Raw genomic sequence first — 72089 nt, 5'->3', positions numbered from 1 at the left:
AGCTCGTTTCGGTCTAAACAGCTTGTTTCGTTGTATTAAGCACGAATACAAGCTTTTCGCGCATTTATGAGAGACAAAAACTTTGACGCGTATCACATCGACACATGTAAAACCGTTGTGTTCAGATTTAGCTAGTTTTGGTCAAAAACAGCTTGTTTCACTGTATTAAGCGCGAATACATGCTTTTCGCGCAGTTATACGAGAAAAAGTTTTGACGCGTATCACATGGACAATTGTAAACCGATGTGTTCAGATTTAGCTCGTTTCGGTCTAAAAAAGCTTGTTTCGTTGTTTTAAGCAAGAATACATAATTTTTCTCGCAGTTACAAGAGAAAGTTCTGACGCGTAACTCATGGACACTTGTAAAACCGATGTGTTCAGATCTAGCTCGTTTCGGTCTAAAACAGCTTGTCTCGTTGTAATAAGCACGAATACAAGCTTTTCGCGCCGTTATGAGAGAAAAAGTTTTGACGCGTTTCACATGGACACTTGTAATACCGCGTTGTTCATATTTAGCTTGTTTCGGTCTAAAACAGCTTGTCTCGTTGTATTAAGCACGAATACATGCTTTTCGCGCAGTTATAGGAGAAAAAGTTTTGACGCGTTCACACGGACACTTGTAAAACCGATGTGTTCAGGTCTAGCTAGTTCTCGTTAAAAACAGCTTGTTTCATTGTATTAAGCACGAATACATGCTTTTCGCGCAGTTATACAAGAAAAAGTTTTGACGCGTTCACATGAACACTTGTAAAACCGACGTGTTCAGATTTAGCTCGTTTCGGTCTAAAACAGCTTGTTTCGTTGTATTAAGCGCGAATACATGCTGATCGCGCAGTTATGAAAGAAAACGTTTTGACGCGTATCACACGAACACTTGTAAAACCGATGTGTTCAGATCTATCTAGTTTTGGTCTAAAACAGCTTGTTTCATTGTATTAAGCACGAATACATGCTTTTCGCGCAGTTATACGAGAAAACGTTTTGACGCGTTCACATGGACACTTGTAAAACCGATGTGTTCAGATTTACCTCGTTTCGGTCTAAATCAGCTTGTCTCGTTCTATTAAGCACGAATACATGCTTCTCGTGCAGTTATGAGAGAAAAAGTTTGGACGCGTATCACACGGACACTTGTAAAACCGATGTGTTCAATTTTAGCTAGTTTCGGTCTAAAACAGCTTGTTTCGTTGTATTAAGCACGAATACAAGCTTTTCGCGCAGTTATGAGACAAAAATTTTTAACGCGTATCACATGGACACTTGTAAAACCGATGTGTTCAGATCTAGCTCGTATCGGTCTAAAACAGCTTGTCTCGTTGTTTTAAGCAAGAATACATGCTTTTCGCGCAGTTATGAGAGAAAACGTTTTGACGCGTATCACACGGACACATGCAAAACCGATGTGTTCAGATTTAGCTCGTTTCGGTCTAGAACAGCTTGTTTCGTATTAGGCACGAATACATGCTTTTCGCACAGTTACGAGAGAAAAAGTTTTGACGCGTATCACACGGACACTGGTAAAACCGATGTGTTCAGATCTAGCTCGTTTCTGTCTAAAACAGCTTGTTTCGTTGTATTAGGCACGAATAAATGCTTTTCGCACAGTTATGAGAGAAAAAGTTTTGACGCATATCACACGGACACTTGTAAAACCGATGTGTTCAGATTTTGCTCGTTTCGGTCTAAAACAGCTTGTTTCGTTGTATTAAGCGCGAATACATGCTTTTCGCGCAGTTATGAGAGAAAACGTTTTGACGCGTATCACACGGACACTTGTAAAACCGATGTGTTCAGATCTAGCTAGTTTTGGTCTAAAACAGCTTGTTTCGTTGTATTAGGCACGAATTTTCGCGCAGTTAGAAGAGAAAAAGTTTTGACGCGTTCACACGGACACTTGTAAAACCGATCTGTTCAGATCTAGCTAGTTTTCGTTAAAAACAGCTTGTTTCATTCTATTAAGCACGAATACATGCTTTTCGCGCAGTTATACAAGAAAAAGTTTTGACGCGTTCACATGAACACTTGTAAAACCGACGTGCTCAGATTTAGCTCGTTTCGGTCTAAAACAGCTTGCTTCGTTGTATTAAGCGCGAATACATGCTGATCGCGCAGTTATGAAAGAAAACGTTTTGACGCGTATCACACGAACACTTGTAAAACCGATGTGTTCAGATCTAGCTAGTTTTGGTCTAAAACAGCTTGTTTCATTGTATTAAGCACGAATACATGTTTTTCGCGCAGTTATACGAGAAAACGTTTTGACGTGTTCACATGGACACTGTAAAACCGATGTGTTCAGATTTACCTCGTTTCGGTCTAAATCCGCTTGTCTCGTTCTATTAAGCACGAATACATGCTTTTCGCAGTTATGAGAGAAAAAGTTTGGACGCGTATCACACGGACACTTGTAAAACCGATGTGTTCAATTTTAGCTAGTTTCGGTCTAAAACAGCTTGTTTTGTTGTATTAAGCACGAATACAAGCTTTTCGCGCAGTTATGAGACAAAAATTTTTGACGCGTATCACATGGAAACTTGTAAAACCGATGTGTTCAGATCTAGCTCGTATCGGTCTAAAACAGCTTGTCTCGTTGTTTTAAGCAAGAATACATGCTTTTCGCGCAGTTATGAGAGAAAACGTTTTGACGCGTATCACACGGACACATGCAAAACCGATGTGTTCAGATTTAGCTCGTTTCGGTCTAAAACAGCTTGTTTCGTATTAGGCACGAATACATGCTTTTCGCACAGTTACGAGAGAAAAAGTTTTGACGCGTATCACACGGACACTTGTAAAACCGATGTGTTCAGATCTAGCTCGTTTCTGTCTAAAACAGTTTGTTTCGTTGTATTAGGCACGAATAAATGCTTTTCGCACATTTATGAGAGAAAAAGTTTTGACGCGTATCACACGGACACTTGTAAAACCGATGTGTTCAGATTTTGCTCGTTTCGGTCTAAAACAGCTTGTTTCGTTGTATTAAGCGCGAATACATGCTTTTCGCGCAGTTATGAGAGAAAACGTTTTGACGCGTATCACACGGACACTTGTAAAACCGATGTGTTCAGACATAGCTCGTTTTGGTCTAAAACAGCTTGTTTCGTTGTATTAAGCACGAATTTTCGCGCAGTTATAAGAGAAAAAGTTTTGACGCGTTAACATGGACACTTGTAAAACCGATGTGTTCAGATCTAGCTCGTTTCGGTCTAAAACAGCTTGTCTCGTTGTAATAAGCACGAATACAAGCTTTTCGCGCCGTTATGAGAGAAAAAGTTTTGACGCGTTCACATGAACACTTGTAAAACCGACGTGTTCAGATTTAGATAGTTTTGGTCTAAAACAGCTTGTTTCATTGTATAAAGCACGAATACATGCTTTTCGCGCAGTTATACGAGAGAACGTTTTGACGCGTTCACATGGACACTTGTAAAACCGATGTGTTCTGATTTACCTCGTTTCGGTCTAAATCAGCTTGTCTCGTTCTATTAAGCACGAATACATGCTTTTCGCGCAGTTATGAGAGAAAACGTTTTGACGCGTATCACACGGACACATGCAAAACCGATGTGTTCAGATTTAGCTCGTTTCGGTCTAAAACAGCTTGTTTCGTTGTATTAGGCACAAATACAGCTTTTGGCACAGTTACGAGAGAAAAAGTTTTGACGCGTATCACACGGACACTTGTAAAACCGATGTGTTCAGATCTAGCTCGTTTCGGTCTAAAACAGCTTGTTTCGTTGTATTAGGCACCAATACATGCTTTTCGCACAGTTATGAGAAAAAGTTTTGACGCGTATCACACGGACACTTGTAAAACCGATGTGTTCAGAACTAGCTCGTTTCGGTCTAAAACAGCTTGTCTCGTTGTAATAAGCACGAATACAAGCTTTTCGCGCAGTTATGAGAGAAAACGTTTTGACGCGTATCACATGGACACTTGTAAAACCGTTTTGTTCAGATTTAGCTCGTTTCGGTCTAAAACAGCTTGTCTCGTTCTATTAAGCACGAATGCATGCTTTTCGCGCAGTTACGAGAGAAAAAGTTTTGACGCGTATCACACGGACACTTGTAAAGATCTAGCTAGTTTTGGTCTAAAACAGCTTGTTTCGTTGTATTAAGCACGAATCACACGGACAGCTGTAAAACCGATGTTTTCAGATCTAGCTCGTTTTGGTCTAAAACAGTTTATTTCGTTATATTAAGCACGAATTTTCGCGCAGTTAAAATCGGTGTTCAGATTTAGCTCGTTTCGGTCTAAACAGCTTGTTTCGTTGTATTAAGCACGAATACAAGCTTTTCGCGCATTTATGAGAGACAAAAACTTTGACGCGTATCACATCGACACATGTAAAACCGATGTGTTCAGATCTAGCTAGTTTTGGTCTAAAACAGCTTGTTTCGTTGTATTAAGCCCGAATACATGCTTTTCGTGAAGTTATAGGAGAAAAAGTTTTGACGCGTTCACATGGACACTTGTAAAACCGATGTGTTCATATTTACCTCGTTTCGGTCTGAAACAGCTTGTTTCGTTGTATTAAGCACGATTACAAGCTTTTCGCCCAGTTATGAGAGAAAAAGTTTTGACGCGTATCACATGGACACTTGTAAAACCGTTGTGTTTAGATTTAGCTCGTTTCGGTCTAAGAGAGCTGGTCTCGTTCTATTAAGCACGAATACATGCTTTTCGCGCAGTTACGAGAGAAAACGTTTTGACGCGAATCACACGGACACTTGTAAAACCGATGTGTTCAGATCTAGCTCGTTTTGGTCTAAAACAGCTTGTTTCGTTGTATTAAGCACGAATTTTCGCGCAGTTATAAGAGAAAAAGTTTTGACGCGTTAACATGGACACTTGTAAAACCGATGTGTTCAGATCTAGCTCCTTTTGGTCTAAAACAGCTTGTCTCGTTGTAATAAGCACGAATACAAGCTTTTCGCGCCGTTATGAGAGAAAAAGTTTTGACGCGTTTCACATGGACACTTGTAATACCGCGTTGTTCATATTTAGCTCGTTTGGGTCTAAAACAGCTTGTCTCGTTGTATTAGGCACGAATACATGCTTTTCGCGCAGTTATAGGAGAAAAAGTTTTGACGCGTTCACACGGACACTTGTAAAACCGATGTGTTCAGATCTAGCTAGTTTTCGGTAAAAACAGCTTGTTTCATTGTATTAAGCACGAATACATGCTTTTCGCGCATTTATACAAGAAAACGTTTTGACGCGTTCACATGAACACTTGCAAAACCGACGTGTTCAGATTTAGCTCGTTTCGGTCTAAAACAGCTTGTTTCGTTGTATTAAGCGCGAATGCATGCTTTTCGCGCAGTTATGAAAGAAAACGTTTTGACGCGTATCACACGAACACTTGTAAAACCGATGTGTTCAGATCTAGCTAGTTTTGGTCTAAAACAGCTTGTTGTTTCATTGTATTAAGCACGAATACATGCTTTTCGCGCAGTTATACGAGAAAACGTTTTGACGCGTTCACATGGACACTTGTAAAACCGATGTGTTCAGATTTACCTCGTTTCGGTCTAAATCAGCTTGTCTCGTTCTATTAAGCACGAATACATGCTTCTCGTGCAGTTATGAGAGAAAACGTTTGGACGCGTATCACACGGACACTTGTAAAACCGATGTGTTCAATTTTAGCTAGTTTCGGTCTAAAACAGATTGTTTCGTTGTATTAAGCACGAATACAAGCTTTTCGCGCAGTTATGAGACAAAAATTTTTGACGCGTATCACATGGACACTTGTAAAACGGATGTGTTCAGATCTAGCTCGTATCGGTCTAAAACAGCTTGTCTCGTTGTTTTAAGCAAGAATACATGCTTTTCGCGCAGTTATGAGAGAAAACGTTTTGACGCGTATCACACGGACACATGCAAAACCGATGTGTTCAGATTTAGCTCGTTTCGGTCTAAAACAGCTTGTTTCGTTGTATTAGGCACGAATACAGCTTTTGGCACAGTTACGAGAGAAAAAGTTTTGACGCGTATCACACGGACACTTGTAAAATCGATGTGTTCAGATCTAGCTCGTTTCGGTCTAAACAGCTTGTTTCGTTGTATTAGGCACCAATATATGCTTTTCGCACAGTTATGAGAAAAAGTTTTGACGCGTATCACACGGACACTTGTAAAACCGATGTGTTCAGAACTAGCTCGTTTCGGTCTAAAACAGCTTGTCTCGTTGTAATAAGCACGAATACAAGCTTTTCGCGCAGTTATGAGAGAAAAAGGTTTGACGCGTATCACATGGACACTTGTAAAACCGTTTTGTTCAGATTTAGCTCGTTTCGGTCTAAAACAGCCTGTCTCGTTCTATTAAGCACGAATGCATGCTTTTCGCGCAGTTACGAGAGAAAAAGTTTTGACGCGTATCACACGGACACTTGTAAAGATCTAGCTAGTTTTGGTCTAAAACAGCTTGTTTCGTTGTATTAAGCACGAATCACACGGACAGCTGTAAAACCGATGTTTTCAGATCTAGCTCGTTTTGGTCTAAAACAGTTTGTTTCGTTGTATTAGCACGAATTTTCGCGCAGTTAAAATCGGTGTTCAGATTTAGCTCGTTTCGGTCTAAACAGCTTGTTTCGTTGTATTAAGCACGAATACAAGCTTTTCGCGCATTTATGAGAGACAAAAACTTTGACGCGTATCACATCGACACATGTAAAACCGTTGTGTTCAGATTTAGCTAGTTTTGGTCAAAAACAGCTTGTTTCACTGTACTAAGCGCGAATACATGCTTTTCGCGCTGTTATACGAGAAAAAGTTTTGACGCGTATCACATGGACAATTGTAAACCGATGTGTTCAGATTTAGCTCGTTTCGGTCTAAAAAGCTTGTTTCGTTGTTTTAAGCAAGAATACATGATTTTTCTCGCAGTTACAAGAGAAAGTTCTGACGCGTAACTCATGGACACTTGTAAAACCGATGTGTTCAGATCTAGCTCGTTTCGGTCTAAAACAGCTTGTCTCGTTGTAATAAGCACGAATACAAGCTTTTCGCGCCGTTATGAGAGAAAAAGTTTTGACGCGTTTCACATGGACACTTGTAATACCGCGTTGTTCATATTTAGCTTGTTTCGGTCTAAAACAGCTTGTCTCGTTGTATTAAGCACGAATACATGCTTTTCGCGCAGTTATAGGAGAAAAAGTTTTGACGCGTTCACACGGACACTTGTAAAACCGATGTGTTCAGGTCTAGCTACTTCTCGTTAAAAACAGCTTGTTTCATTGTATTAAGCACGAATACATGCTTTTCGCGCAGTTATACAAGAAAATGTTTTGACGCGTTCACATGAACACTTGTAAAACCGACGTGTTCAGATTTAGCTCGTTTCGGTCTAAAACAGCTTGTTTCGTTGTATTAAGCGCGAATACATGCTGATCGCGCAGTTATGAAAGAAAACGTTTTGACGCGTATCACACGAACACTTGTAAAACCGATGTGTTCAGATCTATCTAGTTTTGGTCTAAAACAGCTTGTTTCATTGTATTAAGCACGAATACATGCTTTTCGCGCAGTTATACGAGAAAACGTTTTGACGCGTTCACATGGACACTTGTAAAACCGATGTGTTCAGATTTACCTCGTTTCGGTCTAAATCAGCTTGTCTCGTTCTATTAAGCACGAATACATGCTTCTCGTGCAGTTATGAGAGAAAAAGTTTGGACGCGTATCACACGGACACTTGTAAAACCGATGTGTTCAATTTTAGCTAGTTTCGGTCTAAAACAGCTTGTTTCGTTGTATTAAGCACGAATACAAGCTTTTCGCGCAGTTATGAGACAAAAATTTTTGACGCGTATCACATGGACACTTGTAAAACCGATGTGTTCAGATCTAGCTCGTATCGGTCTGAAACAGCTTGTCTCGTTGTTTTAAGCAAGAATACATGCTTTTCGCGCAGTTATGAGAGAAAACGTTTTGACGCGTATCACACGGACACATGCAAAACCGATGTGTTCAGATTTAGCTCGTTTCGGTCTAGAACAGCTTGTTTCGTATTAGGCACGAATACATGCTTTTCGCACAGTTACGAGAGAAAAAGTTTTGACGCGTATCACACGGACACTGGTAAAACCGATGTGTTCAGATCTAGCTCGTTTCTGTCTAAAACAGCTTGTTTCGTTGTATTAGGCACGAATAAATGCTTTTCGCACAGTTATGAGAGAAAAAGTTTTGACGCATATCACACGGACACTTGTAAAACCGATGTGTTCAGATTTTGCTCGTTTCGGTCTAAAACAGCTTGTTTCGTTGTATTAAGCGCGAATACATGCTTTTCGCGCAGTTATGAGAGAAAACGTTTTGACGCGTATCACACGGACACTTGTAAAACCGATGTGTTCAGATCTAGCTAGTTTTGGTCTAAAACAGCTTGTTTCGTTGTATTAGGCACGAATTTTCGCGCAGTTAGAAGAGAAAAAGTTTTGACGCGTTCACACGGACACTTGTAAAACCGATCTGTTCAGATCTAGCTAGTTTTCGTTAAAAACAGCTTGTTTCATTCTATTAAGCACCAATACATGCTTTTCGCGCAGTTATACAAGAAAAAGTTTTGACGCGTTCACATGAACACTTGTAAAACCGACGTGCTCAGATTTAGCTCGTTTCGGTCTAAAACAGCTTGCTTCGTTGTATTAAGCGCGAATACATGCTGATCGCGCAGTTATGAAAGAAAACGTTTTGACGCGTATCACACGAACACTTGTAAAACCGATGTGTTCAGATCTAGCTAGTTTTGGTCTAAAACAGCTTGTTTCATTGTATTAAGCACGAATACATGTTTTTCGCGCAGTTATACGAGAAAACGTTTTGACGCGTTCACATGGACACTGTAAAACCGATGTGTTCAGATTTACCTCGTTTCGGTCTAAATCCGCTTGTCTCGTTCTATTAAGCACGAATACATGCTTTTCGCAGTTATGAGAGAAAAAGTTTGGACGCGTATCACACGGACACTTGTAAAACCGATGTGTTCAATTTTAGCTAGTTTCGGTCTAAAACAGCTTGTTTTGTTGTATTAAGCACGAATACAAGCTTTTCGCGCAGTTATGAGACAAAAATTTTTGACGCGTATCACATGGAAACTTGTAAAACCGATGTGTTCAGATCTACCTCGTATCGGTCTAAAACAGCTTGTCTCGTTGTTTTAAGCAAGAATACATGCTTTTCGCGCAGTTATGAGAGAAAACGTTTTGACGCGTATCACACGGACACATGCAAAACCGATGTGTTCAGATTTAGCTCGTTTCGGTCTAAAACAGCTTGTTTCGTATTAGGCACGAATACATGCTTTTCGCACAGTTACGAGAGAAAAAGTTTTGACGCGTATCACACGGACACTTGTAAAACCGATGTGTTCAGATCTAGCTCGTTTCTGTCTAAAACAGTTTGTTTCGTTGTATTAGGCACGAATAAATGCTTTTCGCACATTTATGAGAGAAAAAGTTTTGACGCGTATCACACGGACACTTGTAAAACCGATGTGTTCAGATTTTGCTCGTTTCGGTCTAAAACAGCTTGTTTCGTTGTATTAAGCGCGAATACATGCTTTTCGCGCAGTTATGAGAGAAAACATTTTGACGCGTATCACACGGACACTTGTAAAACCGATGTGTTCAGACATAGCTCGTTTTGGTCTAAAACAGCTTGTTTCGTTGTATTAAGCACGAATTTTCGCGCAGTTATAAGAGAAAAAGTTTTGACGCGTTAACATGGACACTTGTAAAACCGATGTGTTCAGATCTAGCTCGTTTCGGTCTAAAACAGCTTGTCTCGTTGTAATAAGCACGAATACAAGCTTTTCGCGCCGTTATGAGAGAAAAAGTTTTGACGCGTTCACATGAACACTTGTAAAACCGACGTGTTCAGATTTAGATAGTTTTGGTCTAAAACAGCTTGTTTCATTGTATAAAGCACGAATACATGCTTTTCGCGCAGTTATACGAGAGAACGTTTTGACGCGTTCACATGGACACTTGTAAAACCGATGTGTTCTGATTTACCTCGTTTCGGTCTAAATCAGCTTGTCTCGTTCTATTAAGCACGAATACATGCTTTTCGCGCAGTTATGAGAGAAAACGTTTTGACGCGTATCACACGGACACATGCAAAACCGATGTGTTCAGATTTAGCTCGTTTCGGTCTAAAACAGCTTGTTTCGTTGTATTAGGCACAAATACAGCTTTTGGCACAGTTACGAGAGAAAAAGTTTTGACGCGTATCACACGGACACTTGTAAAACCGATGTGTTCAGATCTAGCTCGTTTCGGTCTAAAACAGCTTGTTTCGTTGTATTAGGCACCAATACATGCTTTTCGCACAGTTATGAGAAAAAGTTTTGACGCGTATCACACGGACACTTGTAAAACCGATGTGTTCAGAACTAGCTCGTTTCGGTCTAAAACAGCTTGTCTCGTTGTAATAAGCACGAATACAAGCTTTTCGCGCAGTTATGAGAGAAAAAGTTTTGACGCGTATCACATGGACACTTGTAAAACCGTTTTGTTCAGATTTAGCTCGTTTGGGTCTAAAACAGCTTGTCTCGTTCTATTAAGCACGAATGCATGCTTTTCGCGCAGTTACGAGAGAAAAAGTTTTGACGCGTATCACACGGACACTTGTAAAGATCTAGCTAGTTTTGGTCTAAAACAGCTTGTTTCGTTGTATTAAGCACGAATCACACGGACAGCTGTAAAACCGATGTTTTCAGATCTAGCTCGTTTTGGTCTAAAACAGTTTATTTCGTTATATTAAGCACGAATTTTCGCGCAGTTAAAATCGGTGTTCAGATTTAGCTCGTTTCGGTCTAAACAGCTTGTTTCGTTGTATTAAGCACGAATACAAGCTTTTCGCGCATTTATGAGAGACAAAAACTTTGACGCGTATCACATCGACACATGTAAAACCGATGTGTTCAGATCTAGCTAGTTTTGGTCTAAAACAGCTTGTTTCGTTGTATTAAGCCCGAATACATGCTTTTCGTGAAGTTATAGGAGAAAAAGTTTTGACGCGTTCACATGGACACTTGTAAAACCGATGTGTTCATATTTAACTCGTTTCGGTCTGAAACAGCTTGTTTCGTTGTATTAAGCACGATTACAAGCTTTTCGCCCAGTTATGAGCGAAAAAGTTTTGACGCGTATCACATGGACACTTGTAAAACCGTTGTGTTTAGATTTAGCTCGTTTCGGTCTAAGAGAGCTGGTCTCGTTCTATTAAGCACGAATACATGCTTTTCGCGCAGTTACGAGAGAAAACGTTTTGACGCGAATCACACGGACACTTGTAAAACCGATGTGTTCAGATCTAGCTCGTTTTGGTCTAAAACAGCTTGTTTCGTTGTATTAAGCACGAATTTTCGCGCAGTTAAAAGAGAAAAAGTTTTGACGCGTTAACATGGACACTTGTAAAACCGATGTGTTCAGATCTAGCTCCTTTCGGTCTAAAACAGCTTGTCTCGTTGTAATAAGCACGAATACAAGCTTTTCGCGCCGTTATGAGAGAAAAAGTTTTGACGCGTTTCACATGGACACTTGTAATACCGCGTTGTTCATATTTAGCTCGTTTGGGTCTAAAACAGCTTGTCTCGTTGTATTAGGCACGAATACATGCTTTTCGCGCAGTTATAGGAGAAAAAGTTTTGACGCGTTCACACGGACACTTGTAAAACCGATGTGTTCAGATCTAGCTAGTTTTCGGTAAAAACAGCTTGTTTCATTGTATTAAGCACGAATACATGCTTTTCGCGCATTTATACAAGAAAACGTTTTGACGCGTTCACATGAACACTTGTAAAACCGACGTGTTCAGATTTAGCTCGTTTCGGTCTAAAACAGCTTGTTTCGTTGTATTAAGCGCGAATACATGCTTTTCGCGCAGTTATGAAAGAAAACGTTTTGACGCGTATCACACGAACACTTGTAAAACCGATGTGTTCAGATCTAGCTAGTTTTGGTCTAAAACAGCTTGTTTCATTGTATTAAGCACGAATACATGCTTTTCGCGCAGTTATACGAGAAAACGTTTTGACGCGTTCACATGGACACTTGTAAAACCGATGTGTTCAGATTTACCTCGTTTCGGTCTAAATCAGCTTGTCTCGTTCTATTAAGCACGAATACATGCTTCTCGTGCAGTTATGAGAGAAAACGTTTGGACGCGTATCACACGGACACTTGTAAAACCGATGTGTTCAATTTTAGCTAGTTTCGGTCTAAAACAGATTGTTTCGTTGTATTAAGCACGAATACAAGCTTTTCGCGCAGTTATGAGACAAAAATTTTTGACGCGTATCACATGGACACTTGTAAAACGGATGTGTTCAGATCTAGCTCGTATCGGTCTAAAACAGCTTGTCTCGTTGTTTTAAGCAAGAATACATGCTTTTCGCGCAGTTATGAGAGAAAACGTTTTGACGCGTATCACACGGACACATGCAAAACCGATGTGTTCAGATTTAGCTCGTTTCGGTCTAAAACAGCTTGTTTCGTTGTATTAGGCACGAATACAGCTTTTGGCACAGTTACGAGAGAAAAAGTTTTGACGCGTATCACACGGACACTTGTAAAATCGATGTGTTCAGATCTAGCTCGTTTCGGTCTAAAACAGCTTGTTTCGTTGTATTAGGCACCAATATATGCTTTTCGCACAGTTATGAGAAAAAGTTTTGACGCGTATCACACGGACACTTGTAAAACCGATGTGTTCAGAACTAGCTCGTTTCGGTCTAAAACAGCTTGTCTCGTTGTAATAAGCACGAATACAAGCTTTTCGCGCAGTTATGAGAGAAAAAGGTTTGACGCGTATCACATGGACACTTGTAAAACCGTTTTGTTCAGATTTAGCTCGTTTCGGTCTAAAACAGCCTGTCTCGTTCTATTAAGCACGAATGCATGCTTTTCGCGCAGTTACGAGAGAAAAAGTTTTGACGCGTATCACACGGACACTTGTAAATATCTAGCTAGTTTTGGTCTAAAACAGCTTGTTTCGTTGTATTAAGCACGAATCACACGGACAGCTGTAAAACCGATGTTTTCAGATCTAGCTCGTTTTGGTCTAAAACAGTTTGTTTCGTTGTATTAGCACGAATTTTCGCGCAGTTAAAATCGGTGTTCAGATTTAGCTCGTTTCGGTCTAAACAGCTTGTTTCGTTTTATTAAGCACGAATACAAGCTTTTCGCGCATTTATGAGAGACAAAAACTTTGACGCGTATCACATCGACACATGTAAAACCGTTGTGTTCAGATTTAGCTAGTTTTGGTCAAAAACAGCTTGTTTCACTGTATTAAGCGCGAATACATGCTTTTCGCGCTGTTATACGAGAAAAAGTTTTGACGCGTATCACATGGACAATTGTAAACCGATGTGTTCAGATTTAGCTCGTTTCGGTCTAAAAAGCTTGTTTCGTTGTTTTAAGCAAGAATACATGATTTTTCTCGCAGTTACAAGAGAAAGTTCTGACGCGCAACTCATGGACACTTGTAAAACCGATGTGTTCAGATCTAGCTCGTTTCGGTCTAAAACAGCTTGTCTCGTTGTAATAAGCACGAATACAAGCTTTTCGCGCCGTTATGAGAGAAAAAGTTTTGACGCGTTTCACATGGACACTTGTAATACCGCGTTGTTCATATTTAGCTTGTTTCGGTCTAAAACAGCTTGTCTCGTATTAAGCACGAATACATGCTTTTCGCGCAGTTATAGGAGAAAAAGTTTTGACGCGTTCACACGGACACTTGTAAAACCGATGTGTTCAGGTCTAGCTACTTCTCGTTAAAAACAGCTTGTTTCATTGTATTAAGCACGAATACATGCTTTTCGCGCAGTTATACAAGAAAAAGTTTTGACGCGTTCACATGAACACTTGTAAAACCGACGTGTTCAGATTTAGCTCGTTTCGGTCTAAAACAGCTTGTTTCGTTGTATTAGGCGCGAATACATGCTGATCGCGCAGTTATGAAAGAAAACGTTTTGACGCGTATCACACGAACACTTGTAAAACCGATGTGTTCAGATCTAGCTAGTTTTGGTCTAAAACAGCTTGTTTCATTGTATTAAGCACGAATACATGCTTTTCGCGCAGTTATACGAGAAAACGTTTTGACGCGTTCACATGGACACTTGTAAAACCGATGTGTTCAGATTTACCTCGTTTCGGTCTAAATCAGCTTGTCTCGTTCTATTAAGCACGAATACATGCTTCTCGTGCAGTTATGAGAGAAAAAGTTTGGACGCGTATCACACGGACACTTGTAAAACCGATGTGTTCAATTTTAGCTAGTTTCGGTCTAAAACAGCTTGTTTCGTTGTATTAAGCACGAATACAAGCTTTTCGCGCAGTTATGAGACAAAAATTTTTGACGCGTATCACATGGACACTTGTAAAACCGATGTGTTCAGATCTAGCTCGTATCGGTCTGAAACAGCTTGTCTCGTTGTTTTAAGCAAGAATACATGCTTTTCGCGCAGTTATGAGAGAAAACGTTTTGACGCGTATCACACGGACACATGCAAAACCGATGTGTTCAGATTTAGCTCGTTTCGGTCTAGAACAGCTTGTTTCGTATTAGGCACGAATACATGCTTTTCGCACAGTTACGAGATAAAAAGTTTTGACGCGTATCACACGGACACTTGTAAAACCGATGTGTTCAGATCTAGCTCGTTTCTGTCTAAAACAGCTTGTATCGTTGTATTAGGCACGAATAAATGCTTTTCGCACAGTTATGAGAGAAAAAGTTTTGACGCATATCACACGGACACTTGTAAAACCGATGTGTTCAGATTTTGCTCGTTTCGGTCTAAAACAGCTTGTTTCGTTGTATTAAGCGCGAATACATGCTTTTCGCGCAGTTATGAGAGAAAACGTTTTGACGCGTATCACACGGACACTTGTAAAACCGATGTGTTCAGATCTAGCTAGTTTTGGTCTAAAACAGCTTGTTTCGTTGTATTAGGCAAGAATTTTTGCGCAGTTAGAAGAGAAAAAGTTTTGACGCGTTCACACGGACACTTGTAAAACCGATCTGTTCAGATCTAGCTAGTTTTCGTTAAAAACAGCTTGTTTCATTCTATTAAGCACGAATACATGCTTTTCGCGCAGTTATACAAGAAAAAGTTTTGACGCGTTCACATGAACACTTGTAAAACCGACGTGTTCAGATTTAGCTCGTTTCGGTCTAAAACAGCTTGCCTCGTTGTATTAAGCGCGAATACATGCTGATCGCGCAGTTATGAAAGAAAACGTTTTGACGCGTATCACACGAACACTTGTAAAACCGATGTGTTCAGATCTAGCTAGTTTTGGTCTAAAACAGCTTGTTTCATTGTATTAAGCACGAATACATGCTTTTCGCGCAGTTATACGAGAAAACGTTTTGACGCGTTCACATGGACACTTGTAAAACCGATGTGTTCAGATTTACCTCGTTTCGGTCTAAATCCGCTTGTCTCGTTCTATTAAGCACGAATACATGCTTTTCGCAGTTATGAGAGAAAAAGTTTGGACGCGTATCACACGACACTTGTAAAACCGATGTGTTCAATTTTAGCTAGTTTCGGTCTAAAACAGCTTGTTTCGTTGTATTAAGCACGAATACAAGCTTTTCGCGCAGTTATGAGACAAAAATTTTTGACGCGTATCACATGGAAACTTGTAAAACCGATGTGTTCAGATCTAGCTCGTATCGGTCTAAAACAGCTTGTCTCGTTGTTTTAAGCAAGAATACATGCTTTTCGCGCAGTTATGAGAGAAAACGTTTTGACGCGTATCACACGGACACATGCAAAACCGATGTGTTCAGATTTAGCTCGTTTCGTTCTAAAACAGATTGTTTCGTATTAGGCACGAATACATGCTTTTCGCACAGTTACGAGAGAAAAAGTTTTGACGCGTATCACACGGACACTTGTAAAACCGATGTGTTCAGATCTAGCTCGTTTCTGTCTAAAACAGCTTGTTTCGTTGTATTAGGCACGAATAAATGCTTTTCGCACAGTTATGAGAGAAAAAGTTTTGACGCGTATCACACGGACACTTGTAAAACTGATGTGTTCAGATTTTGCTCGTTTCGGTCTAAAACAGCTTGTTTCGTTGTATTAAGCGCGAATACATGCTTTTCGCGCAGTTATGAGAGAAAACGTTTTGACGCGTATCACACGGACACTTGTAAAACCGATGTGTTCAGACATAGCTCGTTTTGGTCTAAAACAGCTTGTTTCTTTGTATTAAGCACGAATTTTCGCGCAGTTATAAGAGAAAAAGTTTTGACGCGTTAACATGGACACTTGTAAAACCGATGTGTTCAGATCTAGCTCGTTTCGGTCTAAAACAGCTTGTCTCGTTGTAATAAGCACGAATACAAGCTTTTCGCGCCGTTATGAGAGAAAAAGTTTTGACGCGTTCACATGAACACTTGTAAAACCGACGTGTTCAGATTTAGCTCGTTTCGGTCTAATACAGCTTGTTCCGTTGTATTAAGCGCGAATACATGCTTTTCGCGCAGTTATGAAAGAAAACGTTTTGACGCGTATCACACGAACACTTGTAAAACCGATGTGTTCAGATCTAGATAGTTTTGGTCTAAAACAGCTTGTTTCATTGTATAAAGCACGAATACATGCTTTTCGCGCAGTTATACGAGAGAACGTTTTGACGCGTTCACATGGACACTTGTAAAACCGATGTGTTCAGATTTACCTCGTTTCGGTCTAAATCAGCTTGTCTCGTTCTATTAAGCACGAATACATGCTTTTCGCGCAGTTATGAGAGAAAACGTTTTGACGCGTATCACACGGACACATGCAAAACCGATGTGTTCAGATTTAGCTCGTTTCGGTCTAGAACAGCTTGTTTCGTATTAGGCACGAATACATGCTTTTCGCACAGTTACGAGAGAAAAAGTTTTGACGCGTATCACACGGACACTGGTAAAACCGATGTGTTCAGATCTAGCTCGTTTCTGTCTAAAACAGCTTGTTTCGTTGTATTAGGCACGAATAAATGCTTTTCGCACAGATATGAGAGAAAAAGTTTTGACGCATATCACACGGACACTTGTAAAACCGATGTGTTCAGATTTTGCTCGTTTCGGTCTAAAACAGCTTGTTTCGTTGTATTAAGCGCGAATACATGCTTTTCGCGCAGTTATGAGAGAAAACGTTTTGACGCGTATCACACGGACACTTGTAAAACCGATGTGTTCAGATCTAGCTAGTTTTGGTCTAAAACAGCTTGTTTCGTTGTATTAGGCACGAATTTTCGCGCAGTTAGAAGAGAAAAAGTTTTGACGCGTTCACACGGACACTTGTAAAACCGATCTGTTCAGATCTAGCTAGTTTTCGTTAAAAACAGCTTGTTTCATTCTATTAAGCACGAATACATGCTTTTCGCGCAGTTATACAAGAAAAAGTTTTGACGCGTTCACATGAACACTTGTAAAACCGACGTGCTCAGATTTAGCTCGTTTCGGTCTAAAACAGCTTGCTTCGTTGTATTAAGCGCGAATACATGCTGATCGCGCAGTTATGAAAGAAAACGTTTTGACGCGTATCACACGAACATTTGTAAAACCGATGTGTTCAGATCTAGCTAGTTTTGGTCTAAAACAGCTTGTTTCATTGTATTAAGCACGAATACATGTTTTTCGCGCAGTTATACGAGAAAACGTTTTGACGCGTTCACATGGACACTTGTAAAACCGATGTGTTCAGATTTACCTCGTTTCGGTCTAAATCCGCTTGTCTCGTTCTATTAGGCACGAATACATGCTTTTCGCAGTTATGAGAGAAAAAGTTTGGACGCGTATCACACGGACACTTGTAAAACCGATGTGTTCAATTTTAGCTAGTTTCGGTCTAAAACAGCTTGTTTTGTTGTATTAAGCACGAATACAAGCTTTTCGCGCAGTTATGAGACAAACATTTTTGACGCGTATCACATGGAAACTTGTAAAACCCATGTGTTCAGATCTAGCTCGTATCGGTCTAAAACAGCTTGTTTCGTTGTATTAAGCGCGAATACATGCTTTTCGCGCAGTTATGAGAGAAAACGTTTTGACGCGTATCACACGGACACTTGTAAAACCGATGTGTTCAGACAGCTCGTTTTGGTCTAAAACAGCTTGTTTCGTTGTATTAAGCACGAATTTTCGCGCATTTATAAGAGAAAAAGTTTTGACGCGTTAACATGGACACTTGTAAAACCGATGTGTTCAGATCTAGCTCGTTTCGGTCTAAAACAGCTTGTCTCGTTGTAATAAGCACGAATACAAGCTTTTCGCGCCGTTATGAGAGAAAAAGTTTTGACGCGTTCACATGAACACTTGTAAAACCGACGTGTTCAGATTTAGCTCGTTTCGGTCTAATACAGCTTGTTCCGTTGTATTAAGCGCGAATACATGCTTTTCGCGCAGTTATGAAAGAAAACGTTTTGACGCGTATCACACGAACACTTGTAAAACCGATGTGTTCAGATCTAGATAGTTTTGGTCTAAAACAGCTAGTTTCATTGTATAAAGCACGAATACATGCTTTTCGCGCAGTTATACGAGAGAACGTTTTGACGCATTCACATGGACACTTGTAAAACCGATGTGTTCTGATTTACCTCGTTTCGGTCTAAATCAGCTTGTCTCGTTCTATTAAGCACGAATACATGCTTTTCGCGCAGTTATGAGAGAAAACGTTTTGACGCGTATCACACGGACACATGCAAAACCGATGTGTTCAGATTTAGCTCGTTTCGGTCTAAAACAGCTTGTTTCGTTGTATTAGGCACAAATACAGCTTTTGGCACAGTTACGAGAGAAAAAGTTTTGACGCGTATCACACGGACACTTGTAAAACCGATGTGTTCAGATCTAGCTCGTTTCGGTCTAAAACAGCTTGTTTCGTTGTATTAGGCACCAATACATGCTTTTCGCACAGTTATGAGAAAAAGTTTTGACGCGTATCACACGGACACTTGTAAAACCGATGTGTTCAGAACTAGCTCGTTTCGGTCTAAAACAGCTTGTCTCGTTGTAATAAGCACGAATACAAGCTTTTCGCGCAGTTATGAGAGAAAAAGTTTTGACGCGTATCACATGGACACTTGTAAAACCGTTTTGTTCAGATTTAGCTCGTTTCGGTCTAAAACAGCTTGTCTCGTTCTATTAAGCACGAATGCATGCTTTTCGCGCAGTTACGAGAGAAAAAGTTTTGACGCGTATCACACGGACACTTGTAAAGATCTAGCTAGTTTTGGTCTAAAACAGCTTGTTTCGTTGTATTAAGCACGAATCACACGGACAGCTGTAAAACCGATGTTTTCAGATCTAGCTCGTTTTGGTCTAAAACAGTTTATTTCGTTATATTAAGCACGAATTTTCGCGCAGTTAAAATCGGTGTTCAGATTTAGCTCGTTTCGGTCTAAACAGCTTGTTTCGTTGTATTAAGCACGAATACAAGCTTTTCGCGCATTTATGAGAGACAAAAACTTTGACGCGTATCACATCGACACATGTAAAACCGATGTGTTCAGATCTAGCTAGTTTTGGTCTAAAACAGCTTGTTTCGTTGTATTAAGCCCGAATACATGCTTTTCGTGAAGTTATAGGAGAAAAAGTTTAGACGCGTTCACATGGACACTTGTAAAACCGATGTGTTCATATTTAGCTCGTTTCTGTCTGAAACAGGTTGTTTCGTTGTATTAAGCACAATTACAAGCTTTTTGCCTAGTTATGAGAGAAAAAGTTTTGACGCGTATCACATGGACACTTGTAAAACCGTTGTGTTTAGATTTAGCTCGTTTCGGTCAAAGAGAGCTGGTCTCGTTCTATTAAGCACGAATACATGCTTTTCGCGCAGTTACGAGAGAAAAAGTTTTGACGCGAATCACACGGACACTTGTAAAACCGATGTGTTCAGATCTAGCTCGTTTTGGTCTAAAACAGCTTGTTTCGTTGTATTAAGCACGAATTTTCGCGCAGTTATAAGAGAAAAAGTTTTGACGCGTTAACATGGACACTTGTAAAACCGATGTGTTCAGATCTAGCTCGTTTCGGTCTAAAACAGCTTGTCTCGTTGTAATAAGCACGAATACAAGCTTTTCGCGCCGTTATGAGAGAAAAAGTTTTGACGCGTTTCACATGGACACTTCCCCAGTAGCACAAACGGGGCTCTGAATTGCGGGCCCTTGTGGGCCCGGCACGGGCTGCCCACAGGGGCCCGACGTGGGATATGTGCGGGATTTGCAACTCGGCATCGGGGGGGACCCACAAGGGCAGCCCAGTGGGCTTACTGCATAGCCCCACGCAGCTCCGCGCTGGATCCCCTTGGGCTAGCCCGTCCCGGGCCCACGCGGGCTAGCCCGTTCCGGGCCCACGCGGGCTAGCCCACTCCGGGCCCACGCGGGCTAGCCCACTCCGGGCCCACGCGGGCTAGCCCGTTCCGGGCCCACGCGAGCTAGCCCGTTCCGGGCCCACGCGGGCTAGCCCGTTCCGAGCCCACGCGGGCTAGCCCGTTCCGGGCCCACGCGGGCTAGCCCGTTCCGGGCCCACGCGGGCTAGCCCGTTCCGGGCCCACGCGGGCTAGCCCGTTCCGGGCCCACGCGGGCTAGCCCACTCCGGGCCCACGCGGGCTAGCCCACTCCGGGCCCACGTGGGCTAGCCCGTCCCAATCCCCCTTGAGCTAGTCTGTTCTGGTCACAGTAGGCTTCTTAGGAGACACTTGCGGGAAGTCAACAAAGGTAACCCATATAGAACCCATAGCCTTTAAGCCCACCGACCCAATTAGACTTAAGGCCCACCTGCCAACCCAGAGAGGCTTTCTTCACTTCAGTATTTTTTGTGTACATATTACTACTGAAATTACATTCCACATATCTGACAATACAACGCAAGTAAGAATTCTTATTTATTTGTTTTTGCAATGCATATGGTGGGCATTAAAAGAATGCCTCAATTACTGGGGTGAAGGGTCCACCCCCTTCATCCGAGCCCTCCGACCGCCATCCCGGTCTCTCGCCCCACGCAGAAATGCTGCCACTCTGTTATTGATGCCTTCAATGGTGGCTGTAGGTATTCTGCGCTGCACAGCAGCGGTAAAAGTGAACAAATAAACACACATATCAAACTGATATTCGGTATGGTGGATAAAAATCACTTTGCACAGTATAACAGTCATCTTCCAGGAAATGCTTGATAACCGTATGCAATGCTACAATGTGCAATGCTTGAAATATCAGCAAATTTCTTTTGCTATTAATATCTGTAACCACAATAAGCATAAATATCCATAGTAAGAATAACCGATAGGTGCATGAGTCATTAAAGGACAATAGACACCTAAATTTATTGCGTGTTTTCTTCTGTCAAACGACGCGTTAGATAAAAAAATACATGTATTACCGGGTAGTATTTGCCTACAGCCCCGCTAAATAATTTATAATTGAATTTCTTCTCTTATGCGGTTTTGGCTTCATCGACCGAATGACGACTGTCGTCAAGTTGATGTTTTGGTCACATGATGCAACTAGAAAAACTAATACAATCGCTGATATGTAGTTTTAATTCCCCACGACATTTAATCCAGCCTGTTCCGAGACCTGGAAGGACAAAAATTATCTGTCAGCAATAATATAACCGATTTGTTATGTCTCATGTGAATTAAACACCAACTACACGTCGCAGTCATCGTTCGACTGATGAAACCAAAACAACGTCAAGAAGAAATTCAATTATAAATTATTTAGTGGTCGTACATGTATATGAATGTCTAATGCATCATTTGAAAGAAGAAAACACACAAGCAAAAATTCAGTACCTAGTCCTTTATATTTGGATGCCTACTCAGTATTCGATAACGGAAGTGTTGAAAGCCACACCAGGTGGATTGAATGTAGCTTTTTCCTGCAATTAGATGGTGTGTTCACAAAATGTCTATAATCTTCAGAAGATTCCCATGTACTCACCAACAATTGCACTGTACAGCCGAAGATTCTTAAAACTTTGTTTTTCACCCCGCCCCTCCAATGTGTACCTGAGGGCCACGGGAGTTTTTACTAAAGTCTTCATGATAAGTTTTGTTGTCTCATCAGTCGTCTCGCCCCCGATAAGTGCCAGCTTTCTGATCTGAAATAGATTATACACATTATACAAAGCAAACTATATGCCATTAAAACCCTACAATGAATCTTTAATAAAGCTCCCTCTTAGAGGAACCATGTGGAAGTCAACAAAAATCAGAATCATGTAGAACAGGGTCATACAGAGGACTCAAACAGACTTATGATCACAGTGGTGTGATCTATCAGCCTAACGATAACAATTCTCTGTTGTCTTCTATACGCCCATCTTTGCATCATCATATGAACTTCCTTTTATTCATGACTCAATGGCATATGCTTCCCAAACAATAAGATAAGGGGGAAAAAGTGAAGCCATTACTTTAAGGCCACCTTGAACCACGACAAGATTGTAGCCTGGAGCTACATGAGTGATGTAAGCACATAACAGTCAGCTGCAAATATGCACAGCAAGGCTAACACTTGTGCTAATTTCTTGTAGTAGGCTAGGTATTATCTACAGCAAATCCTCATTCAACTAAATTTGTACAAAATGAAGCTTTCAGGTCTACAAATCCAAATGCAACATGAGGAAATTTATTTCGAAGTCCCAACTTAATCTGAAGTGGGCTCACCATATGTAGAAGGCTCAAATTAAACTACACCTGAACAAAACACTATGCATCAAAATAATATTAAAAGGAATCAATATGTTGCCAGTAGTTCATAGGCACAATTGAAAGAAGTGCAATACTAAGGCAAATATTATTTCAGACTACTATTCTATGCTCACGATGCAAATAACTGTATAGTATTGCCCTCTCCGAAAAAAGAACTCGCATATTTGTGCACTTCTATACGACGACCACGGCTCGAATGGCATGCATATAAGTGTGAAGCGTTCGCAATAAAGAATTGTTAGAAGTTCAAAGCTCGTCCTTGTCTGTCTACTCTGCCGTCTTTTGTGCGCTGCTATGCCTGTAATTCACGCTAACCTGCTGCAACAACAGCAGTGATCCACACGTTAGTAAATCAGCAAAGCGCAGCTGCACACTGCTGTGCTGCACATTTTTTCAACACTCAATGGCAAGTCACTCGTTTACTTTTTTTAAGGCACTTGACTATCCGCACCTGCAGGTTACCCTTGCTTCCACATGCATGGTTCAGTCGTTCTCCTACTGTTCCATATCTGTGCATGCACCACATGCCACTCTTCATAGCTTGAGCAATGCACTCTCCTCTCATGCAAAGCTGCCACCAGTATCGTGCCACACTGAGAAAAAGACCATAGAGGCCCTTCCTATTCTGGAATAATTCTGTTTGGAAGCTTTCAAATTTTTGCCCATAATGAAGCACTTCACAGAGCTCTGGAAAATCATTGCCATGTACTTTTCATGTCAAAAGCAGGCAACAATGTTTCAGCTCCTTGCAGAACTTTACAAATTGTTTTCTTAGCTTTTCTCTTTTCTTTCTGGTGTTTTGCACACCGAAATAATGAGCTTTAACTGCATATTTTTTTGCACAGCACCAAGTTTCTCCTAAACTGCATTTCGGCTTATGCTACAAAGATATGATCTGCAGAACAAATCTGCAGAACAACACTGCAAAAGCTCATTAAATCTTTTGATTTTTTTTATTTTACTATAGATACGTCAAGGGCCTTTGGGTGAGGGCTTTACATGAGGGGACTGTAAAGGGATTGTAAAAAAAACTCAAATTGTCATATGACCCCCAACAAAACTGACAAGAACTACTTGCACCAGAGTAAATTTATACATTGGAAGACTGAGCAATGGCTGCCCTCATTTGGGATGAGAACAACATAAAAATGGCTACTTTTCGCATTTCCATCAATATTTTGTGCGCACTGTTACGAGTAAAATCCGAACTTCTAACTTGTAACGACCTCCCCAGAATCTTTCACGGTGCAATGCTGTAGTGGCGTTGCGTCACGGCTGCGTCTCGTGCGAACAGGCTTCACCACACAACGCACGAAATGACACTTGACGAGTGCACAGTTTGGAATGATGAAGGAACCACACAGATGGAAGCGAGGAAAATGCACAGTGCCGGCAATCAGCGTTTGAAACAGCATTCAGCTGAGCCTGGATAGCTCACTGATGGACGTCTGATAGCTTCTGTTGCCACGGGCTAGCATGAAGCTCATAAATGCAAAACCAAAACTATGAGGTCACCCTATTCTCGGAGATGAGGCCATTCAATTTTTTCATCATGCGTGCAGTTGTGTGCATGTCACAGATGCGTACTGAACTCTACAGCATGCATTTCAGGTTTAGGGAGGGCCACCTTGATGATTGCTTACCGTGCCGATTATATCTGGATGGAGCTAACCTTTAAGAGCTCGTTCAAATTAACCGTTGCGAGACCCATAGCGTCCAAATTGGCAGGCTTTCAAAGATATGGCCGTTAGCCAGGACTATGCTGGCAGTTCAAATTTTTCGGCTTTATGAATTAATGGGAGTCGAATTAACCAGTAAAAGTTGAAAGTCTCAGATGTTACACGGAAGCAGGCAGCTGCTGCCACGATCGCTGCCCCCTCTGTCCCTGCCCTCTGGCACTTATGGCTGCCGTGCCGGTCATGGCACTCGTTTTTGTCAAACAGTTTTATGGTTCTACCTTCTCTTTGCATTTTAGAAGAAATGTACCCTTGTGATATGACTGACTAGGCCGCTATATCATGGGGACACTTCTCCGGCCCTGTGCCAGGCGCCAGGCTATTCAGGGTGTGGCAGGGAAGAGTTAGAACTAACCATGGCAGAATTTATTCGCGTTCGAATTAAGAGGCTTTATTATTACATATATGCTGCTACGGAGCTTTGCTGCACCAAGTAGTACAGTTCAAATTATCCAAAAATCTGTTTTAATGACCTATGAACTAACGAGCTTTTACTGGAACTACTTCAACACTTGCCCCCTATATTTCTAACATCACTTGAGAAGACAAAGGACAGCAAATGTTTTCTTACCTGAAGAGCCCTCTGGTCTTTATCTGCCAAAACCTCTTCAATGTCTGCCAGTTTTTCCAGTGACGTCGCTACCATCACTGCATCGCTTCCAGTTTCCATGTCTAGAGTGGCAGAATAGTTTCCCTTTAACTCCTTGATATCGCTACGGATCTCCAGCAGCAGCTTCACGATGTGATGATTAAAGCCTAGAAAAAAAAACACTTGCCTAAATAAGAGTGCATGAATTTAACTGAAAGAATAGCTGCACTGAGCAAATACATCAAAAATGTACATACAGATGACTCAATAATTTTAACTGATCTTATTGAACCTTTCTTGGTACAAACTTCTGGTTTACTCAAGTAGAACCTTTGTTCCCATCGACAAGTGCAATGGTCTTATTAAAACAAAATTTAAAGCAAGAGTTCAGTTGCCTTCAAGTTCAAATTATTAAAGGGACCAACAACGGACCAAAATATGTCATGAGATTATGGTGGAAATGAAATATAATAAACTGCAGAGGGCCCCTAATGAAGGTGTGCAACACGGGCTGCACTGTCATGAAACATCCTGCTCAGCAGGGTCTGAACTAAGCGCTTGGCTATTGGCGCAGAATATTTTTCAGGTGGCGACCACTACCACTTGCCTCATTCTTTTTGGCGCCATCTTTGTGATGGCTTAACTGTCAATAAAATCCCGTTGTTTTCTCTTCAACAGCTATTTACTTAGCTCCCACATGTGAAGCATTCTGTATGACCAAGTAGCTAGACACATGCCTTGCAGGCTTTCTTGGCATACAAATGTCTGCTTAGACGACAAGCCTGCAAAAGATTATGAAGTTGCATTTAAATAATTATTAGTAAAGTTACCGGAATCAAGCACATTGGCCAAGTGAGGCCGACTACTACAGTAAACACCCGCATACAATACGAGGCTTCTTTCCAGAATGTACCATGTCAAACTCTCAGCTCACATCAAATGCAGATCCAAGCAATTTTCAGTTCAAGTTTGTAGATCCAGTTTCATAATATTCAGTGCTAACATCATAAGGCTTCCAATGAACGGAGCCCTTATCTAGTAGTATTTTCGGTACCTGGTTTCTACCAATTTAGACGCTTTGATTTTAATGACTTTTAATCACGTTATCGCAAGCAAGACGATCGCATCTCTCATGATGTCTGGATCACGAAAGCAGTACATGACTGCTTTTAAAAGAAAAATTTCAGCTGGCGCAAGCAAAGGTAACCCGTCATGCACTACTACATGGTATGAATGAGATAGATTCCATTTCATCAAGCTGACCTCGCGATGCCCATGCTATCAAAATAAACTACCGCATCTCACACAGTGTCGGGATTGCAAAAGCAGTACTAGGCTCCTTTTAAATGGAGAGAAATTTTAGCTGCTGAAAGTATAGGTGCCGCATGAAGCGCTGCTACATGGACTGGATGAGGTAGGGAAAGCCCGTATAGTTGCTGTCACTGAACAGGAGACACTTGAGTGAGCATTCTCAAGGAGTCCATCAGTTGTGCTTCTGACAAATGTGGGATGTCAAATGTGCTCAATAATGCCAGAGATGAGTTTCTATCAAAAGATATAATTGGTAAGGGACTCTCTGAAGACTACACCGGACGGCCACCACCGCTGAGACACCGAATGCAGAGCAAATAACAAATGCTTTCAGTGAGCTCTTCTTACTCTCGTTTTACATGTAAAATTCATTAAAATATAAATTGGTCTACTCACGTTGCTGCTCAGGCGAAATGCCTTCCTGGCCTGCACCTGAAATGTTGACAATTATTGAACCCTTCAGTTTACCCCGCAGGGGGGCGCCTGCAGCTTGCAGGCGTCGCGACGGTGAGTGGCGACACCGCGGGTTCCCGAGCATCCGCAGGGACATCTCCGCAAGGGGATGATGGTGAACTGTGCATCACCACGGACCCGAGCACCCGCGCCTCGCCGTGCGTGGCATCGCCGTGTCCGGGGAAAAGGGGATCCTGGTGGTTGAGCCGATGCCGAGCGTTTGGACCCTTAAGGCCCCTTGGCGGAAGCAACACACCACTTTGGCCCCAGCTTCCTGCAGACGGCACCTCCGGCCTGACCCGACCGGGGGGAATCGGCAGTCGCCTTTTCCTATCCTCCTCTTCATCTTTAACTTTCCTATCTCTGTCTCACAACTCTCCTATATCCTACTCACTTCTTGGTTTTTCCTTTTTTCCTCGCGGCGAGGGTTAACCTTGTGTGACCAACTACCCTGAGTTGCGTCATATTTGGTTATAGTTGAGGTGTACAGCTGGCGTGGGCAGGACTTGCTATCAAGTTCCTGTCCCGTCCCCTTGTTGGACTCCGTGGTGGGTGGCTGGCACCATGACCGAAAAACAAAGTTTTTTTATGGCTCCCCAACTTTCAAAACCTGATCGCTCTCTCAAAAGAGGGCGGAACGAGGCAGACAACTTCTTTCAAAAAAGAAAAGTAACTTTCCCCAAATATCATGTGATCCACAGTGAACAACAAGATAAACAGGCAAGAATAATATCCCCCTTCCTTGTGTCAAAGTGCTTGACTGAAACCCTAGGCATTGGTTATAAGCTGTCAAAAATGGCCAGCGGCGACTTACTGCTCGAACTGTGTGACAATGTCCAACATTCTAAGCTCTCCAACCTAACGTCCATAGGGGAAATCCCGGTCTCCGTGACTCCTCATCGCTCACTAAACACTGTCCGAGGCGTAATATCGGAAAATGATTTCCTTCACATAACTGAAAAAGAAATGCTCGAAGGGCTCATCGACCAAGACGTCATAGATGTCCACCGAATCAAAATCCGGAAGGACAACAAGGAAATAGACACAAAACACATGATCCTGACGTTCAACACCAGCACCCTGCCCGACACAATCGACGTGGGATATTTGAAAATCAATGTACGACCATACATACCAAAACCTCGCAGGTGTTTCAACTGCCAAAGGTTCGGCCACGGCTCACAGAGCTGCCGCGGTCGTAAAACTTGCGCAAAATGTGCCTCTAAGGATCACCAGTCTGATGTATGTGACGCAGCCCTGTGCTGTCCAAACTGTGAAGGAGAACATGCTGCATACTCCAGGGCGTGTCCGTCCTGGAAGAAAGAAAAAGAAATTATCACCATAAAGACCAAAGAAAACATTTCTTTTAAAGAAGCGAGAAGGCGTTTTGCGCTTACAAACACATTCTCCTTCACAGCAAAACAAAACTTCGCTGATGTGGTGCGCAGGGGCGTAGCACCGCACAGCACTCCGGCACCTGCCAAGGCCGCTCCCACCGAGCCTATGGCAGGGCCATCGACGCCCCAGGCAGGGTCAGCGAAAGCTGCCCTGTCACTGCCAAAGCAGGGACCGCCGGTCCATGGGTCGGCATCCCGCAGGACCTCCCCTCGTCGGGAGAGGCCTGAAACTAACACAACCGCGGCTGCGCGGTCCTCCAGCACCTCTGTTGAGGTGATGGATACAACACCCACTCCGCCTCCATTACAGCGGCGGAACAGCTCTCTTGAGCGAAAAAAAGACAGGCCCCTCATAACGGGCCCACCTCATAAGTAAATCTCCTTTCATTTTCTTTTAAAAACACAAGCATGGCTTTTTTAATTCAATGGAATTGTAGAGGACTTATGCGGAATTATAGTGACATAACAAATATTTTAGGGTCAATGTTACCCATAGTTTTATGTCTTCAGGAGACCAATCTTGGTCCACAACATGTACATATCCTGAAACATTATCAAACTTTTAGACGCGATCGCGAGCAGGCAAATCGACTCTCAGGAGGCGTCGCAATTGTCGTCCAAAGCGGCGTCCCTGCTCGAGAAATCAAGCTCAATACAAAACTTGAGGCGGTTGCAGTCAGCATCGTCAGCTATAAAACACTAACAATCTGTTCCGTATACATTCCTCCACAATTTACACTAACAGTCCATGATCTAGAAGAATTGATAAATGAACTTCCAGAGCCATATCTGGTAGTTGGGGATTTTAACGCTCACTCCCCTTTTTGGGGAAGCGAGCGCTGCGACTCTAGGGGGCAAACAATCGAAGATTTTATCCTCTCAAATAACATCTGTCTTTTAAATACAGGAAAAGCAACTTATTGTTGCCCAAGCTCGGCAAAAATGAGCTTTCTCGATTTAGCTTTCACATCACCATCGCTTTTTACAGATTTTAAATGGGATGTTTTAAATGACCCCCTGGGAAGTGATCACCTACCTATTATCATCAGCCTCTCATCGTCTACTGCAGTCATCCCCACAAGACCACGGCGCTGGAAACTTCACCTCGCCGACTGGTCACTTTTTACAGCAAGTGCCACACTAGAAAAAGAATTTTGTGAAGATCTCAGCATAGACGAAATTAATGGAAAATTTACTACATGCATAATATCGGCCGCTACACTAGCCATACCACAAACAACAGGACTCGTACACAAAAACATAAAGTATGGTGGACACAAGAATGCACAATGGCAAAAAAACAACAAAATAAAGCTTGGGGCTCTCTGCGTCGGTATCCCACAGCGGAGAACTTGATTGCCTTTAAGAGGGCCAAGGCCAGAGCGCGATTCATTCGGAGAACTGCCGAGAAATCCTCGTGGCAGAAATATGTGTCCTCTATAAACAGCTCAGTAACCTCAAAAAAAATGTGGGAAAAAGTTCGAAGATTCAGTAGTGACCATACCCCTTTCACACTTCCTCTATTGACTACACCCGGGACACAAACATCATTAGAAGAACAGGCCAACATACTAGGTGAGCATTTTTCTGAAGTTTCCAGTTCGTCCAATTACACAAACACGTTCCAGAAGCACAAAGCAATAGCAGAAAAACAAAAACTTCCATCTGCAGCAGGTATGCACGAGGACTACAATCAACCCATCACACTCCAGGAATTGATTAGGGCATTATCTTCTGGTAAAAAGACAGCGCCAGGCCCAGATAATGTGCATTACGCAATGCTTGCCCATCTCTCTGAGGCTGCCGTGCAGGCATTGTTGAAATTCTTTAACAAAATATGGACAACTGGAAATATACCTGAGGAGTGGAAGAAAGCAATAATAGTACCTTTTCTGAAACCCGGAAAACAACCAACAAGTCCTAACAATTACAGACCGATAGCCCTCACCAGCTGCATCGCTAAATCTTTCGAAAGCATAATAAACACTAGACTGACCTTCACACTTGCATCTCGCCGACTCTTAGATTTACATTAATGTGGATTTAAGAAAGCATGCTCGACCATTGATCACCTTGTCCGCCTAGAAAACACCATCCGAGAGGCGTTCATCCACAAACAGCACTGTATCGGTGTCTTCTTCGATTTGGAGAAGGCATATGATACCGCGTGGAAGTTCGGCATCCTCCATGACCTAGCAGACCTAGGGATCCGCGGCAGGATGCTGAACTGCTTGAACGATTTCCTGACTAACCGCACATTCAGAGTCCGTCTGGGAGCAACTCTATCAACGACATTCACCCAAGAGAACGGCGTACACCAGGGATGCATTTTAAGTACGACACTCTTTATAGTAAAAATGAATTCTTTGGCCAAAGTAATACCTAAGTCCGTAATGTATTCAGTTTATGTAGACGACATACAGATAGCATACACTTCTTCCAACATACTGTCCTGCGAGAGACAAATACAAATCACACTCAATAAACTGGCTGCTTGGGCAGAGAAAAATGGATTCAAGTTCTCCCCTCAAAAAAACAGTAGCTGTTTTATTCTCATTACGACGAGGCCTAAAGGTCGATCCCAATCTGTGCTTGAATCAAACCACACTGCCAGTCAAACAGGAACATAAATTTTTAGGCGTCACTTTTGACAAGAAACTTACATTTCTGTCACACATTAACAACCTGAAAAAGAAAGCATCCCAAGCCCTCAATGTATTAAAGGTACTCTCGCGAAAACGGTGGGGGTCCGATAGAGCATGCCTATTGCAAATATATCGCTCTTTGGTGCGCTCCAAGCTAGACTACGGGTGTGTGGTATATGGTTCGGCAAGAGCATCCTACTTGAAACGACTGGACCCTGTTCATAATCTTGGTTTGCGCCTATCAACTGGAGCTTATAGAACATCCCCGGTAAAGAGTCTTTACGTTGAAGCTAATGAGCCCACACTAGAGGATAGAAGAGTCGCACTAACATGCACGTACATCCTAAAAACCCGTTCTCTCCCTAAACATCTCTGCTATCCCATTGTTACCAAGTGCCCATCTAAAAGATTATTTAACAATAAACCACAATCCATCCGGCCACTAATAATGCGCTTTGAAGATAAATGTGAAGAGTTAGGAGTACTGGATGCCCTGCCGAATATTGCACAAAAATATGAAAATTTACCACCATGGTACAACCTGCCTTCAGTGTGCGACTTCACACTGACACACTTACATAAAAAGGAAATGCCACATCAGCTCATACTACAAGAATTCTTTGAACTGCAAGAAAAATATGACACCTTCACTGAATTCTACACTGATGGGTCAAAAACAGAAAGTCATGTTGGATGTGCAGTAATTCAAGACAAAAATGAAAAAAATGATACGACTGCCACAGTATGCATCGGTTTTTACTGCTGAGAGTTATGCAGTCTTTGTAGCAGTAGACCAAATAGTAAAAGAAAACATTAAAAATAGCGTCATTTACACCGATTCACTGAGTATGCTCAAAGCGCTGCACTGTAGAAACGCCGCTGAACCCATTATAGGAAACATCATACATAACATAATTAAAATAAAAAAACAAAATCATAACATTATATTCTGCTGGGTGCCCAGCCATGTTGGAATTGTAGGTAATGAGAGAGCAGATGCATGCGCAGCACAAGCTCGAATTGATCAAATAAAACAAGATAACATACCACACAGGGATTTTTTGAAATTAGTGCACAGTAAACTCAGAATTAAGTGGCAGGCTGCATGGGAAGAACAGGCAAACAACAAACTGCATTCTATAAAACCCGTTTTAGGAGAATGGAAATCATGTAGACATCAAGAACGTTTTACCGAAGTTATTTTATGTCGGCTACGCATTGGGCACACACACCTTACACACAACTTTTTACTGACAAAACAAGACAAACCTCTTTGCGAAATGTGCGGCGATGTACTCACTGTAAACCACATTTTAATTTCATGTAGAAAACTGGAACAACTAAGAAAAAAATATTTTACAACACTCTACAATGAATACATCCCATTACACCCCAAGTTGCTTTTAGGTGATCAAGCACTGGTTGATCTTTCAAGCATTTTTAAGTTTCTTAATGAAGCCAATGTTTTAAACAAACTCTAGGTATAAAAAGTGTAACATTTAACAAGAACCTAACCTTGCGTTTGGCGCATCATAGCCATAGTTGCTTTTGCGCCATTAAAATCAATATAACTAACTAACTAACCTTCAGTTTACTCACAAGGACGACAGCGGTGGCTCAGTGGTTACGACACTCTGCTGTTGACCCGAAAAACACGGGTTCGATCCCGGCCACAGCAGTAGAATTTCGATGGAGGCGATATTCTAGAGGCCTGTATACCATGTGATGTCAGTGACTCAGTGCATTTTAACCCCAGGTAGCCGAAATCTCCTGAGCCCTTCACTACAGCGTCCCTCATGGCCTGAGTTGCTTTGGGATGGTAATCCCTCAAAAACCACTGTTCATTCACAGCAGGGAAATCACCTTGCCTCGCATTTTGCCAGCAGCTCAAAATTTCTGGTTGGTTTGTTAGTTTGTGGGGTTTGATGTCGCAAAGCGACTCCGGCCATGAGGGACGCTGTAGAGGAGCGCTCTGGATAATTCGACTGCATGGGGTTATTTAGTGTGCACTGACATTGCACAGTACACGGACCTCTAGCATTTCACCTACATCAAAATTCTACTCCCGTGGCCGGGATCAAACCCGTGTTTTTCGGGTCAGCAGCAGAGCACCATAACCACTGAGCCACCGGGCAGCGAATCAAAATCTCTAAATAAACAAAAAGCAGAAATAACACTCTCACATCAGTTACTGCACAAAAGGTACCCTGGGCAAGTGTACACAAATAGTAATAAAACTAAGTTCAACACAGCTGAAACACCAGAATTTGACACTTGGTTGACAGTATGACAGGATGTCTCAGCATCTTAACAAATACTGCAATGGCATCATGCTGTTAGGGTGCCGACGCAAGCAGGTTTATCATGCATACGTTTATCATACATGGTTCCCTGTGTGTGCAATTCTGCATCAGTATCGTCATCATCAATATGACTGCAACCTCTGCACGGCAAAGGCCTGCCCATGTCTCTCCAATCAACCCTGTCCTTTGCCAGCTGTGCCCAACGTATCCCGCAAACTTCCTAATCTCATCTGGCCACCTCACTTTCTGCCGCCCCCTGCTATGTTTGTCTTCCATAGGAATTCACTCAGTTACCCTTAAAGACCAGCCGTTAGCTTTCCTTCATATTGTGTGCCCTGCCCAAGCCCGTTTCTTCCTCTTGATTTTGACTATAGGCAATTTCATAAATCAGGTGCAATGCTGTCAAAGCTAGCGTTCTTCTTAGCACTGCCTGCAGCCGCAACTAAAAAGTAGTGCGTTCCTTGTTGTGAGCGAAACATATATAGTGAATGCTTTGCCTGCAGGCTTACTACATTACACATTTGTCATGAGCTTAAATGCCCTCTTATTGCTGACGACACGCTGTCACTTTCTCCTGACTCAGACCACTCGGCCACAGAAGTGTGGAGTAACAAGTCTCCCTTTATTTTCCTATGCGGACTACTTCCGTACCTTTCACAGCGTTGCACCTGATGTATGAAACGGAGTATAGGATGTCACTAATCTATGTTTGTTCCCTCACCCACTCTTCCCGCTTCCGGTCTCTTAACGTTACACCTATCATTTTTCTTTCCATAGCTCACTGCGCTGTCCTTAAACTGCACTAACATTACACAAGATAAAGCATAAAAAGCAAATCATGGAAAATATGCTAGTGCAATGAATATGGCAGAACTTATGAAGGGTCATTCCTCAATGTAGTGTCCATCCTGGCCTACAAATGGGACATTATGGCAACACTGCAATTGTCAACCCTTTTGGTGCTGCGGGTTTAGTCAGTAACACAGCTGTGATGCAGTCAAAGCACTGTTTGCTAGTTGCTGGTGATGAGTACACTGATGAGAACTTCTTTCTTTAAAGTGTGCATTTCACAGACTACATTGCCAGGTGTGGGTATAGCTGCTACCAGCACATTAACAGAAAATGATACTATTCAACTGTGCTCCCTGTGCCTTGGACAACAGCACCGTACATGAGCAGCAGCCAAAAGTGCCGCATTTCAAAGTGAAAGAATTAAGCAACACAGACTCTGACCATATTGAAGAATTTTGCTTGGAAGTTCCTGGCACTGTGCACAATGAAGCATGACATCTGTAGAAAATAGTGGCAACTGCAGTTTTGATATCAACAGCAGTGACCATTTCTCAGTTTTCCACCAATTAAATTTACTGTAATGCAAATGTGCTTTTCCAGTTTTTTTTTCTTCACCCATTACTAAACCATTTTTTTCTAAACCTTGGAAGTACAAATGAACAAGCTCACAATAAAGGCTTGTTGATCATTCAATCTACTTACTTCGCTAAACATGCTCCACAATATTAAATAGTATAGCCGTCTACGTGTTTTATTCTTTGAAATGATGCATAAGGCATTAGCATACATGGATTACCAGGAAGTATTCACCTACAACCGCTAAATATTTTATAATCAAATTTCTCTCTCATGGTGATTCAGTTTCAACAGACAAATGATAGCTGTGATGCCAAAGGTGTGTACAGGTCATACGAGGCATGAAAAGAACTTTAGACATAATCATTCTGATTCACTGCCAACAAATGCCAGCCTGTCTCAACAGGCAAAATGTCCACGAATGAAAAAGCGGCAATTACATTGCAGTTTTAGATTGAAAGCTCTATTTCACAACCAAACTTGCAAAAGCCGTTTGATCGCTGAAGCCTGACCTTGAATAAATAAGTAAGATAATATTGCCACAACTGGGTTTCGAACCCGTGGCAGCGCGAACAGGTCAGTTTCGCTGGCCTGTGCATAAGAGTGCTATGCCATTACTGCAGCCGATCAGGCCTCGTGTTAAAATGCAACACACTCTTGCGCTATGCACTGCATGTCGTCATCATCACCTAATATTACTGTCGAAATAATATTGTGGTCCCATGCATTTGACTGTAACAGTGCCCAGTTGGCAATAACGAGCCCAGGTGTGGCTACTTTGGGTTCCACTCATGTGGTAGGGCATGATGAGAACACATTCTAGTGCATACTGATTAGAACCATTTTCCGCTCCTTTGAGTTCACATCACCGAGCTTTTTCTTGTTTTTTAAGCATAGCGAGTGCAAGGCTGACTTCAATGGCCATTATCTTGGTGTATTCCCATTGAGTGTATGTCAGCAGACACTGGTAGTTGCCATGTGGCACTGGCTGATTCCCATTGAGTGCAATATGTTTCGTGTGATGGTAGTATCAGAAGGTGCCATGAGAAGAGAATTCACTTCATTAGCTTATTTTAAATTACACAAGAATGTCAACAGCAAACCAAGATTATTTTCTGATCATCTGTAGCATTCATCAAGACATATGCCATCATCAGGCCCATTGGGCAGACAATCATGCTTTGGTAGGTACGTTTAAGAAATGCTGCAAGCCAGAAAAAAAAACCTTACGCAGTTCACTCTTGATATTGAAACACATTTTGCCAGTTCTGCAGAGTTCTAAATAATCAAGAACTTTTAAACACTTGCTGTTGACAGGTATAAAGCATCAGTTTGAATTAAACAAGTTTACATTAACGAGAGTGCACTGTAACAATGACTAATAATCACAAATATTCCTACAAAAAATAAAACAACATTATTCCATCCACTGCACTGACCTCCAACTCCAAGTGCATGCTGCGAAGAGAGAAAGCCAGAGGCTCCCATCGGAGTGCGAGTCCTGATAATGGGAATGCCATCTGGAGCATGTTCATCTGCGTGGTGGTGAGGAGCTGCAGGGATGTGTGAAAATATGAGACACTGTAGCATGCGTGTTGAGAAGCAGCACATTTAATGCTGTGCACGTTGCACCTTGAAGCCTACCAAGGATACATGGGGTGACCACAATATCATAACATTACTGCAGTGCCAGCTGCCACATTACACCTGCAGTATTTTTCTAAAACATCAAATAAAGTGGTTTGTCACGAAATCAATTTTCAGGGCTCTATCTCCAACTTCAGGCAGCAGATGCATCTGCCATATACTACTGTACTGCTCCCTTTTGCACACAACCTCCCAAGCAGCTTGCAATAGCTTCCTTACAATGCTGTGCAATTTTAGAAGGCCATCCAACAAGGACTGGCAACTAGGTCCATGGCACACACACTATTGTACTCAATGTACTCAGTATTTTTTACCGTAATACCTCAATTTAATATTATTTCTCTATTCACATATAACCCAACTATGGAAAGGCAGTGACTAACAAGGTTTCCTAATTCTTGCACACTTCAGTGTGCTTTCATGACTTTGAAAATACAAAGGGGTTTTAATTATTTTTCTAATTAGTGTACACATCGTTTTGCATTCATGGTTTCATTTTAGTTTCAGCCTGGCCCACTCGGGCACACAGTGCAAAGCCTTTAGAAATAAGCTTAATATTTTTTTCATTATGTACAAAACCAGAATGTTTTCTCATTGATCACTAGCCCCGCATGATATTGAAAAACTCTTGCAACATAAATGCAGATCCTATGCAACTGATATTTATATAGGAAACGGTTCTTGAGACTCTGAGTAAACATATTTTCTTTGCATAGAATCAGTATTTCAAGAAATGCTGCAAGTCAGCACAGAAGCCCAAAAACAGTCCATACTCCCACAGTGTTCTAAGGCATACATTAAAAATTCCATTCAGCTGTCAGCTTACCTGAATCCAGATTCCAAGAGCTGGAGCCGGCACAATCAAGGGCAGCATTGTGGCTCACAGTGTCTTGTGGGGTAGATTCTACATCACTGTTGCAAGCTGTTAATGCAATATGCAATGACATGACACATGAGTGTCACATGAGTGTCATAGTGACAAACAGTTAAAATGATACTGAAAACTAAACATTTCAACAGAATTGCCTGTCTGGTTGGGTCTGACAACTTATAATAAGCTGACACATCTTCAACCAAAAACTTAATTTAAAACCGAAAGTTTCAAAGCAACCTCTGCTCCTTCAGGGGTGACGGGGGTGGTGGCTAGCATCTTTTAAGTATGCATGGAGTGGAGCAGAAGGCAGAAAGAAGGAAAGCGGTGATGCGAAAGGTGCTGGCGGAGGGGGCCTGGGGGAGGATGTTTGCACTAATTGTTAAGGCTATTAGTCACATTGCCGGGCTGTGCAGTGAGGGTCAATGGCGACTTTTCTTCTTAGAGCTACAGAGCAATGTCCCTGTGCATATACTGGGGCGAGGTTCCCCTTTGTGCGGTTGATGTTGTTCGGGGTTCTTTGAATCTGCCAAGATTCGAGCAAGAGCCTGTTTTGACAATTTGTTTCGGTTCCGAGGATGCTGGTTTTGTTGAAGTTGATTCTGTGGTCTGAGCCATTGACTGTCACAGCATAGCCTAGCAATGCGACTGTAGCAACCTTTACCCTTAGTGCCAATGTCCTCCCATCTACTGCTCCTAACCACCCCCCCCAACACCATTCGCATCACTGCTTTCTTTCTTATTATTTATTTTATTATTTTATTTATTGATACTGGAATCCCGTAGTTGGGATTTTAGCAGGGTGGGGTTTGGCCTTCTGCTAGCCTGAATTATGCAGGCAAGGTATAAGTTCGTGCTAGTCACCTTTATTTTTTTTAGAAATCAGGACTGATTGGTCACAGCATGAAATGAACATGTAAAGTGCACAGACAATGGCCCTTAAGTCAAATGACTGCACAGGGACCCCTCATATGTTTATTTCCATTGCTGCTATTAAGAAATACAATCTGATCAAAGAAAGCATAAAATCAAGCTCTCAACAACTTTCGTTTAGCCCGTTCTTCAATCGAGGAATAATTACTCATTACCATCCACCTCAACACAGCCACTTGGATACCTGCAGAAAAATAAATTAAAATCTATTCCATTCTGTTTGTTTATTTTGAGGGCTTCAACGTCCCAAAGTGACTCGAGTTGTAAGGAACAATGTAGTGGAGGGCTCCAGGTAATTTCGACCACCTGGGGTTCTTTAGTGCACAGACATCGCACAGTACATGAGCATCTTGCATTTGGCCTCCATCGAAACATGACCGCTGCGTACTGCCAGGGGGAAATGGGGGGGTCCCTATATGCACTGGACAAACAGCCTTCTGTGATGAAGGTGAACTTTTCTCATGGGTCACATGTCAAAGTAGAATGCAAGGCGAGGAACGAGAAAGAAAACTGGAACGCAGAAATAGTAGTACATGGCAAATTCCTGCACTTTGACCTTCATCAATCCATCCCAGAAAACAGCAAGGGTTAATGACAAATTAGAAAGTAATGCGAGAAATACCCACAAGAATTACAAACTGTTGCACGGGAAATGTGACCGAAATAGGAAACCTGGGGCCCAAGTAAAGGAATGTTCAGTTGGAAAATAAAACATCCTTCAGCCACGTCGCATGCAACGTAACTGTTCTGGGGAGCAAAAACTGCAGAAAAAATGTTACAACACGACCTTTCTGGCAGCTACAGGGAACACGTTGGCAGCTCTGTCTATACGTTGTTCTTACTTTTTGCAGGTCAGTGTCATTTTTCGTTTGCCATTTTGGCAAGTTTTACTTCGTGTGTTCCCTGTTGATGCCGGAAACTGTGTTGTAGGCATGGGTGATGAAATGATATGCTTGATATGTACAACAGAAGTAGACATGGATGATTCTTACTTGATGTGTAGTGACTGCAATTATGCGTATCACTTAGGGAAATGCTCTCGTGTTCGTGAAAGCCAGTTCAATTCCATGGGGGAAACAACAAAAAAGTCATGGTGATACCAGACATGCTGAGCAGGACGATCACGAAGTGGACCGAAGAAACTTAGTGCTTCGGAGGTTGCTGTGCTAGAGAAATCGGCAGATGAAATGCCTCAGATTGGCCTTGTTCTTGTAGATATACATGAAAACTTGCAACGCTTCTCAGCCTGAAGGACACCATTGAAAACATCGAGCAAGCTGTGCAGCTGATGTCTGATAAATAGAACAAGATTCTTGCTGACATTGCACATCATGAGACAGAAATCAAGGAAATTAAGACCAAGGTACAAAGGCTTGAGCAACGGGAAGTAACTGAAGTTCAAACTATGCAGGAACAATTAAATGACCTTGAATGGAGGAACCGTAAACTGAACTTGGAGACTTGGAGTTTCACGGAATTGCACAAACTGAAAAGGAAGATTTGCTTGGTAAAGTCAATGCTCTCGCTAAGACGATAGCTGTTCCAGAATTAGCCCAACATGAAGTTGTCGCCATTCATCGCCTTCCTTCCAAGCCCGGCAAAATCCCTGGCATTATCCTTCGCTTTGCCCGACAAGATATGTGTGAAGAATGGTTCGAGAAGAGGCATGGCCTAAGTACCCTTCCATCGCAAGTGTACATTCAAGAAAATTTAACAAAGCACTCTAGGGACTTAGTTTTTGAAGTAAAGAAATTGGCTAAAGAACATGACTTTCAATATGTGTGGCACAGGAATGCTAGGATTTTTGTTCGGTGTAGGGACAGAGAGCGTGCATGGCGAATCCAAGCAATGAACGAACTGGATAGGATTGCGACCAGCAGTCCTAATTAGCTTATTTGAATGTTTTTCATTGTTTTCCCCAAACAATGTCATGGACAGACAACACTATGTATCTCCAAATGATTTTGACAACTATGTTGGCGGCTACTTTCAGTCTTCCTTCAATGCATTTCACGCTAATATGCAATCTGCTCGGAATAAAAGCACTTCGCTAGAGGTTCTGTTAAATAAGATTAAGACTGATGTTCTGGAAAGCGCAAAAGACACACACACAGGAAAAAAGGGAGATGACACAAAGAGCGCCTACTACCAACTGAGTAGGCGCTCTTTGTGTCATCCCCCTTTTTTCCTGTGTGTGTGTCTTTTGCGCCTTTCAGAACTTCAATCATGAACCAACTAGCCCCAAAGCAAGTTCTTCTGCAACATTAAGACCCAGTTCAGTGTACTCATGTTGAGTGAAACATGGTATCACGATGATAATGATGCACTTAGTATGCCGGGATATCAGACATGTAATCTTAGTCGAAGCAACGGTAGAGGAGGTGGTGTTGCTATGCTGATAAAGAAAGATGTAAAATATGAATTCCTCCCAGCTTTCAGGAAATCAGCAACAGATTTCTAGGTGTTATCTTTACGTTGGAACAAGTTGGTGCTTGTAGTGCTGTGCAGACCCCCTGAAGGAAACTTATCAATTTTCTTTAATTTTCTTGAGTCTCTTTTCACATACATTTATGAGCGCTGTCTTGGGCTTATTTGCGGAGGCGATTTTAATGTAAATACGCTTAGTACAACCCCAGGTCCTGTTAATGAATTTAAGCTGTTGCTTGAATCACAAAACATTACCAATACCATATATCTTCCAACACGTGTTACGTCCAGTTCATCAACATTGCTTGACCAATTTCTAACCAAATATGCAGCCCATAAAGTTAAATCGGGAGTCCTTGCATGCGATCTTAGTGATCACCTTCCTATTTTTGTCTGTGTGAAACCTTTAGATAAAGAAAAACCAGTAAATCGCAGTTACCTACCAGCCAATTTTGCCATCCCAGTTAGACCAATTTCGTTATGATATAAAGAAAACAGACTGGTCAGATGAACAAGAATCAGAAGACCCTATTATCTAATTCTGCTTATTCCCTGATAAATTTACTAATCTTTACAGAAAACATTTTTCTTTCCGAACTATTAGCGTGTCTAGAAAAATCAGGAAACCTTGGATAAATGATTATCTACTGGCCACAATTAGTATAGTCAAGAACGACATGTTTCACAAGTTTATTAAGACACGAGAAATGGCTAAGCTGAAGGAATTTAAGAAATATAGAAGCAGCCTTAATAAGGAAATCAGGAAAGCTAAAAGTGACTATCTTGAAAATTCTTTCAGCACGGTCAAGCGTGATTGCAAGTCTACTTGGCGGAAACTAAATGAGGTTTTGAGCCGTTTATCTATGTCTGACCCAATAAGTGAGCTGAAAATAAATGATCAGCTAGTATCTCGTTCCACTCTGGCGGATGCTTTTGATGAACACTCCGCAAATTTCTCGGTACCAACATTATCTAATCATGCAAACCCGCTCAGTAATGAAAACCCCTATAGTGTTTTCCTCAGTGCTGTTACCGACAGTGAAGTGTATTTAACAATTATGCAGTTAAAAAATTCCGCCAGCTGTGATGTCAACGACGTGTAAATTAAGCCGGTAAAATATGTTCCCGATGTTACAGCAGCCGTCCTAACACACATATTTAATTTTATTTATTTATTTATTTATTTATTTATTTATACTGCAGCGCAATTATATGCGCTGTGGCAGGAGTGGGAAAACACAAAAATGCAAGGAAACAAAATGCAGCAAAATGTACAAAGTGAGCACTACAAAAAGGTAAAATCACAAATGAAATATCAAACAAGAAAGGAACTGTTAACGACAGGGTAAGAATACACAGCTATTATACGTCTTCAACGGCAGTTACAAAGTTTTGAAATGGACAAGAACGAATGGACCCGGGTAGAGAATTCCAGGCTTCTATTGAACGGGGAAAAAAACTGAATTTGAACAAATTAGCATGCGCAAAATACGGTATCAAATTAAGCTCGTGATGACTTCTTGTAGATGATAATGGTGCAAAGTTAATGTAGTGGTTAGCTGACAGCCTTACTGAGGAATTGACGACACAATGTAAGAATTTTAATGATTCAGTGTGGCGACGGACAGACAGCGTGGTTAAATTCAATGAGAGAAGTGTAGAAGAGGGTGAGAAATCGCGATCATAACGATGACATATAAAACGCACAGCTTTCTTCTGGACTGCTTCTAACATGTTAATTTCGAATTGCTTGTACGGGTTCCACACTACAGCTGCGTAATCAAGAACAGGGCGGATTAGAGATTTATACAACAGTAGCTTTGTGTCTTTTGGTGAATTGGGTAGCGTGCGTCGTAGATAACCTAGTTTTTTTAGTGCTTTATTACATACGTAATCAATGTGTTTAGACCAAGACGTGTTATGCGTGAATATGACACCAAGATATTTGTACTGCGAGACCCTATCCACCACACGGCCATTGAAAGAGTAACTAAAATGGGAAACGGAAGGTTTGTTACAAAAAGACATGAGGACGGTTTTGTCGAAATTAATTCTCATTTGCCAGGTACTACACCAACTACAAAACATAGCAAATGACTCTTGGAGGTGACGATGATCATTAGGCCATTAATTACTTCGTATAAAACGCAGCCATCAGCGTAAAGACGAATGTTAGAAGAAATGTTATGCGGCAAGTCATTTATATATATTAAAAAGAGTAGTGGTCCAAGGACGGAGCCTTGAGGCACACCTGACGTTACATAAACAGCAGTAGAATGAGAAGAATTATAGGATACGAACTGGGAACGAGATGAGAGAAAGCTAGAAATCCAATCAACCAAGTGAGGATTGTTTAGTATAGCATTTAGTTTAGCAAGAAGCTTGGAATGTAGAACAGTATCGAATGCTTTCGAGAAGTCTATAAAAATGGCATCAACTTGGTTATCGACATCGAGGTTATGTAATATATCATGAGCAAATTCTGTTAATTGTGTTACCGTACTAAAACCGCGCCTAAACCCATGCTGAAAGTTAGATAGCAAATTATTTGATTCAAGAAAAAGCATGATGTGTTTATGAATGATGTGTTCCAACATTTTGCATGACTGTGATGTCAATGAAATCGGTCTGTAGTTCGACAAGCACTGTCTATCACCAGATTTGAAAAGAGGGAGCACTTTGGCTAATTTCCAAGAAGAAGGAACTGTAGCGGATGATAAGGACTTGTTGAATATGATGGTCAGATATTTCGAAGACCACATGGAGTAACGAACCAGGAACGCATTATGTATTCCATCTGGGCCGGTAAATTTCTTAACGTTGAGGTTTAATACAAGATTTAGGATGCCATCAGTGTTTATGACAGCATCACCGATTGCTGGAGAAGAAATTATATTAGTGAATGGCGGAATGACGTTGTTATCCGGAACGAACACCGAGTTAAAATATTTGTTGAAAGCATAAGATATTACAGCAGGCTCACTGATGACGTCATTATCTAATCTGAACGAAGTGGATGAAGTGTCACGTGGTAAGATGGATGACCAAGATTTTCGGGGGTTAGTTCTTAACAGATCGCGCAGGTGGACACGAAAAAAAAATCCTTGGCCATGCGCAACTTAAGATTAAGTTCTTTTTTTTTTGTGCATAACCCATCTGGAGTCTTTCCCAAGAGCATGCAAACAGCAAAAGTAAGGGCTATCTATAAGAAAGGTGACCATAATAATCCTAATAACGATCGCCCAGTATCGATTCTTCCTGTTTTTTCAAAGGGTTATAAAAAACTTATGCTTGTGCGCTTTGAATCATTTTTTGGAAAAGCGAACAGTATAACCGATGCCCAGTATTGTTTTAGAAAATTCAGATCTACACAACTTGCTTTGCTGTTCCAAAAAGAATACATTTTAACAAATATAGATAGTAAGAAATATGTATACGTATATTTCTAGATTTTACAAAGGCTTTTGGTTATCTGAACCGCAATCTCCTTCTTGTAAAATTAAAAAACTATGGTGTTCGTGGATTACCGTTAGAGCAAATTAAATCATACCTTTCACATCACGTCCAATATGTTCAGATTAACGAGTACTCTTCAGATTTACCTTGTACACACTCGGGGGTTCCGCAGGGAAGTATTTTAGGGCCATTTTTATTCAATATCTACTTAAACAACATTGTCAATGTGGACTCGCAAGCTAAGTTTGTTATCTACGCCGATGACACCAGCATTTTTTGTGTTTCGCAAAATTGTACAGAACTCTTTAGCATTGGAAACTCTGTATTATCAAAGTAGGTGAATGGACAAAGCAGAATGGTTTAATAATAAACGATTCCAAAACAAAAGCAATTGTTTTTCGCGAAAACAAGGATGGTTTCGTCAGAATTAAAACTTAAGATTATGGTTCGGAGGTTGCAATTGTGTGTGAATTTAAAATGCTAGGTGTCTTTTTTACGGAAAAAATGTCCTGGGACCGGCACACTGACTACATATCATCAAAACTTTCATCAGTAGTTGGCATTCTGTACCGAAACAAGAATTTCCTACCCAAGAATATTATGACACTCTTATGTAACTCACTTTTTCTGTCTTAATTAAGTTATTGCATACTCATGTGGGGTACAAACACAGTGACCAATATGGAGAAACTCAGTAGATTACAGAGAAAGGCGGTTAGAATTATTACATGTATTCAATATGACTCCAATGTACAGCCATTGTTTCAAAACCTTGGGCTATTACATGTGAAAGTTATGTACAATTACAATCTATGTCTGGCACTAATCAGAGAAAGGAAGCAAAACTTTAACATACTCACAAATTTAGGGAAATTAACTGCTAAAATTTCGTCAGGTCATTTCACACGTAAACCCGAAATCTGGAAAGTTGATTTCTGCAGAACAAACTACGCGACACAAACACTAAACCACTGCATTCCCACCCTTTTAAGTTCCTATTTATCTAATAATACCGACATTTTACAGTTGAATACTAGGCAGCTTAAGAAATTTTTTCTTCAATAATACCCGTATCATATGCTACTGGATATAGCACTCTACAATTCATGAAATGACATCTCATTTTCGCATTGTTCTTTTCTTTTTGTTCTTGGGACGGGGGAGGGTGAGTGCTGTATGTGCTTAGAATGTATTAACACACTCCTCATTTGCACACTGTGTTTGAATACGACTGCACGGTAATTTTAAATGCGCAAGAGATGTATGCTGTTTCACCACTTTCCATGGTTTTGAAAATTTTGATACCTTAATCCCCACTACTGACTGATTTTTTCTCATTCTATATCTCCCTCTCTCCATTGTACGTACATTACCATGTAAACAATTTTGAGTTTTTCATGTTTAATGAGCTTCACATTTTGTTCGTACTTATAAGCCACTATTCAAACTGCACGTTCCCATGTTAAATGCTGTGTCTATGATGCTCTCTCTTGTATGTTATTGCTCTCTAGTGTCACATATTGTTTTTATGTAGGTGGGCGAGGACCAGTAAAGCCGCGGTTGCAGCTTTTAGCCACTTCTTCCCCCATCGTTGATGGAAAATAAAACTTATCTATCTTTCTATCTAACCTGTACTGTCTTGAGCTGCTGCAAAAATTTTGTTGGAGCTCATTCGGTGCCTTATGACACCCAGAGTGTGTCTAACGACTTCATATTGCAGTTGTTATGACTTCACACTTAAAGTGGATGTCTCAGAAAATATGAAAAAGGTACTTTGGTCTTGCTTTGAGTATTTACAGCACTGCGTTTTGGGCAAGATATTAGTCTGTCACATTCACCTGAGTTGAGATGGTGGTAGTCCACATGTTTACCTGAATGAAGTGTAGGCATTGCAAGTACCCCATCTGCAACAGAAGATAGGCGGAAGGGTATTGCGTTGCTCAGATAACAGCACTTGCAGTTGCACTTAAAATCTCAGCTGTTCAGTGACTAAGGGCTTTTGACTCCACAGCACACAAATCTTAATTGCAAAAACCCTCTGGCAAACCTATTACCAATCTGCCATGTGGGCCAAAAGTTAAATTCTAACATCTGCGAAATGAGTTCGTTTGATTACTGAGTAATTGTCTTACTATGCCACACACATGTAACATACAACAGTTCAGGACCTCTCCGTTTTGAACTTTCGCCCTTCATGTTTGTAATGAAATTTTTGCACGCACAGATTATAACACAGGTTAATGCTCACAAGCATTTTTAGCTTTTCAAGGACCAGACACAAAGTGCCTGTTCTATCTGACTGCTTGGTTCTTCCCTGTGCAGATTACCAGATTTCTGTTCCCTTTTGAAAAATATCCAGGTAAAGTGATAGAACCTGTCCATATTTTAGCTGCCTGACTTCCCTTCTTCCTGATAACAGAAATAGTAAACTAATCTACAGCACCAGCATGGCTCACTTTCCTCCCACAAATCAAGGATTAAGCACTTGAGTTTGAGATCATTTTGGCATGATTGGACATAAACTGTATTTTCAATAAGGATAGCTCTTTCGCCCGGAAAAGTTCTGTAGTTGCTGAGACACTGACGACAACCCCATTCAAATTTTGTGCTAAATAAACATTGATTACGTGGCTCATTCATGCTATGCTGATGTTTATCTAGCCAAAAAGAATGCATTTATAGCAGAGTAGTTTTATAAGTTTTTAAGCTTATCAATTCCGACTCATAACATCAATCACAAAACTTGGTGATCATCATCTGGGAGTGAACAGTGGTTTATTCCAGCCTCAGTGGTCAGTGCATGATTAACTGTTTTGACACAGCAGTTTCACAAAAGTGACCAGCTGTGGTACCACCTGTATTTGATTCATTTCTTTTCCCCTTTTTCATTTATAAAAGCTTCATTTCATAAAAAAATTTGTTTCTTCATTAGAACACAGTAATCTATCAATGCAGGCAAACTTCAAATTGTCCTTATAATGTCCAGTTAGAAGCTATTGCACTCAAAGGTCACTACTCACCTGGAATGCATAGCCCAAAATTTAGTTTCTCCTACAATTGACAAGTTCTGGAATACTGAAGCAATGAAAGGTGCACACTCAGCTTCAGAAATGCCAAAACTTCACTATTTTGATGAGATGGAAGGAATTTTAGCAAACAGCTACAAAATTAAAAATTCAGTTTCTATTAAGATATCACATCAAGGAATTGCGCATGAGCGTGCAATTCCTTGAACATGCCCAGTTTAGCAACATCTTGTGTGCTGACAAAATGTTTCATTATGTGCATTTGCTTTCGAATGACATATAACGTATCGTAAACATGGATCACCAAGTTGAATTCCTCCGTGCTCAGCAAAAAATTATGGTTCAGTTTGTTCCATATTTTAGGCTGTGGCCCTAGTAGCCAAACAGTGGTTGCCCCATAATGAGTAGATATTGCACAAGGCACACAAAAACAATATAATCGCAGTTTCATTATTTCAGTTTGCACCACATCTTTGCTAACACCAGAAGCTAGAATGACCGCAAGTGAACAAAGAGCTATGATATTGCAGTCTTTGTTTGCACCACATAATCTCATACTTGTTTGACTTCGCAACTGCCATTAAACTTCTGAAATTGAAACCCGAACTATATGAAAAAAAATTTGGTTATAAATTATTTGTCAAGCACAGGCAAATTTTAGGTAGTGACTTGTTTACTGATGTCTTTTGTATCATTTCAAAGCGGTGCCTGTTAACCATTGCATGGTCCTGAAATATGACCAAAATGTCCTCTCTGGCTTGTATAGAAAGGGCTGTATTAAAACAAAACCGTTCTCTCACCATGCCCTTTTACTGTCTCATCTTCACTTTCTTCCGATGAATCAAGATGAGACGTTTGCTCTGCAATTGCAGCTTTTTGGCGGGCTTCCCCATATGTATCTAATAAGGAGGATTGAAATGAAAGAGTTAGGCAAACAAACAAAGAGGCTCAATACATTGTAAGTGTAATTAATATGATATCTTCACTTAATTCAAAGTTCATGTTGCTTCTTTGCTCTAAACAACTCAAAGTATCAGACCTTATCAGATGGCAAAACCTGTCAATGAAGTTTTATTACACATTGGGCAAATCAACATGCCTTAATATGCATTCACGCCATGCTTACAATTTTAATCTCAAGTAGGCAGAGTTAAATTATAACTGGTCAGTACCGATTTTGAAATTGATTGCAAAGTATACAGCCATCACATAAATTAGAAAACAATAACACGTAATGAGTATCAGTGATGTCCTTGCCTGCATACACCAATACCCTGCACGGGCAGACCCTCCACTCGTCGGTTGGTTTGGCAAGTCTCCGCACTAGTTGTTTTACAGAGTAGAAGCCGAAGCCCTTCGGTGGCCACATGCAGGTATCTTTCGACCTCGACAGCCATTTAGTGGGCACTGCAGCCACCGAGTCGCCTTCATCAACAAAAGCCACTACACAGAAAGGTGATCTTTCCTTTCGGCTCCTTTTTCTGAAATGAAAAATGCAGACAATTTAAGAAGCATGCAGACCATGAAATATGTAATTAATACACTATCTGTAATAGTGTTTATTAATTACTGGATTAGAAAAGGAGCAGAAAAAGGAAGTCTAGAATAAATACGCAAATATACGAGTCAGTGGCACACCGGACAAAACAGGAGTTAAGAATTTTGCCGATTCAAAGATACTTCAATTTCAACCAGTAAAATGACTACCATACAGATGATATGTAACATTTTGCTGATATAAAATGACAAGAGTGTGCAAGATAAATAGGGGCAAGGTACACAGGCAGGATGCTGACAAGCCCTTCCAGGAATCAAAGGGTGTGGTTATGATACACCACAGCACTTCAAGTCTTGAGTTCCAAAGATGCGACAGAAATAGCAGAACTGCCAAATTAATAAGCATGACATATGAAACATACAGAGCACATGAGGAATACACTAGCAATAAAGTGCATAGGCAGCAAAAAAGAAGTCAGGCATAGTCAGAAATCAAAAGTACGTTATACAGGTAAAAAATATCAATGTCATTAGCAATTTAATATAGCATAAGTTACAAAGGAATTCCGTACTAATTCATACAGTGCGTAAAGCATTGATCACTGCAATGATAGAGGAAGTCTAAGCATAAGGTGTTGGAAGTGACCAGAAAGTACCATCAGGGGCAAAAGTAACAGACCCCCCCCCCCCTCCTCCAAGTTCTGCCCCGTGCCACTCTGCATAGGGGCACCAGCTGACAGAGACCTTTCACATTTTCTCTATTTTTCACCCTCTTCTTCGCTTCTTTCACCCTCACCTGGAGTAGCATGCTAGGCTATCAACCAAGCAGACCTCTTCTGTATTCATTAAAGTCTCTCCTCCTCCTCCCCACCAAGCACTTCTGGTGCAGGAGCACAAAAACTTGCACAGAATTATTGCCGCTCATTCAGCAGGCACACTTAACTTTAGGCCAGCAGCTTATCGATATACCCAATATGAAAATATTACCACTAACAACTGGGTAAGCATTGTGACCTATAAGGCCAAAATAGACTGAGGAATAAATTGAGGAGAGCACAGAATGCTATCTAGGAAGAACAAAGGAAGAAATCATATGAATAAATGGAGAGAGGTTGAATGTGTAATCCAGGAGAACAAAGTCCATTTTCTCATGGGTAACAAAATGAATTCGATGCAAAGAAAAAATACTGGGGAAGAATGACAGCTATGTAGAGAGTACAAAAGTGATGGGCTATTTGCTGCTCCATTGTGGCAACACAATGCAAAGAACAAAGGTAGTAGAGATGGACAGCACAGGCATCCGCAATGTGTTTTCTGCATTCACAGAGAAAAAAATCCCTTAAGTCGGGTGAATTAGGCAGGCATAGAACAAGTAACAGCAGCATTAGAGGAGGTGTTTAGCCTCCAGTGAATGTATTACGGACGAGGATTCGATACCCCAATTTTGACAGTGCATATCCTACAAATCTCAGCAAGGTGATTAAACTTCGAAAAATGATTTTGTACGAAACAACACAACTTAGCAATGCATTGCTTTAAACTGTATAACATTCAAAAGATGGAAACAAGACAAAAGATCTAATGAGCACTGACAATCATTTGGGTTTTGAACAAGTCTTTCGTGGTGCTATGTTTGTGTGGTTTAAACCGAGAATAATGGTCAAAACTAGCCTCCAAAGCATACTGTTCGGCAGTGAATGGCATGGCACCACAGCCAAATATACAGGTTTGCAGGTAACAGTTTGTAACATAGCTGCAATATAAGATATTGCCTAGCTTAAAAACTATATTGGTTCTAAGTGGAATCTAACTGAATCTGTTGGAACCAGTTATGTTGCTGACTTTTCCAGCTGGTTCCAATTCGATATAATGATTTTTCTGGTTGGTTACGTGCACGCGGAGGCTCTTCAAGGACAAGCAAAAATGAGAAAACAGTTGGAGGAACTGAGAGAACAAAAGAAGAAAGAGGTGCCGTAGTGGAGGTCTCCGGGTAAATTTCGGCCACCTTGGAATCTTAAAACGTGCACCGACGTCGCACAGCACACGGGCGCCTTTTGCGTTTCGCCTCCATCGAAACGCTGCCGCCGCGGTCGGGCTCGAACCTGGGCACACCGGCTTAGTAGACGAGAGCCTTAACCGCTGATCCACAGCGGCGGGAGCGAAAGGCATCGCCCAACGGAATTCGGTAACAGTGCTAGATTTCGGCTGCTGACCCGAAAGACGCGAGTTCGATTCCGGCCGCGGCGGTCGAATTTCGATGGAGGCGATATGCTAGAGGCCTGTGCACCGCGCGATGTCAGTGGCACGTGGTTTCAAAATTTTCGCTACGGCATGCCTCATAGCCGGAGTCGCTTTGGAATGTTAAACCGCCATAAACCATAAAGAGAATTTATTCTCCGTAGTACACGTGCTATATACTACTTTCAGGTAATAACCATTCACACGCTGAAATAGTGCACAAGGAGTGGCGAACAACATGTATATAATAGCCTGCTCTTAATAACACTTACCCATTTCTTCCACGGCGCTCCATCGTCGGGCAGAGATGAGCGTGCGGTGGCCAACAGGCGACTGAAATAGCCGAAATCAAGCGACCGCGTGCTGTCTCGTGCACCGCACTTACGCACAGAGAGCTAAAACAGCGCACGGCCGGCTGGTGTCGAGGGATGCAAGGGAAGCGCGCGCTTTTCTTCTTAAGCGCCCGCGTTGGTTGACAGGTGGCGCCACGGTGCTTCTCCCCCCCGCCCTCCCCCCTATTTTTTTACACCTGGCTTTTTTTTCAGACAGGAGTAACAGTACGCACAAACAGGCATATGAGTGTAATCTGTATAAAATTATACTTAACTGCTTTGAAGACACTCGAAGGCATTCTTTTTTCTTCACCTAAAAGCAATACAAGAATCAGGTCAGGCAACAATACAAAAAATGTAAACAAATATGGCGGAAGATGAAAATGGTTTTGGGGGGAAGAAAATGGCGCAGTGTCTGTGTAACATCTCGGCGTACATTTGGACGCATAAAGTCAGAACGGCGCCATAAGGGAATGAATAAAGGAGGGACTGAGGGAAGGAAGAGGTGTCGTATTGGAGGGATCCTAAATAATTTCAACCTCCTGTGAATATTTAACGTGCACTGACATCGCACAGCACACGGGCGCCTTTGCGTTTCGCCATCGAAACGCTACCGCCGCAGTGGGGTTCGAACACGGGTACTCCGGATGTGTAGCCGCGCGCCCTAACCACTGAGCCATCGCGATTGGTCAGAGCAAAATCAACGCGTTCTTCGCCGTTCAAAAAATCGCGTTCTTCACCGCTCGCTGTGTGTGTGTGCGTGTGTGTGTGTGTGTGTGTGCGCGTGTGTGCGTGTGTGTGTGTGTGTGTGTGTGTATGCGTGCGTGCGTGCGTGCGTGCGTGCGTGCGCGTGTGTGTGTGTGTGTGTGTGTGTGTGTGTGTGTGTGTGTGTGTGTGTGTGTGTGTGTGTGTGTGTGTGTGTGTGTGTGTGTGTGTGTGTGTGTGTGTGTGTGTGTGTGTGTGTGTGTGTGTGTGTGTGTGTGTGTGTGTGTGTGTGTGTGAAGGAAACCAACAGTCACCGAAACCAAGGTGATTATATATATAGTTTCAGAGGATCTGCGCCATGCAATAAACCTAGGTGCAAACTCTGTTCGATGATGACAACTGCTAGTGCTAAAAGCACAGCGTCATCCTCCTCATTTCAAATTAAATGTAACTTCTCATGCAACAGCGCTAATGCTGTCTGCCTCCTGGAATGTGGCACCTGTAAAGCTCAGTGCATGGAAAACAGCCACACTGTTCAGAATTAACATCATCAACCACAGATCACACAGCCAAATCTCCCACTTTAAAAACACATCAACAACCTTGGACACCTATTCGATAACTTTCCAACTATTGCACTCCAATCGGGGTTGAAAACACATTATGACCGCGAGAGCTGTGAATCGTGCCTCATTCACAAATGTAACACAGTCTCGAGCGGCATCAACGAAACAGTAGGCCGCCTATCATGCTTACACATTTAATAGATGTAACGAATCATTATACCAGACTTGCTGGGAGTAGAGACTGATATAACGGGCGGCAGAACGCGTGGCAAGCATAAAATGATGATGATGATGATGATGGTGGTGGTGGTGATGATGATGATGATGTCCTCAGACTAAATGGGGATTGAACGGCGGGGGATTGCCCAGGGTGCATTGCTGATGCAAAACGCACACATGGGTAAGGAGTGGGGGAATCGGATAATTTTGTGATATTTTTGAGGCATTGGGAAATTTTGTTGTGCACTAACAGCGGCATTTCCAGATGCTGAATGAAAACGATCGCAAGGTTTTGCATTTAAAAACGATTTTTCAGTGCTAAAACCTAGTTCAAGCGTTTCATGGTTCAAGCTTGCCGCCTCGGGCTTGCTCGCCCGTGGCGCCTCCGCTACCTCCGCTGCTTCCCGCCGCCTCAACTACCGTTACATTTTTTTTTCATTCAAACTTTCTTCCTTTTCACCGACGTACCGGTGTTCCACCCCCGCGTGCGTGTCGTCAAGGTGAATAAAAATGCCATCTTTTGTAAGGTCTAAGGTCAACAACTACTTTCGCCAGCTTTCGCGCAACTACAGCAGCAGTCGCTACCTGTGGTCTCTACAGTGTTACGCAACATTGCAAAAGCCTAGCCGCCAAAATGCATGCAAGCTTCCATCATTGTGCTGGACGGTTTTAGATCCTGAAGACCATGATCGCGGCGTCTAATTCAGCATCCAATATTAATGTGCTTCGATGTCAAGGCTCATACCCGCTGATCTCCTCTCTTATGCGCAACCAACTTTTACTTCGGCTCCAAAGCTTCCCCTGGCGTCGACTGTGCAAACAGCGCCGAGGCTGTTGAGAGAAATTAAGATTGGTGCTTCAGAGGCTTACTACCACAATTTTGCCACAGCACCTGCCATCGCTTCAGAACTCGGCTACCGCTTATGTGGGCGGTTACATTGCACGAGTTGTCGGCGAGCATATAGAATGCGAGAACTGCCTTACTTTGTGTACGAAGCAGGTTAGCAACCAGCCACTCTTTCAGTTCACCCGCAGCCAAGACCGAGATGGGCTGCTCTACACGTCAGATCAACTTCTCTTCGTTCTCGACACAATAAGAGCTTTTGCTGACCGCACCCCGCAAGAAGATGAGACCTTGCAAAAACCTCTCGCTACATTAGTAGAGCACGCTGTCCCAGCTCTTTGTGCTTCACAGTTAATTGCTAAGTGCAAGAGCGATGGCAGCAACGAGCACAGGCTTAAGCTCATGAATAGGTTCTTTTCCTGAGGCCACTCCTCTGCAACTACGCATTCATTGTTACTGACAAGGACGTAGCTAAACATTTTGCAAAAAATCCCCTTTCGCGAAAGTATGCGAAAATGAAACCACTACCACCGTTCGCTTTACTGCCATGAGGAAGTGGGACTCCACAATAAATGCTTTCCTTTTCGAGTTGGAGTAAGTTTTGGGTCACAACGCACCGTTATTGAATACATGAACTCCTATATCTTCTTTTTTTTATTCGAAAAGTGTGCCATGAGGTATAAGTTGAAAAAAAGGGAAGGAATGCAGGAGATAGAAAGTTAAAAGAAGGATTGAAGACCCGTTGCGCTGAGGTACTCCGCGCAGTGCTATCTTCAGGCAGATGGTGCAGCGCCTCACGTTACTTAACTGATGGCACTGACAGCAGGGCGCATTTTTCGCGCGTACCGCTCAAGTTGAGCGTCAACACTGCGACTCGCGAAACGGTGCTGCAGGAAAATGCGCGGCCGATCAAATGATGAAACCACATGGCACAGCTCCACATTTTCTCGCGCCAACTGTGGCTTCGGTGGCGACAATGGTAACTCTCAAAAACTTTACGAAGAAAACGTGGGATCAGGTATCGCTTTGGAATCAGTCTAACGGCTTTACGTGCTACTTAGCGCATGCCCTTCCGGCTTGCGTCGTCTGTTACATGAGCAAACAGCACGCAACAGAGCTTTTTCAGCGCCCAAGCTTTCAGTATTAGCTGCAGCCAAACACTGTTTTCAAATAACGACCCTCAGACAAACGAACTTAAAGGTGACAGAACAATTTTTCACGAATTGAATTCAAGCAGGCGCGCGCTGTCATATCAGCGCAGCAGACGACGCGCGAGCGCATTGCATAGCAATAGCCGAAAACGACACGACTGAAATGGGCCGGTTACCCTTAGCGACAAGAGCTTCCGAGCTCCCTTTAAAAAAAAGTTTTGATTGTACTTGAAACAGCATGAACGCAGTCAACGACACAACAGCTGCGAACGGCTGGGCGTGGCGGCGAAAGGCTGGTTGGACCAAAGCCTCCTCTATATTTTTCCATTCCTGGCCGAAGGCTGCTGCAGCGCCCTCTGACTCCGCCGTGTTTCTCCGCGGGCGGCGCTGCCTTTGATGGATGGGCGTGCGCGTAGTTGCGGCCGCCTGCAGGGGCTTCGGCGGCCGCGGAATAAACGAGGGCTTTGCCTACTTCGCAAATGACCAACTCGTCCTAAGCCATTGCCAATCCATGGCTAAAACAAAGAGCTAGGAGCGCTCTTTTATATCATCCGGAAAATAAACGCTAGTTAATTGTGAGTCAGCATGCGCCGAGCGCCTCGACATCAATTTTTTTTCTTATGTCTTAATTCTTCTTTCAAATTTTTGCAATACTTCTCTCGAAACCAACCTTGTTCATATGCCTCGCAGTATTCTGCCCTGTTCATTAACAGGGAAAGGAGCGCGATGGCAGAACACTCCCTGGCTGTCTCTGAGGGATCATGCATTGTGCTCACTGCCGAGAAATCTACGCATAACTGTCAACGCCACCACAAAAAAAACAACGTCACTCTGCCTTATGCCTAAGTGCCAGCAAAACCATCGCCCGAATCCTGAGCAAAGGGTGGTCTCCAGGTTGCGCCCAAGCCTACAAGCACTGCTGTGCTTGCTTACTAGGTGTTCCAAAATCGGCCACGGAGAAAAAGAGCCCAAGGCATTATCTACAAAATTCATTGCGCCGACTGCGACGCAAGCTACATCGGTGAAACCAACAATATATAAAAGAAAGAATTCGGCAACAAAAAAACGACGTCCGCAACTATGCAAGGGAGCGCAGTCCTGTAATTGAACATTCATAAGACAAACAAAAAACTTCGATGAAACCAGCATACTCGGTGACGGAACAAGTTAGCAAAAACGCGCTTCCTCGAACCCTGGCACAATAAAACAACCCCGAGCACAAAGGGAAACCTCCCCAAGACAGACAATCAACTTGCAGCAGCTGCACTGCTCTTCTTACTCGATCAGCCTCATCTGCGCCCAGTGACAGTTTGATCCGTCATCAGGACAGAGGAGGCCTCCTTTATCCTTCAATGCAGTTTGTGTACGTTCTGTACGCCCTGAAGAACTACGTCGAGGTGTTGCTCAACAAAAGATTTTTAGCAAAACCCCTGCAAGCTGCAGTCAACAATGCAGTTGATGCTCTTGCAGAACATGGAGCACTCAAATGTGAGCTTGCTTGCAGTGATCACCACGGCCAGCTTCTGAAGCTCATCTGCACAAAGTTTTTTCGGCCTGTTTTTGTGAACTATGCGTTATCAGTGACTGACAGGAACTACGTAGTGAAACTGCTCACTTCAAAGCCTCTATCTAGAAAGCTGTTAAAGTTGTGAAAACTTTTTTGCGCATGTATGTTTTATTCTCACTACGACAGTAAATTTTTTCCATTCACTTATCGCTCACAAAAATGCTTCCTTAATGTTTCTGCTTATATATTGGTTCAGATACGACTTGTGCTGAGAATGCGTGTTCTGTACAAAGAAGCACACTGATAATTACCGTCGATAAAGCTGAAAACTGAGAAGTTCATTTCGGTACTGCAGCAACGTTCGATCTGTGTGCCTGGCCGCCGCTTTCATAATTTCCTTGATGAGCACATGGCTTAACAATAACAACTTAGCACTACTTTAACGATCGTGCCCGCATATCACTCTTACCAAAATAAGAGGAATATACACAGTAGCAGAATTGCGCGCCGCGTTTTACGCTGCGTGCAACTCCTGCCGCGTCGTCTGCTTCATCTAGGGTTGCGCGCGCCACTCGTCGGCAGCTTCGCGTACTAGCGCGAACGGCGCCTATAAACGGCGTTCCCCGCGGTTGAGTGGGCATGAAAAAAATAGAGGCTATGGTTGGACCGGTCGAGCAATCGTACGTGCATTGAAATATCTGACAACCGGCAGCGCTAGCTCTCTTCTTAACAAATAAGGGAATTTATATGCGCGCTTCAATTGGCTGCAATGGCAAGTAAATGGCAGAAATACCGACGGCTCAACCGTGAAGTTGACAAATTTTTCCAGGCTGTTTCTTTCCCCGTTGAAGACGAACGTCACGGGTCTCCTACGACGACACGCGAAGGCCGCGATACGAGTGCCGGAAGTGCAGAGAGAGGCAAAAGGCCTCAGGAATGCTTTGAAGCTTCGAGAGGACGGCTCAGCCCTCCATATGTGCCACCCAGTCTTAATGTGGACTCAGAATCCACCACTTCTGCGGAATGCCTGGACGCTTCTGAGGGTTCGTGGTTATCCGAGGAGCATTCAGATGACCGCGACCACCGAGTATTTGAGGAGCATTCCATGACCACTGATGGAGAAGCCACCCCTTCGGTGATAGATGCGGCGCGAGAGCTAGCAAACATAGCACTCAAGCACTGTCTTTCACATGTGGCCATTAATGACCTGTGCCTTCTTTTGCGCCGACTAGGGCATTCAGTGCCTCGTGACGCTCGCACTTTACTCAAGACCGAGCGGAAAGTGAATTTGCAGAACAACAGTGTGCATTTTGGCCTTGGAGGTCAAGTGGCTGAAAGAGTTGAAAAAGGCCTTCGGGATCCTGCAGGTGCCAAGGTAGACCTCCACATCAACATCGATGGACTGCCCATATTCAAAAGTTCCTCGGTGAGCTTCTGGGTCCTGCTCTGTGCTGTGGCTAATGCGATTGACAGTAGGCCCTTTGTTGTCACCATTCACTGTGGGAAAAAGAAGCCATCAAATATTGAACAGTTTTTGAGGCCATTTCTGGATGAAATGAAAAGCCTGGAGGCCTTCGGCATGGTCATCAAGGGCGTGCGCCACAGTGTTTCTCTTGCTGCTGTAATATGCGATGCTCCGGCACGCTCATATGTCAAGTGCGCAAAGGGACATACTGGCTATTACGGATGCGATCGCTGCACTCAGAAAGGTGAAAGGATTGAACGGAGACAAACATTTCCAGTGTGTGCTGCTTTTGTAAGCCGCACAGATGAGTCTTTTCGCGCAATGGCTGAGGCAGGCCATCACCACGCCACAAGTCCTCTGCTTGAGCTAGGCGTCAACATGATCAAACACTTTCCCTTGGACTACATGCATACAGTGTGTTTGGGAGTCGTCCGGAAGCTGCTGCAGACTTGGGTGTCTGGTCCATTACCTTATCGCCTCAGTGCACAGCAGCGTAGCATTCTGAGTGCAAGACTTGAGGAAACTAGCCTGCCATCAGAATTTGCTCGCCAGCCTAGAACCCTGGAGGAACTGGATCGATGGAAGGCAGTAGAATTCAGGTCTTTTCTTCTTTACACCGGTCCTGTGCTGTTAAGGGATTTGTTAAAAAGTGACCGCTACAAGCACTTTCTATGTCTTCATGTGGCTGTTCGAATTCTCCTCAGTGACAATCTTTGCATAGAAATGAACAGGTTTGCTTCAGACTTGCTGCAATATTTTGCACAGCATTCTGGAAAGCTGTATGGACCAGAGTTTCTGGTGTACAATGTACACATGATGTGCCACATTGCTGATGATTGTCTGATTTATGGGCCGCTGGACAATGTCAGCGCCTTTCCGTTTGAGAACTGCTTGGGGCAAATTAAGAGGTTGTTGCGCAGCAACAAAAATCTTCTTGAACAGGTGAGCCGGAGGCTATCAGAATTGGGTAATTCACCCAGAGAATTGCCATTGAGAGCGCCTCCAACAGACGTATCTTCTTTGAAAGCTGGTGCGGAGAAAGACTCATGCTGTTTATTAAGCAATGGCCGCATCATCAGTGTGACAAAGCTGACCCCACAATTTATTTTTGGCCATGAGCATCTTCGCTCCCGGAGCTTCTTCTCTCTTCCACTTTCGTCAGAAAAGTTACAGATTTTCCGCACAGACAGTGCTTCACCTGACATTAGGATGTGGTCTGTGGACTGTTTTCAGTCCAAATGTGTGAAAATTGTGTGGAAGTCAGGGTTTGTTGTATTGCCGCTCATTCATCACAATCAGTAAAAGTCAATCATTGTTATCTGTTTTGAGTTAGCGTGCCATATTTAGTAAAAGCTTATTTTTCAGCACTGCATTCCCTCTCAATGATAGCTACAAGTGTATCATATGGTAGAAGTGTGTGAATATTCTCTCCTTCATAGCGAGTAGAAATGTAATTAGTAGAAATGTATTTTGAGCACTGTTTTTCCTCTCCATCATAGCTGTAAGTGTGTCACAGTAGCAGTGCATTTTAAGGTATATTTTCTCTCCTTAATAGTGATTAGAAACGTGGTTAGGAGAAGTATATTTTGAGTCATACTCCTGCAATATATTTAGTAAAAATGTATTTTTGAGTATTGTGTTTCCTCACCATCATGGTTTGCATTTTTAATGTTGTATTTCCTCTCCATCATAAATAGTATAGGCAGCAAACCCCATGTTTATGGTTCTGGTCAAACACTATGGCTTCTTGCGTGCACCTTCTTGACGACCTGCTCTGATGATGGTGGCGACAAAAAGTTGTAAGACACTCTAAATCTTGAACAACACCCTCTCCCCTCTTAGGCGGGGTCTCTGTATTTCATTGGCTTCAGTATGTGCAGCTGTGGTATGCCTAGCTCCTGCTCCTCCAACATCATTATAGAAGTGCCTTGGGTTATATAAGACATCTCTGTTTTGGATAACCCATGTCCAAACAATATGTTCCAATGCCTCAAAAGTTAGGTTATCTCCAGTATAGCCTCAAATCGGTACTTCCCGAAGTGCAAAACTGGTTTGTCAAATGTTCATACGCCGTAAACTTGATTTTGCATCATCTATGAATCCTACATTTCAAGCATACACTGCATTTTGGAACTTGAGGCCATCCAACATCACGCAGGCAGTTTTATCACTTCAGAACACTTGAGAGAAATCAGTATCACTGCACTTCAGTGCTCCATCTCTCGCCCCACACTGGGGTCATGTCGCATCATCTCTTGGCTCTGCCTGCTGCACAGCCGCTTCTACCACCAGCTACAAGAGACCCACTGCTAGAACCACTGATAAAAACGTCGTCACCTTAGCCACAGCCACCCCATAGCCAGCATCAAGTGCCACACTTTAGCAATGAACAGTTCTTTTTTTCCAGAAGTGATAACTCTCTGGAGCATGTGAACCTATCCAGTCATTTCCAAAAAGTGGATATTTCATCGGCCTTACCATGAATCATTCATTGACTTTCAACTGCATATACTGCCGTGCATATTTTCCTGTGTTTTTGTTTTGTTTCTTGATGCCTTTTTGTGTGTTCATTTTTTTAGATCTTATAGTCTGTAGTGTTCGTCTTCACTGTTCCTGCCTATACTATATACGGATTTGCCCCAGTTGTAGCCCCTTGTTGTGTAATATATCCCTTTGGGCCTTTAAGAATGAAAAAAATAAGATTAAACTTATGCCCTGAGGACAGCAGCACAAAATGACAAGTGCTGATTTAGCCCACACCTTTGCTACCTTCTTTTGCTTTATGTGTCCTTGCTTAGAAGTAAACATTCTATAAAAAATAGACTGTTGCAAGCAACGGTTTGCAAACAGTCGCCAGCCCTCATTCGTTATGTTCACACCCATGAGTTGATTTTTACTGCCTGATCTTATTTGACTGTGCTGTGCAGCTCAACGAGTGAAATTATGCATCATTTTTATTGCATCCAGCAGTATCAACGTATGTGTCAACCAGCACTAACAAAGTCTTTTCTTTTACTCCAACCTTTACGTGGCCTTTTCTTTTAATGTATGCCAAGGTATAGAGATCATGACAACAAGGAACACAAAAAAAAGAAAATAAAGTGTAAATTGTGGGGTTTAACATCCTAGCATGACACGTTAATGAACCGGAGGTGGCCTAAATTAATCCACTGCCACGTCTGTCACAGCCCATGTATTTCTTTGAGTCATTAAACCCCAGAATTTACTTTTTGCTTTCTTTACTTTCCTTTCTTGTTCTCACGATCTGCATATCGTAGCATAATCTGAGCTACACAATTTGGCAGCCCACTTCCCGTAATCTGGATGGTATGAACCAGGCTACCCATAGCAAAGACAGACAATTCTAACTGAAATCATGGTCAGGAAAGTATGCAGCAAGGTATAATCTATAGGTTGTTCATTAACAGCAGCTGTTAAAAAAGGGAGAAATAGCTGTCTTTTTGCGTTTTGTCAACAAGGATTAATTAATGACCAACTCTAAATGCTCTTTTCGAGCTCTCCCTCAGCCACCACTTCCTTAAGGCTTCGAAAGTGCACATCAAGCAGTGTAGAAAGATATAAATAAACCAAATAGCGTGAAATCCTTCAACTGAAATCCTTCAGTTGCGCACACTCGCAGTGTTTGTCGGGTATTTTAATATTCTGCTAAAAAAATTAAGTACAAATAAGCAAATGTAGTGAAAAAAATAACTGCAGAATGAAACCCTCCTAATAATGAGTACTGTGCAAATAGGCTAATTATTGTTCTGCTAATTATTGTTCAGATTGAGGGTTGCGCTACTCCTTGCTACATGTGCTGTTTCATGAGCACATGTTTCAAGGAAAAAAGATGAGGCTACACAGGAATTATTGAAGGCAGAAAGAGTGGTGGGGTCTTGGTTACTTGCTTTTGCCAGCACTGAAATATCTTTCAACTGAAACTTCAATTCTTATGGATGTAATCTTGATAGTACATGCAATGTGTCGCAATGAACTAAGTTTTAGTACGTTACATATGTTTTCAAGCGCAACGTGCAAGGCATGGCAGTAACTGCACCTACTATCTCAAACTGCTGTAATGTATGGTGTAGTGGTGTGGGTTATGGGTACCGATATTTTATGTTAGTTTTTATTGTCTCTCATATGCTTCACAGCAATAATAGTGGCCAAATTATGTGTTCTTGGGCTGCTTTGTTCATAAGATTTCCTGAGAAAAATATGTAATGGCTTTCTTAGTGCACACTTTGAGTCTGAGATGCTGTATCCAGTGTCATGCAGCATACTTAACACTGGAAAGTACATCTCGAAGACTAATGCAAGGGTGGGAAGGTCCTGAAGGCACCTTTGTTATTTGGGGCACTTCTTATTCCTGTTCTTTGCAGTTACTATGCTGTATAATGTTGTGGCAAAATGTATAAGGTAAGAAAATAGATGTGATGTTTTTGCTGTCAGATTAAAAAAAATTAAAACTTATATAAAAATAACTGCCTCCTGGGCAGGATAAGCATTTTGAGCTCGTATAGAACATTGAACACGACTTATATATGTATCACCTTAACAGCAGTCATAGATAAAGCAGCGAAAAAGAAACGAAGCTCTTGAGACAATGCGTAGAAGCCTCCTGGTGTACAGCTCGGAGATCTCGTGGTGATCGAAAGTCATTTTCAGGCATGCTTTGAACTTGCATATAGAAAACACTGTTCATCACTAATGAGCACACAGTGAATGCTCTGCAGTGCCAGAAAAATTATAGCCAACAGGTGTAGTCATCACTCATTGCTGGCCGTTGCCATCCGAGAGCACGTGGTGTACCCTCTAGCTGAGCTAGAATGCTTGTGATGTTTCATTGGAAGCCTGAAAGAGTATAACCAGGTCACCATATGCTTGACTGCTGTCCTTGTGTATGGCTGTCATCAATGACTCATCATCCAACACATATATGCCTGATGACTGTGGTGTGAAAAAAAAAGGCAGAACTCCCAAGCAACTTTTGGAGCCAATTAATGCTTGACAGCGCACTTAACCACAGCATTATTCTCAAAGGTTTAATGAATTCCATGGCTTGACTCAACTACTGACAAGCACGCCTTAAAGTGAAAGAGCAGACAACCAGGAATGAGCCGTTTCAAAACATCCATTCGCTTCATCACTACTCGAACTTTGACTATACTGTGAGTTTGCAATATGCATGCATTTGTAGGCACTGTTCCTGCATCCAACATCATTTTTTAAGCACATCAAGCAGTTATTTTCATATCAGTGTTTACTTGTGCTGTGTGATGTCGTAATAAGCAAGAACTTTTTGGTTGCTTTGTGGCTTTAACCCATTTTAAAACTTAAGACAAAATTTTTTATGGATTCAAAAATGCTCTAATATGATGAAGTGAGCATGACTAAATTGTTTTAGGTAGGGTAATGAAATGAAAATGAAATGCAGTTTGTTAATGTGTTTTTCGATTGACCCTTGCATATCTGTGCTAGCTCTCAAAGCCATTGATTGTGGGTTGAGAATATGGTATGCACAAGTATCAGAGTACAGTGCTGCAACCGATGCAACTAATTATGTTCATGCCCTACCTAATACACTTATGGCCTATGTCTTCTGAGTTTTAGCTGCTTAGGGTAACTGTCATTTATCAAGAAGCATTTGTAAGTGGCATTTGTAAGGAGGGTATGCTATATATGGTAGAGATTTTCTGTGTCGCCACAGGTAGCACCCTATATGCATCTATTCATCTGGTACTTCACTCATTTGATGTGCTATCACCGTGATAAAGGCAGGCTTGATGGAATGTTAACTTTGCATGCCCTCCGTGAAGCTTATCAAATCAAAGCCCTTTTCTACCTGCAGCAGATATATAGGCGGGGAAGATGTGGGAATGGCAGATATGTGCCCATGTGCAGCCCATGTATTTTCTACGCAGTACCCTTATAGGCGGTAGGTGGCAATATTGGATGTTTGTCCACACGCAGCTAGCCTCCTTGGATCCTTGAGGGTGCTGCAGGGACAGCCCCTATCCGGGTTGCCAGCAGGGAACCATAATGTAACCCCATCTTTTATGCACACGAACTGCATGCAGCCCATGCTTAGCCCTTTCATACCCTGTTTAGGATACAGGCGGGGAAGATGCGGGAATGACAAATGCGCCCACGCCTAGCCCATGCGGGACCAACGTAGGTGTTGCTCAGGCAGCCCAAACTGCATGCCTACAACGCTTCGCCACTGTGAAGCCCAAAGTTTAGCCCCTGTATTTTCCACGTGGGACCCATGTAGGCCGAAGGCGGGAATACTATTTCTCTGCCCACACAAAACCACCGTGGCTCCCTCAAGGTGCTGAACGGGCAGCCTCAAGAGGGGCTGCCAACACTGAACCATGCTAGAGCCCGCACTGTTGCCCGCATGTATCTGTGGTGGCATGCATACAGCCCATGCTTAGCCCTTTCATACCCTGTTCAGGATAGAGGCGGGGAAGATGCGGGAATGACAAACGTGCCCACGCCTAGCCCATGCGGGACCAACGTCGGTGTTGCTCAGGCAGCCCAAACTGCATGCCTACAACGCTTCGTCACTGTGAAGCCCAAAGTTTAGCCCCTGTATTTTACACGTGGGACCAAGGTAGGCCGAAGGCGGGAATACTATTTCTCTGCCCACACAAAACCACCGTGGCTCCCTCAAGGTGCTGTACGGGCAGCCTCAAGAGGGACTGCCCACACTGAACCCTGCTAGAGCCCGCACTATTGCCCGCATGTATCTGTGGTTGCATGCATACAGCCCATGCTTAGCCCTTTCATACCCTGTTCAGGATAGAGGCGGGGAAGATGGGGGAATGACAAACGTGCCCACGCCTAGCCCATGCGGGACCAACGTAGGCGTTGCTCAGACAGCCCAAACTGCATGCCTACAACGCTTCGCCGCTGTGCAGCCCAAAGTTTAGCCCCTGTATTTTCCACACAGGACCCATGTAGGCCGAAGGCGGGAATACTATCTCTCTACCAACACAAAACCACCGTGGCTCCCTCAAGGCGCTGCACGGGCAGCCCTAAGAGGGGCTGCCTCACTGAACCCTGATAGAGCCCGCACTGTTGCCCGCATGTATCTGTGGTTGCATGCATACAGCCCATGCTTAGCCCTTTCATACCCTGTTCAGGATAGAGGCGGGGAAGATGCGGGAATGACAACTGTGCCCACGCCTAGCCCATGCGGGACCAACGTCGGTGTTGCTCAGGCAGCCCAAACTGCATGCCTACAACGCTTCGCCACTGTGAAGCCCAAAGTTTAGCCCCTGTATTTTACACGTGGGACCCATGTAGGCCGAAGGCGGGAATACTATTTCTCTGCCCACACAAAACCACCGTGGCTCCCTCAAGGCGCTGCACGGGCAGCCCCAAGAGGGGCTGCCCACACTTCGCCATGATAGAGCCCGCACTGTTACCCGCATGTATCTGTGGTGGGACCCAGGTGGGCTGGCCACTCTTTTTCAGCCCATGCGTAGCTGACGAGGGGCCCACTCAGGCATAAAATGGGCAGCCCAAACCTTTTTTGCCAGCACTGCGCCCACGAGGGACCCATGTAGGTTAATTGCGGGCAGCCACCAGCCCTCATTGCCCATGTCGGACCCGCATGGGCCCGCCACCTTGTGCTACTGGGGTTGTAATACCGCGTTGTTCATATTTAGCTCGTTTCGGTCTAAAACAGCTTGTCTCGTTGTATTAGGCACGAATACATGCTTTTCGCGCAGTTATAGGAGAAAAAGTTTTGACGCGTTCACACGGACACTTGTAAAACCGATGTGTTCAGATCTAGCTAGTTTTCGTTAAAAACAGCTTGTTTCATTGTATTAAGCACGAATACATGCTTTTCGCGCAGTTATACAAGAAAAAGTTTTGACGCGTTCACATGAACACTTGTAAAACCGACGTGTTCAGATTTAGCTCGTTTCGGTCTAAATCAGCTTGTTTCGTTGTATTAAGCGCGAATACATGCTTTTCGCGCAGTTATGAAAGAAAACGTTTTGACGCAAATCAGACGAACACTTGTAAAACGGATGTGTTCAGATCTAGCTAGTTTTGGTCTAAAACAGCTTGTTTCATTGTATTAAGCACGAATACATGCTTTTCGCGCAGTTATACGAGAAAACGTTTTGACGCGTTCACATGGACACTTGTAAAACCGACGTGTTCAGATTTACCTCGTTTCGGTCTAAATCAACTTGTCTCGTTCTATTAAGCACGAATACATGCTTCTCGTGCAGTTATGAGAGAAAAAGTTTGGACGCGTATCACACGGACACTTGTAAAACCGATGTGTTCAATTTTAGCTAGTTTCGGTCTAAAACAGCTTGTTTCGTTGTATTAAGCACGAATACAAGCTTTTCGCGCAGTTATGAGACAAAAATTTTTGACGCGTATCACATGGACACTTGTAAAACCGATGTGTTCAGATCTAGCTCGTATCGGTCTAAAACAGCTTGTCTCGTTGTTTTAAGCAAGAATACATGCTTTTCGCGCAGTTATGAGAGAAAACGTTTTGACGCGTATCACACGACACATGCAAAACCGATGTGTTCAATTTTAGCTAGTTTCGGTCTAAAACAGCTTGTTTCGTTGTATTAAGCACGAATACAAGCTTTTCGCGCAGTTATGAGACAAAAATTTTTGACGCGTATCACATGGACACTTGTAAAACCGATGTGTTCAGATCTAGCTCGTATCGGTCTAAAACAGCTTGTCTCGTTGTTTTAAGCAAGAATACATGCTTTTCGCGCAGTTATGAGAGAAAACGTTTTGACGCGTATCACACGACACATGCAAAACCGATGTGTTCAGATTTAGCTCGTTTCGGTCTAAAACAGCTTGTTTCGTTGTATTAGGCACCAATACATGCTTTTCGCACAGTTATGAGAAAAAGTTTTGACGCGTATCACATGGACACTTGTAAAACCGTTTTGTTCAGATTTAGCTCGTTTCGGTCTAAAACAGCTTGTCTCGTTCTATTAAGCACGAATGCATGCTTTTCGCGCAGTTACGAGAGAAAAAGTTTTGACGCGTATCACACGGACACTTGTAAAGATCTAGCTAGTTTTGGTCTAATACAGCTTGTTTCGTTGTATTAAGCACGAATCACACGGACAGCAGTAAAACCGATGTTTTCAGATCTAGCTCGTTTTGGTGTAAAACAGTTTGTTTCGTTATATTAAGCACGAATTTTCGCGCAGTTAAAATCGGTGTTCAGATTTAGCTCGTTTCGGTCTAAACAGCTTGTTTCGTTGTATTAAGCACGAATACAAGCTTTTCGCGCAATTATGAGAGACAAAAACTTAGACGCGTATCACATCGACACATGTAAAACCGTTGTGTTCAGATTTAGCTAGTTTTGGTCAAAAACAGCTTGTTTCACTGTATTAAGCGCGAATACATGCTTTTCGCGCAGTTATACGAGAAAAAGTTTTGACGCGTATCACATGGACAATTGTAAACCGATGTGTTCAGATTTAGCTCGTTTCGGTCTAAAAAAGCTTGTTTCGTTGTTTTAAGCAAGAATACATGATTTTTCTCGCAGTTACAAGAGAAAGTTCTGACGCGAAACTCATGGACACTTGTAAAACCGATATGTTCAGATCTAGCTAGTTTTGGTCTAAAACAGCTTGTTTCGTTGTATTAAGCCCGAATACATGCTTTTCGTGAAGTTATAGGAGAAAAAGTTTTGACGCGTTCACATGGACACTTGTAAAACCGATGTGTTCATATTTAGCTCGTTTCGGTCTGAAACAGGTTGTTTCGTTGTATTAAGCACAATTACAAGCTTTTCGCCTAGTTATGAGAGAAAAAGTTTTGACGCGTATCACATGGACACTTGTAAAACCGTTGTGTTTAGATTTAGCTCGTTTCGGTCTAAGAGAGCTGGTCTCGTTCTATTAAGCACGAATACATGCTTTTCGCGCAGTTACGAGAGAAAAAGTTTTGACGCGAATCACACGGACACTTGTAAAACCGATGTGTTCAGATCTAGCTCGTTTTGGTCTAAAACAGCTTGTTTCGTTGTATTAAGCACGAATTTTCGCGCCGTTATAAGAGAAAAAGTTTTGACGCGTTAACATGGACACTTGTAAAACCGATGTGTTCAGATCTAGCTCGTTTCGGTCTAAAACAGCTTGTCTCGTTGTAATAAGCACGAACACAAGCTTTTCGCGCCGTTATGAGAGAAAAAGTTTTGACGCGTTTCACATGGACACTTGTAATACCGCGTTGTTCATATTTAGCTCGTTTCGGTCTAAAACAGCTTGTCTCGTTGTATTAGGCACGAATACATGCTTTTCGCGCAGTTATAGGAGAAAAAGTTTTGACGCGTTCACACGGACACTTGTAAAACCGATGTGTTCAGATCTAGCTAGTTTTCGTTAAAAACAGCTTGTTTCATTGTATTAAGCACGAATACATGCTTTTCGCGCAGTTATACAAGAAAAAGTTTTGACGCGTTCACATGAACACTTGTAAAACCGACGTGTTCAGATTTAGCTCGTTTCGGTCTAAAACAGCTTGTTTCGTTGTATTAAGCGCGAATACATGCTTTTCGCGCAGTTATGAAAGAAAACGTTTTGACGCGTATCACACGAACACTTGTAAAACCGATATGTTCAGATCTAGCTAGTTTTGGTCTAAAACAGCTTGTTTCATTGTATTAAGCACGAATACATGCTTTTCGCGCAGTTATACGAGAAAACGTTTTGACGCGTTCACATGGACACTTGTAAAACCGACGTGTTCAGATTTACCTCGTTTCGGTCTAAATCAACTTGTCTCGTTCTATTGAGCACGAATACATGCTTCTCGTGCAGTTATGAGAGAAAAAGTTTGGACGCGTATCACACGGACACTTGTAAAACCGATGTGTTCAATTTTAGCTAGTTTCGGTTTAAAACAGCTTGTTTCGTTGTATTAAGCACGAATACAAGCTTTTCGCGCAGTTATGAGACAAAAATTTTTGACGCGTATCACATGGACACTTGTAAAACCGATGTGTTCAGATCTAGCTCGTATCGGTCTAAAACAGCTTGTCTCGTTGTTTTAAGCAAGAATACATGCTTTTCGCGCAGTTATGAGAGAAAACGTTTTGACGCGTATCACACGATACATGCAAAACCGATGTGTTCAGATTTAGCTCGTTTCGGTCTAAAACAGCTTGTTTCGTTGTATTAGGCACGAATACAGCTTTTGGCACAGTTACGAGAGAAAAAGTCTTGACGCGTATCACACGGACACTTGTAAAACCGATGTGTTCAGATCTAGCTCGTTTCGGTCTAAAACAGCTTGTTTCGTTGTATTAGGCACCAATACATGCTTTTCGCACAGTTATTAGAAAAAGTTTTGACGCGTATCACATGGACACTTGTAAAACCGTTTTGTTCAGATTTAGCTCGTTTCGGTCTAAAACAGCTTGTCTCGTTCTATTAAGCACGAATGCATGCTTTTCGCGCAGTTACGAGAGAAAAAGTTTTGACGCGTATCACACGGACACTTGTAAAGATCTAGCTAGTTTTGGTCTAAAACAGCTTGTTTCGTTGTATTAAGCACGAATCACACGGACAGCTGTAAAACCGATGTTTTCAGATCTAGCTCGTTTTGGTCTAAAACAGTTTGTTTCGTTGTATTAAGCACGAATTTTCGCGCAGTTAAAATCGGTGTTCAGATTTAGCTCGTTTCGGTCTAAACAGCTTGTTTCGTTGTATTAAGCACGAATACAAGCTTTTCGCGCATTTATGAGAGGCAAAAGCTTTGACGCGTATCACATCGACACATGTAAAACCGTTGTGTTCAGATTTAGCTAGTTTTGGTCAAAAACAGCTTGTTTCACTGTATTAAGCGCGAATACATGCTTTTCGCGCAGTTATACGAGAAAAAGTTTTGACGCGTATCACATGGAAACTTGTAAAACCGATGTGTTCAGATTTAGCTCGTTTCGGTCTAAAAAAGCTTGTTTCGTTGTTTTAAGCAAGAATACATGATTTTTCTCGCAGTTACAAGAGAAAGTTCTGACGCGTAACTCATGGACACTTGTAAAACCGATGTGTTCAGATCTAGCTAGTTTTGGTCTAAAACAGCTTGTTTCGTTGAATTAAGCCCGAATACATGCTTTTCGTGAAGTTATAGGAGAAAAAGTTTTGACGCGTTCACATGGACACTTGTAAAACCGATGTGTTCATATTTAGCTCGTTTCGGTCTGAAACAGCTTGTTTCGTTGTATTAAGCACGATTACAAGCTTTTCGCCCAGTTATGAGAGAAAAAGTTTTGACGCGTATCACATGGACACTTGTAAAACCGTTGTGTTTAGATTTAGCTCGTTTCGGTCTAAGAGAGCTGGTCTCGTTCTATTAAGCACGAATACATGCTTTTCGCGCAGTTACGAGAGAAAACGTTTTGACGCGAATCACACGGACACTTGTAAAACCGATGTGTTCAGATTTTGCTCGTTTCGGTCTAAAACAGCTTGTTTCGTTGTATTAAGCGCGAATACATGCTTTTCGCGCAGTTATGAGAGAAAACGTTTTGACGCGTATTACACGGACACTTGTAAAACCGATGTGTTCAGATCTAGCTAGTTTTGGTCTAAAACAGCTTGTTTCGTTGTATTAAGCACGAATTTTCGCGCAGTTAGAAGAGAAAAAGTTTTGATGCGTTAACATGGACACTTGTAAAACCGATGTGTTCAGATCTAGCTCGTTTCGGTCTAAAACAGCTTGTCTCGTTGTAATAAGCACGAATACAAGCTTTTCGCGCCGTTATGAGAGAAAAAGTTTTGACGCGTTTCACATGGACACTTGTAATACCGCGTTGTTCATATTTAGCTTGTTTCGGTCGAAAACAGCTTGTCTCGTTGTATTAAGCACGAATACATGCTTTTCGCGCAGTTATAGGAGAAAAAGTTTTGACGCGTTCACACGGACACTTGTAAAACCGATGTGTTCAGGTCTAGCTAGTTTTCGTTAAAAACAGCTTGTTTCATTGTATTAAGCACGAATACATGCTTTTCGCGCAGTTATACAAGAAAAAGTTTTGACGCGTTCACATGAACACTTGTAAAACCGACGTGTTCAGATTTAGCTCGTTTCGGTCCAAAACTGCTTGTTTCGTTGTATTAAGCGCGAATACATGCTTTTCGCGCAGTTATGAAAGAAAACGTTTTGACGCGTATCACACGAACACTTGTAAAACCGATGTGTTCAGATCTAGCTAGTTTTGGTCTAAAACAGCTTGTTTCATTGTATTAAGCACGAATACATGCTTTTCGCGCAGTTATACGAGAAAACGTTTTGACGCGTTCACATGGACACTTGTAAAACCGATGTGCTCAGATTTACCTCGTTTCGGTCTAAATCAGCTTGTCTCGTTCTATTAAGCACGAATGCATGCTTCTCGTGCAGTTATGAGAGAAAAAGTTTGGACGCGTATCACACGGACACTTGTAAAACCGATGTGTTCAATTTTAGCTAGTTTCGGTCTAAAACAGCTTGTTTCGTTGTATTAAGCACGAATACAAGCTTTTCGCGCAGTTATGAGACAAAAATTTTTGACGCGTATCACATGGACTCTTGTAAAACCGATGTGTTCAGATCTAGCTCGTATCGGTCTAAAACAGCTTGTCTCGTTGTTTTAAGCAAGAATACATGCTTTTCGCGCAGTTATGAGAGAAAACGTTTTGACGCGTATCACACGGACACATGCAAAACCGATGTGTTCAGATTTAGCTCGTTTCGGTCTAAAACAGCTTGTTTCGTTGTATTAGGCACGAATACAGCTTTTGGCACAGTTACGAGAGAAAAAGTTTTGACGCGTATCACACGGACACTTGTAAAACCGATGTGTTCAGATCTAGCTCGTTTCGGTCTAAAACAGCTTGTTTCGTTGTATTAGGCACCAATACATGCTTTTCGCACAGTTATGAGAAAAAGTTTTGACGCGTATCACACGGACACTTGTAAAACCGATGTGTTCATATTTAGCTCGTTTCGGTCTGAAACAGGTTGTTTCGTTGTATTAAGCACAATTACAAGCTTTTCGCCTAGTTATGAGAGAAAAAGTTTTGACGCGTATCACATGGACACTTGTAAAACCGTTGTGTTTAGATTTAGCTCGTTTCGGTCTAAGAGAGCTGGTCTCGTTCTATTAAGCACGAATACATGCTTTTCGCGCAGTTACGAGAGAAAAAGTTTTGACGCGAATCACACGGACACTTGTAAAACCGATGTGTTCAGATCTAGCTCGTTTTGGTCTAAAACAGCTTGTTTCGTTGTATTAAGCACGAATTTTCGCGCAGTTATAAGAGAAAAAGTTTTGACGCGTTAACATGGACACTTGTAAAACCGATGTGTTCAGATCTAGCTCGTTTCGGTCTAAAACAGCTTGTCTCGTTGTAATAAGCACGAATACAAGCTTTTCGCGCCGTTATGAGAGAAAAAGTTTTGACGCGTTTCACATGGACACTTGTAATACCGCGTTGTTCATATTTAGCTCGTTTCGGTCTAAAACAGCTTGTCTCGTTGTATTAGGCACGAATACATGCTTTTCGCGCAGTTATAGGAGAAAAAGTTTTGACGCGTTCACACGGACACTTGTAAAACCGATGTGTTCAGATCTAGCTAGTTTTCGGTAAAAACAGCTTGTTTCAT

The 72089-nt window shown here is 42.3% G+C and overlaps 1 protein-coding gene across 1 annotated transcript; it reads right to left on the bottom strand.

The window, feature by feature from the left end:
• Positions 1 to 21966: 21966 nt before the first annotated feature.
• On the bottom strand, positions 21967 to 46951 carry LOC144112369 (uncharacterized; the record flags this gene model as incomplete). Its single annotated transcript, XM_077645219.1, has 7 exons — positions 46896 to 46951; positions 45714 to 45779; positions 37015 to 37110; positions 35981 to 36094; positions 26772 to 26807; positions 25047 to 25231; positions 21967 to 22126 (listed from the first exon to the last, which is right to left on the bottom strand). Coding segments are annotated over exons 2-7 (643 nt in total), but the record flags the coding sequence as incomplete, so codon positions are not given.
• Between the last annotated feature and the right edge of the window lie 25138 nt (positions 46952 to 72089).

Source organism: Amblyomma americanum, unplaced genomic scaffold (genome assembly GCF_052857255.1).
Source record: "Amblyomma americanum isolate KBUSLIRL-KWMA unplaced genomic scaffold, ASM5285725v1 scaffold_74, whole genome shotgun sequence".
NCBI lineage: Eukaryota > Metazoa > Arthropoda > Arachnida > Ixodida > Ixodidae > Amblyomma > Amblyomma americanum.
This window is presented reverse-complemented; position numbering and strand designations above follow the sequence as displayed.